Genomic DNA, 72,089 nt, shown 5'->3' on the forward strand with positions numbered 1-72,089 from the left:
TTTTATTTGGTGGTGAGCCAGGAAGTAGTGTTGCACGTGATCAGGAGTATTTCCAGTGAATGAAAAGGCATGTATTGTTCTAATGGTAGAGTTGGTCTTCCTATTAGGCCACGTCTGTTACCCTATGCCTCCAGGTTTGTTTATAAAGTATAAATGGCTTCACAACTTTGGAAAATGACTTGACCTGTTGCCTGCTACCCCAGAATCACATGCATTAGCTGCAATCTCCAACTATCATCTTTATCTGCTGCCCTTGTCACAGACCATCCCCTTTACCTTTCATCCCCAGCACCACAGTCATTCCAGCCCCTGCATTTTATCATCTATGCACATCTTGCAGCATGTCTGCTACATGCCGCAACTGCCACATCTCCTCCCTTACCTGCTGCAACTCACAAACAATGTTTGTTGTCCTCACAGCAACATAGTCACCCACTTTCAACCCATTTTACCTCCATTTCACCAACTGATATACATTTTCCCTTTTCATTACTACCTCACACCCACAGTCGTTGTTGTGATTGTCCAGCTCCTTTAGCAGTGTTCATCCATATTTATCCACTTATAGCAAACTAAAATCATATTCCATGAAGGTTGAAAAGATAAACAAAATAGTGGTTTTTGACATAATGAACCTTCCGGGTGGGTTTATAGAATCAAGGCCAATCGGTTGTCAGGATGGGAGCCAGTTCATAGGAAATGAACTGTTAATGAATTTTAATCATGGTTGTATATACCTACATTAGCATATCTTATATTCACCATATATGTTCATCACTTCATTTTCATCATTATGTAGTACATTGTCCGCTATGTCATCGTCATATACACTTATTTCACAAGATATCATATATGTCATATATGCATATATATGCACATACATATATATATATATATATATATATATATATATATATATATATATATATATATATATATATATATGTATATATATATATGTATATAGGTATATATATATCCTCTCCACCTTTTCCATCATTCATATCTTGGTTTATGAACATCTTTTTAGATATCCATGGAATATATGCCATTATTCTTCTATTTTCATATTAACCCAGTTGTTTTGCAAAAAATATGTGGAAAATATCATCATTGGGAGTTGTAATTTCAATTTTATGTATTGTAATAGTTAAGCCTTAATGAGAATTTTTATTTCTTGTTTTAGATAGAATGAATGAGCATTTCATGAATTGCTTGTTTTCATGCATTTTTGCCTTTATTTCTCAAATTCTCACAATGGTGAAACACGAATGGCACGTGCACCATTTCGTAAGAGGTAAATTAATCCTAAGTTGATGATTTACATCAATGGCCATAATCGGGATGTAAACAAGACTTAGTATTTTTATCTTTTATGAAATAACACTGGATCCACACTGGATCCCTCTTTTCAAAAATCATCATATTTTTTAAATATTTATCTCTTTTATTAGAGTTTAACTTAAAATTGGCTCAAAATATATAGCAATGGCTATAGTCAGGGTATATTGAGAGTTAATTTCATTTTAAATTCTATAAAAGCACAAAAATGTATTTTATTCTTCACTTGAATTTAAATGTAGTTATTACATAATACATTCAATGACCATAGTCAGGGATGTATTATGTCTTCAACCTCATTTTTAATTCATTTACAGAATGAAATAACTTTTCAAATTCCAAATTCAAATTCTTTAAATTCATTTCATCATTAAGGATAGAATTGCATCATATTTTCAAAAATTCCTTTTAAAATCCAAGTGATTGTGAATATCTCTTCAAATTCCTATTTCAATTCTATCTCATTTTCCAAAACCTTCAAATCAAATTCAAAGTTTAAAATTCAACTTGATTCATTTTATAAATTCCAAATTCAAGTTCAAAGTCCAATTTTACTTTGAAATTCATCCTCAAATCAATTTTGAAATTCCAAAAAAAACCAAAGTTAAAATCCCAACTTGGATCCAGATTTCCAAGTATAATCTTCACTTTGGGTCTCAGACTTCAGATCCAAATCCATTCTAGGATCCAGAACCCAATTCTACTTTGGATCTCAGACTTCAGATCCAAATTCATTCTAGGATCCAGAACCCAATTCTACTTTGGATCTCAGACTTCATATTCAAATCCATTCTAGGATCCAGAACCCAATTCCACTTTGGATCTCAGATCTTAGATCCAATTCCATTTAAAATTCAGAATCCAAATTCATCTTGGATTCCAGAGTTCAGATCCAATTCCCACTTCGGATTCTAAATCCAGAATTCGATTTTAAATTTCAACTCTATTTAGAAACCAGACCTTGGATTCAAATTCCATCTTAAATTTCAACTTTCAAATCAATCCTATTTAGATTTCCCACATTTCATTGTGATTTCAAAACTTCAAAGTTAGAATTCAATTTCATTTCATCTCCATTCTGATTCAAAGTCCATTTATGACTTTGAAATTTCCTTTTTTTTCCTTTTATCTCAACTTCAGAAGAAACATTCCTTTCAAAGACAAGATTTGTTCTCAAACTCTGATTATTTCAAAAACTTAGAACTTTAGTCTTAAGTTCTAAGTTAGAAACCATTTCTTCATTCTATTATCAAATTCATCTCAGAAACACTTGGAATATTTCAAAACATTTTCAAAAAGAGCATACATTCTTGCATTGCACAAGCATGATTCTTTGTGCATTTAGACTTAGAATAGATTCTTAGATAAATTCTTTACAAAGTAAAAGGCATAAATTCGACCCTTGGTTCGATTACCTCTGGTAAAGGCGCCAGGAATGGTCGAACCTCGTACCGACGAGCGAATCCCGTCTCGCAGTTTTCCCGCAAATATTTCAAAACGGAGGTAAGTTATTTTCTCAAATATTTTCAAATTAAGGTCAAGTGAGACCCTGCAAAAGAGTTCCTCTTCTCTTCTCTTTTTTTTTCTTTTCTCTTCTCTCTTCTTTTCTATCTTTCATTTTCTCCCTTCAAAAAGGAGGAAATAGAGGTTGGAAAAGAAAAGAGAAGGAAAAGAGAGAATATCACAATAGGAAAAATTTTGTGATGATCATACTAACGTAGCTTAGATTAGTTTTATTGCATCTAAATAAATAAAAAGAACAAAAATATATTTTGTTTTTTATAGTATAGTTGTTTCTTGATTTAAATATTTGGTAATCTTGATTTAAATAGATTGATAGGTTTAACATAGGGTTTTTATCTTTCTATTAGTTCTTGATCAGTGTTAGATTAGTTCTAAATTAAATTTAGTGTAGGATAGTCAGAATCATGTTTTTATAAATTTTTTTATCATGTAAATATTTCTTGTTAGCCGATTAGCCTTTATCATTTTATGAAATTTTATTCTTGTCATTAAATAGATTTGATTTCCTTTTGTTTGAAGTTAATATTAGGTTAGTTTAGTTAATGCAAACTCTAGTCCCAAAATCGTTACTTTCAATGCTAAGTTAGCTATTAGACTGTTATCTAGTAATTAGCGGTTTTTATAGAGTTAGTATTGGCCGATTTACTCATTATCATTTTTTTAGTTGGTTTAATTAGTTACTATTTCACGATTAATTCTGTAATTAGAGTCTGTAAATTAATTCTTTCTTTATTTGATGTCAATAGATTTAAGTTAGATTGATGTGGTAGATTAAGTAGATTTTTTTTTCTATCCGAACTACTCGATTATCGTTTTTTAATAGTTTAGAATAAATTTTGATTGCTTTCTTTTATCAGTTAGTTTTTCTTTTCTTTAGAAAGTTTTCATTCAATAGTTAGATGAAATTAGAGTAGGATTGTTCCCAGAATTTATGTTTTATCAATTCCATTAGCTTAACCGATTTAGTCTTGTTTAGAGAATTTTTTTTACCATCAGTTTTATTAGATTAGACTACTTTCTTAAAACGTGTTCTACTGTAGCTAAGGTCCAGATTTAGTTAGTTGAGTTTGTTAATTCATGTCAATTCGTGTTGCTGTAAATAAATTTCTTAGATTAAGTTACTGCATTAGTTAGTTCAAAACACGTTAATTCATATTGGCTGCGTTTTAGATTTAATAGTAGTTCATATTTTTATTTTTTTTTCTCATGCATATGTTAGATTACTTAATTGCATAATTTTGTCTTTTAGTGGGTATTAGGTCCAGCATGTTGTGCGATTCACGTTCAACTAATCTAGGCTTCATTTTATTATCCATCTTGCATATATATAGTTAGCATTAGCCTTAGTTGATGATTCAAATTAACCGAGTAGCATGGTTTCATTTAGCCAATTTTTCTCTAGTCTTGCTAATTGTTTTTCTTTATCAACTTGTTAATAATAATTAATTAATTAGCCTAATTGAGTGCTTTCTTGATTTCTTTAGAGTATTTTAGTTTCTTGAATTCTTGATTTCTTGCATTAGTTAATCATGGTTTGTTGCAATTTAGTTCTTTGAGTTGTTAGTTAGGTAGTTTTATTATTTTGTCTTTTAGTGTTAGGTTGTTACAAGCTTGTTATTAGTTAGTTCATGTTAGTAGTTTAGTTCATATTAATTAGTTCATGTTTTTATGATTTTTCTTCATTTTCACCTTTAATTTTCTTATAGATTTCTGTTTATGTTGTTTGTTTTGTTTTTGTGTTTTGCAGTGAAGTGTTGAAACATGCGAAAGAGCCCTTTTCGTGCCCTCAAAGTACCCTCTGAGGTCCCCTCAAGCCCTCGAAAGTGCCCTCAGGGAGCCCTTTAGCAAACCATACAAAAGTGTTCAACCTAATTACCTAAAAGGTACACAAGGGAAGGATAAAGGGAAGCAAATCAATCAAAAAGGGACAAGAAGACTCGAAGCACTGAAGCATTTTCTTTTCTTTTTTAGATTAGGGTTTATTTATTTATTTATTGGGTCTATAATAAGCCATTTAATTATTTGTTTAAGCCCTCTACGTAGGGCATCACTATCGCAGTTATTTATTTAATTAATTCTTTTTATTTTGGCAATAAAATGTAATTAGATTGTGTGTTGAATACAAAGTATTTCTCGTTCCCTGAGATCGACTTGGACTCCACCACTCGTGTGAGCCAGTTTTTATATTTTTGGTGTTTGGCTTTCACTTGATTTTGATTAAAAATATTGTTTTAAAAATCATTTTTCAAAACGCACACCATTTGTCGATTTGGATGAATCAAAATCTTCCATCGCATCAACATATTCAAGATCTTCCTCTTTAATGAGATTCTTAGACATCGTTTCTTTTTCTAGAATGGGAAACTCAATGCTCAATTCAAGCATAGTATGAGCTTATTTTTTGAAATCATGGGAAAACTTTTTTCTTTTGAAGTCATGACAAAGTCTTTCTCTTCCTCTTTCATAATGACAACCTCAGTGGATGACTCAAACATAATTGCTTTTCTCAAGACTTGGCCAAAATCATTTTTTTCTTTCTCCTCAACTTGAATCTCACATTGGTAGACCTGAGGATAGGCCAGTTGTGGTGATTCTGACTATTGTGAAGCTTTTCTCTGATTAGTAAAGTCAATCTAAACTATGAGAATTATGACAAAATCTTTTAATATTGGTTCAACTTTGCTAATCATGTAGAGTTTCTCATTTTGAACGCAACTTGGTTCCTCCTGAGCTTCTTCATTTTTCAAGATCAGTTCACCTTTGTCAATATAGTCTTGGATTATATGCATAAGAGACATACATTCTTTAGTATCATGACCCAAGGCCTGATGATATCTACAAAATATTGTGTGGTCCCTTTCTTTCATCTGGAGAAGACTTGACACTTTAGGCAATTCAAATTCTTTACTTTTCAACAAAATATCTAGGACTTGAGATCGAGTCTGCTGGATCTAAATGAACACTCTATAGCTAAGTCATTTTGGATTTTGGGTGTGCCCCTGATTTTGCTTTGAAGGCTTTGACCTTTTCTTCTCTCTTTAAGAAGTGATTGCACTAACTTGGATATTGGGTGGCTCTTCCTTTTGGATCTATCCTTTTCAGACCCAGTATTTATCAGAATCATATCATACATGCTTCTTTTGAGGTTTTCTTCCATTCAGGTGGTAACATCAATCAAATCCATGGAGGTCTCACACCTATAGGTGGCTAAGAGTCTTTTTAGAGATTCCCATATCAGTTCTTTAATATGATGATAAATTGATCTTTGTGTATTTATGAAGTCTTGAGCATCCTCGTCCTTCTTTGGCCTAAGATCATAGAGTTGGCTGATTGTTGGAAAGGCATCCACTTTAAATCTGAATCTCTTGATAAATAGATTCATTAGAGTCTAGAATTATCAGATCTGATAGACATCCAGAGTAGAGAACCGAGTAAAAGCTTCTCCTTCTAAGCTCCTTAGGAACCTTCAGATCAATGCTCGATCATTGTTTAAACAATCAAAGTAGGCATCCAAAAACAAAGTGATATGTGTTAAGTTCCCAGTGCCATCAAACTTTCTGAAGGTGAGATCCAAAGGTTCAGTAGCTTGACCCAAAATGAAGTTTTGGATCTCATATGGTCTTCTCTCACCTTCGGTTCTTTTTATCTGACGAGTCACATTTTTTAGCTCTTCTTCAAGATTACGGACTCACTCCTCCTATTCACTAGGTCAGGAATCAATTTTCTTAAAACTGACATGATTGGATCTGAGATATGAAATGATCAGACCTTTCAAATCAACACTTGTTGTTCCTTAAATTTTTTACTTTGTTTGAAACATTTTAATTTGGCTTTATTTTCCAAAAATTTATGTTGTAGACCTTGCATTATAGTTCTCAAAACCTCATTGGAATTTTTGACTTCTTCTAAGATGAATTGTTCTAAGAACTAATCTGCAACACCTTTACCCTTTTTTGTTTCCTCATACTGCACTTCTTCCTAGTCCTCTACTTCTTCTGGTTCTGGTTCTAATTGATTCAAATCTTCCATGATGGGTTCATTGATGGATATCCCACTAAAAAGAAGTGCTCCCAGATCTTTTAGCGAAATCCTAGCTAACAAATGTCTTAACTTTCAAGTGCCTCTAGGTAGCTTCTCTAGATTTCTAGATGAATTTCGGGTTCTTAGAACCCTAACTCAAATCCAAAATCAAGAACCTTAGAGGATTGATGGGATCCTTTTGTAGAACCGTGGTTTATGATCTAATACAAACAAGAGTCTAAATGAGCCAAATAACATAGAGATCACGATTTCAAAAACAAGTTTCTTAGTTCTCCTCGAATGCTTCGCAGATCTATGAGGTATGCTCTAAATAGGTTCTATTTGGACAAAATTTCTCCACACCGGACCTTTCATAATATACCTAAACTAAAAATTTTGGTATTGCGAGCGGGTTACCAGTCTCCTTGGTCCACCACCAATATGCCCAAGTTGTATGCTTCTAGTACAAGTGGAGGATCTGAAGATCCAAAATTTTAGGATGAGTTGGGGGTTTTTGAAAATTCAAGCAGAAAACAAAGTATCTACAATCAAAGTCCCAAGAGAGAGGATAAAGCATTGAGAACATATATGAAGTAAGCATTGCCTTTAAACAAAGTGATTTCAATTCTTGTTGGAGGTTTGAAATTTCAATAAGAATTTCTAAGTGTCATGTGAGTCTCCAACAAGCTTTTCTAGGTTATTTTTCTAATTTTAAAACAATAAAGTAAACACATAATCTATTTATTATTTTTAGCGAGAAGAAATGGGAAATGCACGCCAGAAAACACTATGGTTTTGTATCCAGAATATTTTTTTATGCGAGAAAATAAAATGGATTAGATTTTTGGATCCTAATATGGACCTTATCTGAAAGGTATATCTGGGTCCAAACACCACACACAACACAGAAAAGTAGGATGCATATACGATTTAGAGGGATCAGTGCTCTAAAACCCAAAAAAAAAATGCAATCCAATTCGAAAATGGGATGTTTTATTGAAATTTTTCTGAGTCAAGAAACAATGGCAAATGTTTCTACTGATTTTAGACTCTCAAAATTATAGAATTCAAAAAAATGCCCAACAGAGAAAAGAAAAAAAAATAAAAACATCTTTCCAATGACATATGGAACACTAAAAACTGATAGACGAGTACTGAGATATGGCTCCACAAGCATTCTTAAAAATGGGTGTTGAATAGGCATTGAGATGCCTATTCTGATTGTTCTATTCTTTTTTGGCTACCTTCACCAAAAATAAAAAATAAAAAAAAATAGAGAAAGAAGTTTGTTATCTTTTCAATGCTACTGAAATCATAGTGATCCGATAAGTGGTTTGGGAGATAAGTCTCCAGAAATGCTGACTACTTGACTGTTTCACAACACAGAGAAAATATCAGTACCAGATTTTGAGTTAGAAAAACAAGCACTCCAAATGAGTTTTCGACTTTGCCACAAAATTAGACAACCTTATATCTGAATCTTAGCTTTTCAACAAGTCTAAAAGTGCAAGTTTTCGTTACTGAATTGTTGAAATACAGATAAAAGAACAAGTATTTCAATTCTGCATTTTTTGAGGGTCAGTTTGGGGTCGTTACAAAATAAGAACACCAATGTTTTCAAAAGAGGGCATGAACCATCGATATTTCTGTGGCAGCATTGGTGATGGCCCTATACTCGGCCTCTGTGCTGGAATGAGCCATAACATATTTTTTGAGCTTCAAGAGATAATGTGTGGCCCAAGAAAGACGGCATATCTAGATGTGGACTTTTTGTTATTAGGGTAACCGACTCAAACAGTAATAGAAGAAAAAAATAGTGATGTAGAGGCATATGGCTGAATTAGGAGCCCATAGTGGATGGTTTCCTTGAGGTAACGTAGAATTCTTTTCACCGCACTTCAATGGTCAATGGTCAGTTGATGCATATATTGACAAACATGATTCATCGAAAAGGCGAGAATAGGATAAGGGTCACGTACTGCAAGGCACCCACCACATTGTGATATGGTGTAAGATCATGAATAAAGGGTCATCAGTTGTTAACCATGCAGACAGAGCCATAGGTGTGCAAATAGGTTTGGTGCACCAAACATGGGCATTCTATGTAAAATGTCATGAACATATTTGCGCTAAGAGAGAAGGAGACCGGCTGGTGTGTAAACAATTTTAATACATAAAAAATAGTGTAGTCACCCAAGATCCTTTAAAGCAAAGCACTGACTTAAGCTCCTTATTAGGAACCAAATAAACGTAGGTGAGCTACCTATAACAAAGATGTCATCAACATACACTAGGACATAAGCCATTAGATTCAGTTTGCATAAAATGAAGAATGATGCATCAGCTCGAGATTACATAAAAATATTATTCACAATAGCATTATTTAGGCATTGGTACCACGTCTGAGGTGCTTGCTTAAGTTCATACATGTCTTGCTTGAGCTTACACACATGGTGTGAAAATTTGGGATCTCAAAAATCGAGTGCTTGTTCCATCTACACGTCTTCATTAATAAAGCCATGAAGGAAGGCATTATGGATATCAAGTTGTTGAACAAGCCAATGTCGACCGAGAGCTACAGAAAGCACGATATGAATAGTAGGTAGTTTGACAATAGGGCTAAAGGTGTCAAAGTAGTCAAGACCTTGATGAAATCCCTTTGCAACAAGGCGGGCTTTATATCACTCAAGAGATTTGTCGGCCTTTTGTTTAATGGGATAAATCCACTTACAACCAATTAAGTTCTAGGATAGATCAGGCGGAATCATAGTCCAAGTTTGATTTTTTAGTAGGGCCAAGAACTTTGTGTGCATGGCATCATGTCAGTGGGAGTGTGACAAAGCTTGTTTAAAGGTAGTAGATTTTATATTGGTAAAAAGTTCAGTGAGGAGAGCAACATGAAGAGGGTGCTTGGTGGCTTAGAACAGCTTGGGCTTAAGAGTCTCATCCTATGCATGAGTAATTATGTGATGAGTGTGTAGGGGGGGGGGGGGATAAGTTCTGTTACACTGAGGGGTGGGGATTGATCTGACCCCACATTGGCTAAGCCTAGAGGTTCAGAAGGGCTAGACAATATAGAGGTTGGACTCGGTGGGCTAGGTGAAATGACAACGATGGTTGAACTAGAGCAAGGAGAAGGTGGGCCAGGTAAGGAGATAAAATAAGATTGTTCACACTAGTTTTGTGTGTGGGTTGGGATATGGTATGTTGGTTTTGAAATGTGGAAGATCCCTCATCAAAGCTGACATAACGAGAAAAAATAAACTTTTGGGTTATGGGATTTAAACATAGATATCCATGATGATTGGGATTTTAGCCAAGAAAATATGATTGGAGGACTTGTAATCTAACTTGTGAGCCCTATACAGTCTAAGATAGGGTAACTTGTACAACCCAAAAGTTTTAAGAATTTATAATTGTGTTTAATGGAAGAGGGTTTCAATAAGAGATTTACGACAAAGGTTACACTACAAGAAAATCGTGGATTAGCGACGGACTATATCCATCACTTATCCGTCGCTAAGTCGTCGCTAAACTGTTTAGCGACGGATTAGCGATGGATAGAGGCCATCGCGATTTTTTGCTCGCTAATTAGCGAAAAAAACTTATCTGTCGTTAATTTCATCGCTAATTTGCGACAACTTAGCGACGTAAATTATCCGTCGCTAATCTGTCGCTAAATTTAAAAAAAAAATTGATCCCTGTTGGGCGGTATTCCGGTAGCAATAAGTCGGACTTATACCGCGCCCGACAGGCATTGCACAGAATGATCGCTTTGCCTCATCGTCGGACTTGTATTGTCTTCCGTGAACTGGTGCTCTTCGGCGTTGCCGTCCTCCGTGAACCGGCGTCACCATCCTCCGTAAACTGTCACCGGTGCTCTCCGGCGTCACCGTCCTCCGTGAACCGGCGTCGTCATCCTTCGTGAACCGGCGTCGCCGTCCTCCATGAACCAGCATGCTCTCCGGCATCGCCGTCCTCCATGAACTGGTGCTCTTCGGCGTCGGCGTCCTTCGTGAACCAGCGTCATCATCCTCCGTGAACCGGCATCGCCGTCCTTCGTGAACTGGCGTCGTCGTCCTCCGTGAACCGGCGTCGCCGTCCTCCAGCGATCACTCTGCATCATCGTCGTCCACCATGAACTGACTTGCACAGCAATCACTCTGCATCATTGAAGTCGGTTTAAATCGAGCGCGGTCAATTTAAATTTTGAACGGGGAGAGAGGGAAAATTTCGCGCTCTGTTTAAATCGAAAATTAGCGAGGGATTTAGAGAGGGAATTTTTTCGTCGCTAATTAGCGACGGATTAGCGACGAAAAAAATCCCTCGCTAAAATGTTTTCTTGTATTGAGAATTGGCGACAAAAAAATTGTTGTCGTTAATCCGTCGCTAATTAGCGACGGATTCATGAAGAAAGTTTTCTCTAGCTAATCTGTCGCAAATTTGCGACGGAAAAAATCCGTCGTAAATTTCCGTCGCTAATTAACAGTTTTCTTGTAGTGTTAGGGTAGGTAGATGGTTAATCAAATGAATAGCGATGAAAATTGCATAGAGCCAAAACTGGGTCAAGACATGGGTGTAAGCCATAATAGAGATATCGGTTTCGACAATATGTTGATCTTTGTACTCACCAAATACATTTTGTTCCTAAATATGAGGGCAGGACACACAATGTTCAATCCCAGAGTTAGCAAGAAATGTATCTAGGTCCTTAAACTATCCTCCATCATTAGTTTGCAAAAACTTGATTTTTATGACAACAATGTTCTCAACATGCATTTTAAATTTTAGAAATATAGATGTCACATTAGATTTATTTGTTATAAAAAAAATCCAAGTAAATCGAGAAAAATCATTCATAAAACTAAGATAATATCTAAAGCATTTAGTTCTAGTAACTGGGGCAGGTCTCCACACATCAGTAAAAGTTAAATCTAACGGTTTAGAAACTTGATGCATACTTGGAGAGAAGGAAAGTTTATGATGTTTCCCTTTTTTGACAAGCTTCACACACGCTAGAAATAACCTAATTAATGAAAGACAGCCTAAATTTAAAGATAACTTTTTGGACGATTTGCAAAGCTGGGTGACCTACCGACAATGCCACTATGAAGTGATCATTCATTTTTCAACATGAGCTTCTTTTCTGGGGCTAAGGTAGACATGGTACAATCCATTCTTGGTCGTTCCGCAGAGAATTTATTTTCTCCTTACTGAATCCTTAACACAACAATGAGATAAGTGAAACTCAACAACAACAACAATATGAGAGATAGGCAAACATGTCCCATTACCAACTTTAACTATATCATTGCCTTGATAATTTAAATAAAGTGATAGAGAACTCAAATCTGGTGTCATGTGATGTGAGGCACCTGAATTTGAGAACCAACTGTCACGGGTGACGACTCAGAGGTGGTGTCTCGCTAAAGTTGGCAACATTGACGATATGATTTGGTTTCTCACAATACTGGTAGTTAACTTTGGGAGTGTTTTGATTATAGGGCTGTCCATGATCACAGCCTCTAAATCGACCTCCTTGCTAAAAAATTCTATCGTGTCCTCAGCTAAAGTTATTGAAATTATTATTGGATCGATTGTTGGAAATTTGTTTCTGGCGCAACATCTAGCTGTGGTAGATTCAGCTGTGTGCTTCATCTGATAGGAGCATACTGTGAATCTGATTTATGGATATGGTATCTGAACGAGTAGACATTGAGACTCTGAAGGCTGCATACACAGGAGGAACGGCCTATAAAATAAACAAGACCATGTCTTTATCTAAGACAAGTTTGACTGCCATGGCTAGCTGGTATGCGATGGATTTAGCTTTTTGAAAAAGCTCACCAATGCTTTTCTCTCTTTTTTTGAGTGTATGTTGTTGATCTTTTAACTGCAATACTCGAGATCGAGAGTGGGCAGCATATGTTTCTCTCAAGGCTTCTCAGACCTCAAATGAGATTTTTAAACCAACGACCTGTGCACGAACAGGTTCGGTCAAGGAAGAGATAAGCCAGCTGAGGAGGAACTGGTCTTGGCGTTGCCATTTGATGAACTGAGGATTGAGTATTTGTTTTTCATCTTGTGTGGTGAAATTGGCTGGGTGTGGTTTGGATCCATCAATCAAATCATGTAGATCATACGTGATCAATTATGGGATAAATTGAGATTTCCACAGCAAATAGTTGTCAGAAGACAACTTGGTACTAAGGAAATATTGTATAGTAGTTGAAGCAGGTAAAAAATAGAGCTTATTTCTGAATTTAAACTGGATGATGTTGATGCAGCCATGATGCCCAGGCACGTGCTCTCTGATACCATAAACTAATGCAGTAATTCATAAACTAATGCAGTAATTGCGAAAATTATAACAGAAGCAAAAACACACAAATACATGATTTTTAAACGTGGTTTAGATCTAAATGATCCTATGTCCACGAACCCTCACCTCAACACTCAATGCTGAGGGTTGATCCCCATAGATGTTTATATAGAGTTTACTACAATGTCCTCTAAAATATGGGATACTAGAATAACAAGAGCCTAAGGTCCTGTATTTATAAAGTCTCTCTCTTAGAGAGAGGGTAGTCCCATTGAGACGTTTAATAAGAGAGTCCAAGTTATCTACTCCTTGGACATGATCTCTATCTTGAATATGTACAGCTTTTAGATGCTTCTTGATGTGTTGAACTTCTGGATGCTTCTTGATCTGATCTCTATCTTGAACGTGTTGAACTTCTGGATGCTTTTTTATCTGATCGATCTCTATCTTGAACACGTTGGGCTTCTGGATTCTTTTTGTTATTGGATCTGGAGTTGGATATCGGGTCTGGTATTCTAACATCCCTCAACACAGGGCTCCTTCTTTTAGTTTCTATTGAGCTGCCTGAATCAAGAAACTGGAGGATCTTTTAGTTTCTATTGAGGTGGGTGAATCTAGAAACTGGAGGGATATGGACAGTGGCTAGGATACCTCCCGTGTCTGCCCTTTACTTGATTGGGGTTCTCATTACGTTTGATTCATTTTTATGCAGTGTATAGCTGATTCTTTGGCCTTTTTTTTGTGGTTGTCGTTTGTACATAGCTTCAATAATGGGTAGGAGCCCTCTCTCCCAGCATCTTTCATCAAAAGAAAAAAAAGAGATGCTATTCTTAAAATATTTCAATTAACCCTTTATTAATCAAAGTAACTCAAATACTATTGTTTGTTGATTTGTTTAGTCAGCTTTCCCTTCATACATGATAAGTGCTTTTTTGTCAATTGTTTTTTGTTTTTTGTTGATGAGTGTTTTTCCTTTAAAAGATGAAATACAACGTCCCATAGGATTGGAACTTGCAACGTCCCAATACAAGGTGACGTGCACTCACTGCTCCTGCCATACAAGCGGAGCCGCTGTGTTGGTGCACATTGAAATCGTTTGCGTGATCGCATGCTCGGAGTTGCTTGAGGAGAACGCTGCTGGTGTTTGTGTTGCCCACTTTTTTATGGATCACTTATGCCAGTCCATCTGTCCCACGTCTTCTGACTGGAATGGTTCGGTTTCCTCAACGGGAATACGCACGCCTCTCCATTCTAGGCATGTATTTGTAATATATTTCAAAGGTTAAGTCGTATTTGTAAATGGGACAAAGTTAGATGTGTGTTTTGTAAAATTTTCAAAAAATGATGGCCATTGTGTTATTTGAGTAAAATGGAGGGAGATTTTGAGAATTAAGACCAAAGTAATGGAAATGCAAAATGCAAAATTTCCTTTTTTATTTTCTGTCGGTGGTAGACTCGGGCTTTGAGTCGGAAACGGAGCTTATCCAATCCCAAATCAGAGTTCTGAGTCTTGCTATAAAACATTGTCGTGAAGAACGATGAGAGAGAGAGGTGTCGACTCTCTGCATTGAGGTGAGGGCTTTCTCCTTCTCTAATCGGTTCGGTTCTTTTATTTTTTTATTATCTTTTCTACTTCGTGAAGTTGCCATTCCATTTCCGAGAATTTTCTCGGGGTTTCTGAAAGTGGTGCTCTCTCTCTCTCATTTGGCTTTTCTTATGGGATTTGCCGATGGGGTTCTCGTAAAATTTCGGCCAAATGGTTGATTCTAGTAGATATGCTGCTACCATCGTAGGGAGCCGTTTGGTTGTACGTGGCTGAAGCGGTTTGTTTGGATTATGGGCACCAAATATTTGATAAAATGATTAAATGAAATGTTGTATTACCTGTTACCATTGCTGACGGATGTAGTGAACTATGGAAAACTGGGGGCATTTATTTGAATGTTGTGGTTCTTCTTAAGGTATGGGCAATTGCATTTGAACTCTTTCATGAAGTACTTGGAAGAGCTGGCATTATATCTCATGGATTAGTGTGATTTGTTTTTTGCATCCATTTGAAAGTTAATTTTATTATTTGCTTTTTATTTGTGTCCAACTTTCCACTGGAATTAACTTCTAGCTGAACAATCTTTTTGAGATGAGGATCAGAATCTACAAAATGGGATATGATGTTCAATTTATTCTGGAAAGGAATAGGGAGAGTTAGCCACAACTACATTCGAGCAAAAAAGATTTTATAGATTGAATGAGCCATGTATTTGCTAGGGCCATTCCATATTTATATTTATTGTGGTTTTAAGTGCCTCTTGTGTTGCAATATAGTCAGTATGATCTTTGAGGAGGTAATTTATAAGACATCCTTTGCAAATTCTGTGCTTATTTTCATATAATATAATCTATCAAAAATTCTAAATAACCAACCAACATACATATGATCAAAATTTAGATATTTTTTCCAGATTTTGAGGTACATTTGAACACTACAAGTTTGAAGAAAGTTTTGGGAATAGTTGATGTTAGTGTCTTTAGACATCACTGACACTAGAGTAGCAAAAGTTAACAACGTGAACCATGCGTATGATAAACATGATAATGTTAAGAGCTCTAATCATGCAGGTCGTGAATGAGAAAGGAAAGAGTTGTGATGCAGGATATGGCAGTTTCTATGAAATTGACAATACGCAATCTCCAGATGATACATGGCAGGTATCATACTGATGACAAGAGGCAATCTCCAGCAAATGGTAAGATAAAGAATCCTCGCCAGAATCAGTGTGAAGAAGGGAAAGAAGACCAACATGAGGAAAGAGGGAGTTGTATTAAGAATGGCAAGAAGGTATTGGATCTCTCTATTGGTAAGAAGGATCAATGTAGAGAAAGGAAAGACCAGCAACTTCTAATTAACAAGGAAAGATATAAGAAGAGTAAGGATCTGAATCACAATTTAGTTACCAATTCTGATTGTGATATTTTTGTAAACAATGCTAGTGTGAAAAAGCATTCCCCCAAGGAAACACGTTGAAAGGAGATCTAACCTTGTAATGAATAAGGCTATTATGAATAAGACTTCACCATGCGTGTAGGAGGAGTGAGGTCTTCTTCTTCATGGATGTAGGTGAATACACACCGAACCACGTTAAACCAGAGTTCTTCTCTTGTGGTGTAATTGTTTTCATGGTATCAGAGCTCTAATCCCGGTAGCTTCATCTCTTCATCATGGCCTCATCAACCAATGTTGTTGCCTCAAGTATTTCGAAGTATCCCTACCCATACAATCTCAACCTAGCAAACTTCGATCAAACTCAACCATACAAATTTTTTGCTATGGCAAACCCAAATGCTTGGACTTATTAAGAGCCAAGATATGGTTCGTTTTATAGATAGAGAATACTGTATGCCGAATCAAACCACCCAGGCGCAGGATGGTCAAGAAGCTGTCAAGTCCAATTCGGATTTCATTGCTTGGAGAAAATCAAATTGTCTCCTCCGTGGGTGGATAACTGAAACCCTTGCTGAAGAAATCTTAGGCTTGGTGGTCGGCCTTTAGACATCTAAGAAGGTATGGAACGCTCTTATCACAGTCTTTGCTCATAAGTCACAGGAAAGAGAGTTCATGTTAGTTCAAAAGTTACAATCTCTTTGTAAGAAAGATGGGTCTCTGAATGATTATGTCAGAAACTTTAAGACTATATGTGATGAACTAGTTGCCATTCGGAATCCAGTTGAGGATAACTGTAAAGTGTTTTGGTTATTAAATGGATTGGGTTCAAGCTATGAATCCTTTGTTGTTGCTATGATAAAACCACCTAGGGAACCTTATGACGTTGTGGTTGCATTACTCCAAAACTATGAAACTCGATCCAATGCTCATGCCGAAGAGGAGGGTGTGAATCACCATGCTGCTTACATGGGATAGCATGTTGGAAACCAAAACAAAAAAAAATGGTTTTCTAATAAGAACCGGCAATTCAGCTTGAAGGGTCATGAGTTTGTTCAGGCTGGCCACTCGACCAGCAAAAATCAAAGCAAGAATGGATTCAAACCTGAGTTTAGAATAATCAGGCTGGATCCCCTTCAAATTAGCAGAAGCCTAGGAAAGACAAAGGTGTTCTTTGTCAAATTTGCAACAAACTGAATCATTATGCCATTAATTGTTGGCATAGGTTCAATCAAGCATTCCAAGATGATGCTATTCATCAAGCCCTCGCAGTCATGAAAGTGTCTGAAGGACATGATCATATGTGGTTCTCAGATTCAGGTGCTTTTGTTCATGTTACTTCCGATCCAAGTAAACTCTATAAACTGCATAAGGTTTGCTCTTCATGGGTCCTGAAAAAATAATGATTGGCACTGGGAGTAAGTTGAACAGCATGTATGTAAGGTTTGCTCACTTGAAGTGCGGTGATAAGTTCTTAACGTTGAAAAACGTTTTGGTAGTTCCTGAAATGAAGAAAAAATTAATTTCTATTAGTCAATTGACTACAGATATGTCATATGTTGTTGAGTTCTCATCTAATGGATTTATGATTAAGGACAAGGACAACAACAAGGTGATAACGTTAGGGAGTAGGATTGGAGATCTCTACAAACTCAAACTAGCAGCAAAACAAATTTTCTTCTCTACTAGGTTTCGTTTGGCCAATAAAGAGGTATGGCACCAGCATCTTAGGCATCCTCACAACCAGGTTTCTGGTAGTAGTAAAGACTCCACGTGTGTTAGTTGTCAGATGGAAAAGATGTGTAGACTCTCATTTCTTTCTATTAAGGATCATTGTCAGGAACCATTTGAAAAAATTCATTGCGATCTATGAGGGTCAACCTCAATCATCTCGGTTCAGAAATTTTGGTTTTATGCAATTTTTGTGGATGAGTTTTCTCGATTTACGTGGATTTACCCATTAAGGCATAAATCAAAACTTTTTTCAGAGTTTGTTGAATTTCACAAGTTGATAAAAAATCAATTTGAGAAAAATATAAAAAAAATTCAAACCAATGAAGGAGGTGAGTTCAATAGTAGAGAACTTGAGATTTATGTCAAGAACAATGGGATTCGTCATCAAAAGGTTTGTCCCAAGAAAAACAGGATGGCTGAACAAAAACATAGAACGATTACATAATTGGGTTCAACTATGATCTTTCATAGTAGTATTCCCACACGCTTTTGGGTTGAGGCCTTTTCTACTGCTTGCTAGCTGATAAACAGACTTCCATCTCCCAATATTCAAATGAAATTTCCCTTTGAAATATTATTTCAAAGAAAACCAAATTATAGCAGCTTGAGAACTTTTGGGTGTCATTTTCCATTTCTCAAGGACTATATTACAAACAAGTTTGAACCAAAATCGGTGCCTTGTGTGTTTTGGGGTTATGATGAAATTCATAAGGGGTATTGGTGTCTCTATCCTCCTATTAGGCGCATTTTTATTTTTCAGCACGTTGCTTTTGATGAGTTGGTTTTTCCCTATAAAAACCAGGACAACTTTTTTTGGTTTTTGAGTCATGTCGGGAGGTGATTAGTTTTAAGGAATGGGAAAATCAAAATGTGTTACATGAATTAAAATATCCTGTTGTTGAAAGTCTGGTTCCAAAAACTGCTGATAGTATGAAGTTAAGTGTTGGTGTTGTGTGCATGGCTGGGCACAGCGAGAACAGTGCAGACTCGTCCTATGAGTCTGCTATGAACTGACCTGGTCAGCATGATTACCAGCAACCTGGTATGCAGTTTGATGTTCACCCGGTTGAGAATACGGTTCAAACTGAATCTTCATTTCCTATCGATGATGATGAATCAAACAGTCAACCTAGGTCATAACTGGTTATTCCTAAAAATGAGTTGCAAGCTGAATCTAATATGCAGTCTGATGCTCAAAAATGAATCTGACGTCAATCAGGAAATCAGTAGTAGAAGTCCTCATTCTATGCTCACCAAGTCTAAAGCAGGAATTGTCAAACCCAATCCAAAATATTTCTTGGCCTTGACAATTCCTCTTGAACCTTGAAGTGTTAAGGCTGCCTTGAAGCATCCTGGTTGGGTCCAAGCTATGCGAAATCAGTTTGATGCACTTCACCAGAATGATACTTGGGAATTGATTCCCAACATTGCAGACATGAATGTGATTGGAACCAAATGAGTGTACAAAACCAAGTTAAAAAGTGATGGGAGCCTAGAGCGTCTCAAGGCTCATTTAGTGCTAAGTGGTTTTAATCAAATACCAAGAGTCGATTTTCTTAAGACATTCTCTTTGGTCATTAAACCTGCAAAAATCTGAATTGTATACTCACAATGGCCTTAGTTCATAAATGGGATCTTCATCAACTAGATGTTAAAAATGTCTTTCTCCATGGTTATCTTCATCAAGCAGTGTTTATTGAGCAACCTCCCAGATTTGTTGACTCCAAGAAGGCTACATGGGTCTGCAAACTTAAGCGTGCTCTCTATGGTCTCAAACAAGCACCTCAGTTCTGATATGATAGATTTAAGTCCTTACTGGTTATGGGATTTTTCTTCAATATTGTTGACTCATCGTTGTTTGTATGCCAAAAATAACAAGGGGACTATTATTCTCCTGTTGTACGTTGACGACATTATTCATTGGTAGTAATTATGCTTTTATTCAAGAGTTTGTGGATATGGTTAGCCAGGAGTTCAGTATGAAAGATCTTGGGTTGCTTCATTTCTTTTTGGATATTGAAGTTCACAAGTTTGCTAAAAGGTTGTTTTTAAATCAAAGACGGTGTGCTTATGAGCTCTTGGATTGATCGGATCCAAACCTGAGTCTACCCCTATGGTCTCTAATCTTCGACCCACTAAGGACGGAGAACTTGAGTTTTCTGATCGAACTCTGTATCGAAGTCTTGTTGGTGGGCTTTAGTGCCTAACTTTTACTCGACCTAATATTTCATTCAGTATCAACTGTGTGGGTTGATTTATGTAGAATCCTACCAATTTTCACTTTCAACTGGTTAAGAGAGTTCTTTGATATGTTCATGGGACCATCAATCTAGGAAAGCGACTTTTGGCTTAGCACCTCTCAAATTGTATGCTTTTTCTAATGCTGATTGGGCTGGTTGTCCTCTCACTAGGAGATCCACCACAGGTTATTGCATGTTTTTAGGAGCAAATTGTATTTTGTGGAGTTCAAATAAGCAAACCTCTGTTGCTCGATCCAGTTCAGAAGTAGAATATAAAGCCATGGTTTCCATTATGGCCGAACTCATGTGGCTCACTTTCTTTTTACCCGATTTGGGTCTATATTTACACAAGCCGCCTGTACTTCTGTGTGATAATCTATCTGCTCTCTATGTAACTATCAAACCTGTTTTTCACTCTCTCATGAAGCATGTGGAAATCGACTATCACTTTGTTCATGAGAAAGTTGCTTGGGAGCCTTGGAAACTATGTATGCTCAAAAAATCAAGTTGACATTTTCACCAAAGCTCTACCTAGGCTTGATCTTGTTCGCTTAGCGTCCAGTTTGTGGGGGCTAATAACGTTAAGAGCTCTACTCATGCAGGTCATGACCTGCATGAGAATGAGAAAGAAGAGTTGTGATGCAGGATATGGCAGTTGCTATGAAATTGACAATATGCAATCTCCAGATGATGAACATGGCAGGTATCATACAGATGACAAGAGGCAATCTCCAGCAAATGATAAGATAAGGATTCTTCACCAGAATCAGTGTCAAGAAGGGAAAGAAGACCAACATGAGTAAAGGAGTTGTATTAAGAATGGCAAGAAGGTATTGGATCTCTCTTATGGTAAGAAGGATCAATGTAGAGAAAGGAAAGACCAGCAGCTTCTAATTAGCAAGGAAAGATATAAGAAGAGTAAGGATCTGAATCACAATACAGTTACCAATTCTGATTGTGATATTTTTGTAAACAATGCTAGTGTGAAAAATCATTCCCCAAGGAAACAAATTGAAAGGGGATCTAACCTTGTAATGAATAAGACTGCACCATGCATGCAGGAGGAGTGAGGTCTTCTTCTTCATGGATTTAGGTGAATACACACTGACCCACGATAAACCAAAGATCTTCCCTTGTGGTGTGATTGTTTTCAAAACATAGCAAACAACAGGTGCTGGTTTATGACCAAGCTATGAAAGTTATATTATTCCATGGAGACTGAAATCCAATAGCAAACCAGGGTTATTCAAAGAATAGAATGCAAGGTAGTAGGACTAGTTAAATGAAAAATTATCTTGGTTGTTATGACATGAAACCTTGAAGGGTCTATTTGTTATTGAACTTGTATTACAAGTCAACAATCAGATTTTATAAAATAAAACACCTTAAGGTGTCTTAATATTCCAGACCTTGCAAGGTATGTGACAGAAGCTCTTATAACCAACTTTGAGGGGAAAACATTACAATGAAGGTTTGTTCAGTTAGAGCTATATGACAGAAAATACATATATTACAATTAGTCTTCTAACTGACTCAGTGCTATGCAATTGGGTTCAATGCTAGCCAATCTGTCAGTACACATCCAGAGCAGTGTTGTGACCAAGAACAGTTCGCTAATGCATGTTGGACTAATTTTATGATATTAATAGGGAATGTGTGTAAGTGCTGGAAATAGTAATGGCTAGCAGAGTACCAAAGTACTTTAAACTGGTAGAAGACATTCCATTAGTGAGCATAATTAGATGCTGCTCATTCAGTTAGCTAATTAATATAGATAATCTGTAGTGTTCTTCATTGTTTTGGATAAATAACAAGAACACAAGATGTGGATAGATCTCTATTGGCAGGCTAGACAGTAAAAATACCATCAAGCAAATGACGTACACAGCAATCTAACTGAAGATAACTAGATATTTCAGGGCAGTTAAACAATATGTCTAAGGCCTGGTGATTGCAGCTAGATGCAACACAAATTCTGGATTCATCTTACATAACTGTGACTGTTATCTTTTGTCCTACTGCAGAATAGAGTGTTCTCTTTCATATCCTAAGCCTTTATTATTGATTGATTCCTCGGATATCTGATCCTAAAATAGTAAGTCTTATTCATGATTCTTCATTGTTTGAATCTAAAGTGATTTGGTAGTTGCAGGAGCGCTCATACTCCTATTAACATGAAAACTTGTAGAAAGCTTCCATAGCCCAACTTTTTTCAATATTTAACAAAATAGCCATCCTCCGATTGTGCACAGAAACGGAACAACTGAAGAAACCAGTTCAATAGTACAAAATTTTAGAGAAACAGACCATATATTATGTCTGGAGCTCTAGAAATGGACTGAAATTCGTCTTTTAGAATAGTTTGTTTCACAAAATTTGTGGCAGAAAGAAGCAACTTGAGCAGAAATTGGAGCATTACCTGACACTGGTCTTAAATTGAGTTTCAATTATTAAAAGAAAATATAAACGCTTCCTGGAATTTCATTTGATGGGCGTGAAGTCCAAGAATTTTTCAGAATAGGTAGAAGCCTCCCAAATATGTTAGATTCCGAGTCATCAATATGAAATATAAATTAATGTTGAATTGTTTAACTGAATACTAAAGTTTTGAATAACTCTTGGATAAGCTGTTGAAACCATAAAACTTATCCTGATAACCAAGGGGTCTCGGGTTCGAATTCCATGAGGGCTATCCCCCAGCTTGCTTATAAAAAGTAAACTTTTAGGTTTGAAGGATCTGTCAAGGTTTGATATGTATACATCTTGAGCAGCGTGGTTGGATGAATTTGAGCATCCCAAAAGAGGAAAAAAGAAAAAGGGAAAGAAACCTGTGAAAATTGGAGGTCTGATATGAGTCATGACCATCTTCCTGAATGAACAAAGAAGAAAATTTCCAAAGTGCTTGCAGTGAAATGATTGTTTTGAGTTTTCAAGGTTCATGAACCATAACTGCAGCATGCATGTGCAGAAACTACATGGGGACCATATCAAGAGCTGTTATCTAGCAACATGCACCATGAATGGGGTACTAGTCATTAAAATTGAAAAGGGTCCAGAAACATAGAAATAGGTATTAAATAATGAACAGTACTGCCATTGACATTGCACCAAACAACTTGTCAATGTAATGCTGTCTTCTTGTTGGTTGAGGTCTATCGCAAGGGCTGGCAGGCTTATTCTGAATTCTTTCAAACTATAGGTAACAGTTGAAAAAACTTCTCTTGACTCATTCCTGTGCTGGGTCTTTTCCAAAGGTTGGGTCTTTAATGTTGCCAGTGACTGTAGTCACTGTAGAAAATATTCATAAATGGTGCTTTTAGAGCAAGATGCTCTTGACTTACTCCCATCCATTTGCTTTGTGCTCTTTTCTTATGCTGTTGCCTGTTGGTGTTGGGACTCAAAAGGAAAAGCAAAGGAATTATACCTAGTGTTCCAGTACTCATAGTTGTCCATATCAAGTCAAAAGGAAACATGCTAAAATTGTGAATGGTGTTAATGGGTCATGTTATCATGGTAGAGAATTTGGTTGGAGCAAAGTCACATATTATGTTGTCCATGCAAAGCATGAAGCTGATGGCATTTGAACAACTTTTGGCCATGTTTGTCACCTTATGAGGTGATGCTTTAACAACTACTGGTAATGAAAGAGAAAGCATAAGTGACGTCAATAAAAGGAGGAAATTTTTGACAACCAGAAATTCCATTGTATTTATGAGCCTTTGAGAAGTCATAATTCTTAACAAAGTGGATTTTGTTCGTCAAAAATCAAAGTCCAAGCTAGTAGAAGCACTTCAGTTGCTCCCATATGGGTGAATTTTTGAAATCAGTGGGAAGGTGAGTCCTAGTATGTTTTTCCATTGGAATGAATTTGCAAGGCTTGCTTGTATGAATTCAGCATGTCTTTTCATTTTGTTGACTAGCTCCTAATGTGAAACACATTGCATTGAAAGTGATTCACAATTGATATTTTACCTAATTTGAAAGCTTTCATTTTTGCCTAATATCAATCAATATAGTGCTACAATAGTTTTAGGTTTAGATGTTGAAGATTATTTAGTAATTAATATTCGAGTCTTTTCAGCCCCAAACATCATCATTGGTTAAGTTTTTGACCTGTGCAGGGGAAGATCTTTTTCTCAAGAAATTGATTGGGCTTGCTGGCTTCATTCCATTTTACATGTGTTCATGTGCTTGTACATGTGTTTTTTCTGTGATTTCTTTCCCTTTTGTCTTGCCCATTTTTTATGTTCATTTATTTAGTATGTTATTGTACCTTTTATGATTTTGATAGACCGGTATTGTTAGACATGGCTGCAGTGTATTGTGTTTTACTGACAGCAGTCTTCTGAACATGATGCTTATGGATGCAATATCTGGCAGTTCAAGCTTCACATGGGGAACAAACCGGCAAAACCAAAGAGGGAAGAGATTCTTGTGAAAGTCATGCCCCCAATTGATCAAACTTTTGTTCGATGGCTTGCACGAGACGTCGATAGGATCCATCGATTTGCTCCAAAGAACCCCCGTGCAATAAAACCACCTGAGCACTACATTGAGTACATGCGTTTGCAGGGATGGTTGGAAGTTGATTTGGATGATCCTGAGTTGGCTCACTTGTTCAAGTAAGAACTGTGGTATTACTTTTATTGGAGTCGCCCAAATTTCCATTCCTTTCTGATGAGAACTATAGAGTTGTTAAGGTAGCTTAAAATGAGTGGATGAACCATCCTATAGCAGTAAGGAGAACTTGAAGAAATGCAGTTGAGAGCTTGAGATTTGCAATGAGGGGACTTGCCTTAAATTGCTAAAATAATGTTGCGTAATTATCTTGACTTTTGAAATATTTAGGCTGAACCTTTTTCATGCGCATATGTGAAAGTTGCAAGAAATATTTAGATATTAGTAAACTGTTTCGATTATAAAGAAGTGTAGCTCAGAGAATTAATTGAACTGTTTGTGTGATTCTTCAGCCAGAAGATGTGCTGATGCTGTTAAAATTACCAATGTCTAAACCTATTGATTCCAAGTTAAGTGATTCCAAAACGAATAAAAAAAAAAACACTTCTAGTTTTGTATGACTGTGAGCATTATAAGATGGACTTCGATTTTTTTTCTATCCTCATCAGCACATCAGTGCATTTTTCATGTTATGATATAAATTGATGCCTGGCTTTGGTCCTTCGATAATGCCAATTTTTTTTTGCCCCATAAATTGCGCTCCATGCTCCTTTAGGGGGCCGTTCGATTGCACCGGCAGTAGTGTCTACAGGTCGCTGTGGTCCACGCTTCACTCACCTGGCACAGACGTTGACACACGAAATGCCTGGAACAAGGCATCCCGCATGTACAATGGAACAGCTTTTTGGTGTCTCGCTGTGTTCCACCTCTCTCCCTGGAGCAGTGGTGTCTGGAACACCAGGGATAAAAACCCAAAAAAAAATAATAAAAAGAAAATTAATGGAACGCCTAAGACAAAAACTTAACTTGTCCAGGATATCTCTGTGCTCGGCCAGGAGTGTCCAGGCAGGACTGTTCTAGACAGTCTTGTCTGCGCAATAAAATACCCCCTTAAGTTAGTCGGGTGCTTGTCACAATAATTCATGGTGGTTTAGGCTCTGATTCAAGTCTGGCTGATCTTGGCAGGGTCCAAATCGATCTTGGCTGAACCTGTTTGTTTGGAAAATATTAATGAATATAAAATCAGCTTCAAGCTGAATTAATGTGTCTTGATTAGCCTACTTGTGATCATGCTTTATGCAAGTTGCCAAATAGGTCCAAGGCACTCGATTTGGCAGTGCTCCAACGTTTGCAATTGAAGCCAGGTGGGCTTGTTCAGCTTAGGTAGGTAGGTAGGTCCCAAATGAACCTAAGTGGAACTATAATTCTCGGACTCATCTAGGGTGTTAAAACAAGACGATCTGCCCATGGCTCAGCGCATCTTCGGCTCACAAAGAACGTGAAGCTCAGCAAACCAAACACAAACAAGTGTTCAGCTCGGCTTGTACCTAAACTAGTAATAAATATATTTTACATATATTTTATATCATAAGTTGAACTCTTTCGGTTACAATGAATAAGTGTATATTTCAAATCCTATTATAACCTTGAAACAATGTTTTTAATTTGTATACGAGACAGTTTCGACAGGAGCCAGAAATCCAAGTTAAGGTATATATATATATATATATATATATATATATATATATATATATATATATATATATATATAGAGAGAGAGAGAGAGAGAGAGGGGGGGGGAGAGGAAGGGCACAGCATTCAGGTCAGGGTGGGCACTACCCACCCTGATCCAAACCCCATTATTGGGGATTTCCAGGTCTATGTAGCTTGGCCCCTGGTTTCTATCTTTGGCTCTGTAGGTCTAGAGTCCCAATTCTATTATTTTGAGTTTTTTGTCGAACCATCTCGAACTCAGCTTGTATAGCTCGTGCTTTTCATGAGCTCAAGCTTGACTCTGCCCACCGTAAGAACGAGCCTGTTTAGTTCATTCGTATGGTTTACCAGCCCTACAAAACAAACCTCGTATACGGTTCTGGTTAAATGGTTTTAGCATTTTTTACCTTGATGGATAGACAAAATCTCAGTAGGTCAACTTGGACCTAGGAAGTCTTTAGATTGCTTTAGCTTTTGGCTAGAAAAAAGAAAACAAAAATAAAAATGGCAACCAAATCTTGATAAACGGAAAGTCACAGAGAAACTTGATAACTGCACAAGATTTCTATTTCATATTCGTAGGTATGACAAGTAATCCAGTTGTCAAAGGAAAGTAGTCTAATAGAGATATATTAGGGAAACTAAGGAGAAAAATAAAATCGCCCTGCTTGATGTTTTTTACTTATTATTGACAAACAGATAAACACGAGTTTATCTTGGATTAAATTAGTTGTATTTAACATTATATGCATTCAATTTATTAAAATAACCAAAATACCCTTAAGAGTAATGGCATTTTTTAAAATGTATGGTTATTTTTTTAAGCATTATGAGTTTTTTATATTTAGAGAAAAATAAAAACTCATCACTTTTTTCAAAAAAGAAAAAAGTGTACTTATAATTTAAATTTATAAAGTCAAAAACAGTTACCCCAAAAACCAATCATGCATTTTAAAAAGTAGTAATAACATAGAGATGGTAGCAGTGGTGAGATGGTAGTAGTGGTGGTTTTGGTATTGGGGAAGGAAGTTAGATAGTGGCGGTGGTGGTGGTGATAGTGGTAATGGTGGGATGAGTAGTAGTAGTAGTGATGGTGGGATGGGATATGAGAAATAGGAAAAAAGACAGTCCCCGTTGTTTTTAAAAAGAGTGGCTCCTAGATAAAATTATGAAAATTATTTTGAAAAAATTAAAGTAAAACTACCAAACTTGAAAATAGTAACTATTTAAAAAATATATAAATTGAAAGAATAAGGTGGGCGAGGGGAGGACTATTTTAGGTTAACTCTTATAGTTGGGAGGAATTCAGAGCCAAACATCTAATGACGTTATTGGCTTATAAGTAGGTATTGTAGAGTCCGCTGCAGTTGTACATGTTCTCCGTTCATCTTCTCCAACATCAGCAACCACCATAGCTTCTTGCAAGTTGCTACTTTTCCTCTTTGTCTGATAACTCTTTCGATTAATACTTGTGTGTGCGTGTTTTATGGACACAGACGAGATACTTTTTTAGCGCTTTTAGGTCAAAGAAGCACCAATTTTAAGATCAAGTTTGCGCAATCTTGAGTCAAGTAATCAGCATCATAATAACTTTATAACAACCATCACCAATTCACCCTCTTGTGATGCAGAGAACTGCAATCACATGCACCCTAGTTCCATGCAACAGGATCCAAACACAAACTAAGCACAGTCTGTTTCTCTTCACTCTATTTTAGGTGCATCCTGGAAAAAGCAGCACTGGGATGCATCGTGCATGTAATTTCTGTAGCATCATCGTGAATATTACAACACATTTGGATGCAGTCATTGGATTTTGCCAAATTGGATGCATGTGGTCGGTAGAATCGTAGTGAAAATTGCAGACACATTGTCATCCCACCAACAAATTTGGTCCAACACTACTTGTGGGCACCACCATTATGCATGAGAATTTCTCTGCATTCAAGATAACTGCACACATCTTCAGCTGACCCCACATTTTTGTGCAACAAAACTCTACCCCCATTAAAAGAAAACTGAACAAGGAGATGATGCCAAGCAGAAAAAAAACGTAAACTAACTATTAAATTTATTATAGCTAACAGCCTAGGAAATACATGACCTGGAATTCCACTGAAGTCTGAACTAACACATGAAAATTGGAAATAAAACAAAACTTTATAAAGACTTCAAAATGGAACTTTACCAAATGCCATTAAATTGCTGCAAAATATTCTTTACTGAGTTTAGGGTCTGGCTTCATAGATTTCTCGCCAGGCTTCCATCCTGCTGGGCAAACCTCATCAGGATTGTCTTGGACATACTGCAATGCCTGTTGAAGAAAATAGAGGAGATGAACTTTATTTGTGTTATCTGATACCAACTAGCATAAAACAATAGCCCCTAGCCATAATCCTAACCTGAAGAGTCCTCAACGTCTCATCAACACTTCGACCGATTGCAAGATTGTTTATTGTGGAATGTTGAATAACTCCTTCCTTGTCAATGATAAAGAGTCCTCTCAATGCAATCCCCTGGCAGAAACAGAAAAGAGTTGTTCAGTAATCTGTGTAATCCAGGGGTGCTGCTAGAAGTTAAATAGGAGAATGGTGAAAGCACAATACAATAAATATTCAAGATACAAATGAGAAACACAAATACCTGTTCTGGAATCAGAACACCGTAGGACTGTGAAATTGATTTGGTTATATCTGAGATCAGAGGATAATTTAGATCACCAAGGCCTCCTGACTTTCTATCAGTCTGAACCCATGCAAGATGGGAAAACTACATAGATAGTAAACTTAAAAAGAATCAGGAACTAGAACTGTATCAGAACACATTAAAAAGAATATGCCTAAAATCAGGTGAACGATGTTACAAATAATCAGAAATCCAGGTTAGAACTAGAAATTGTTGGATTCAAGATAAGACAGACAGCTACCACATACAAGATTGTTAAAAGTATACACAAATACTCATTGCAAAGGATAGCAAACTCAGTTCAGTATATTGGGTTCATATCCAGATCTAAGATCAATGCATGTCATATTGAGTGTTCCTACCTTCACTCTGTATTTCTTAAAACTTTGCTTATTGAAGCCATGAAACCTAAAACGTGCTTATTTTAAAAGAGTCAAGGCCTAGAGTCATACAAAAGTAATACTCAGGGAATGCAGTAACAGGGTTATCAAGAAAGCATGTGAGAAGCACCCCGACAGAATTCCAAGAGCAAGTCATGCCAAAATAACCACCAAAAAAGATAACCAGAGTTGAAATGTGGAGACTCCAGAAGAGTGATGAAGAGGATTCGTAGATGGAGAAGATTTGTAATTTATCTTTTGGAGCAACAGCAGTTCGTGAATCTCGCAAGAAGGCAGCTGAATGTTTTTCTAACCGGGTGCTAACAAGAAGAATGAAGCATATACATTTAGTATTTTCTTTGCAAGATATGTAAAATAGATATCAATACCTCACATGACAGCAGGATTTTATACACTTTCAATGTGCCAACAACTTGAGTGCCTAAATTTTCTCAATATTAAATTCCATACCAATAAGACTTAGCTACATGGACTAGGCCCTGGTGCATGAGAAACCCTACTCCCCACCCACCCCCAACTACCATGCAAAAAAAAAAAACTTTCTAGGAGGAAGGAAAAAGAAGAAAACATTTCAGTATGATGAAAATGAAGGAAACACTTGTCCATCAGAGGTAGTTTATTTCATGAAGCCCAAGATTGTAATGAAGGCACATGATTAAGAATGAACTTAAGCATAAGCTTGAATCTTTGGAGATGGTAGGTCTTCTCTTTTTCCTTTTTTTTCTGAGAGTCTAACCATTCAATGCCAAAGGTTAAAAACACCCGTGCAGATGACACCTTCATGAAGCATACCAAGTGAATGATAACATTAAATCCAGCAATAAGATTCATGAAAGGGGAAAAATTCAATCATTCGCACAGTTTAATCTTAAAATCAATTGCTGATTTTTTTCAGGCTTCAGAAAAAAAATTGCAAATTTTGAAAGGTACAAAATCATGTCTTTGAGAATATTTTCAAAAATTCCAGAGGGTAATAACAATAACATTTTACCACAGAAACATATCAGATTGTGATGAACACACAAACGACCAAATACCTAATAACCATATAAGTTCCATGAGGATGCATTTTTATGTTTAAGACAATCCAATGTAGATGCGGCAAGGCTGGATGATCAATACAGATCGCATCTAACCATGAAATCTCTTGTTCGAGACATGCTTTTTTTGTTGCCCAATACCAGCATGACAAGGGTAGAAAGAGGACAACACTCTCATTTAGTCAAAATTTTCTCACATTCACAGCTGTTTGCCAATCACAAAGACAATTTCAGCTCACCAGGCTACCAACATCAAGATTCAGACATGCCTGAAAGCTGAAAGTTTAGGAACTTACCACACTGTCAATTGAAACACCCAGTATTTCTGTGTTTAACTTCTCAAATTCAGAGTATCGATCACTGAAGGCAGTAATCTCTGCAAATGTAAAGCACAATGCATCAGTATGATTATGTGCAGTCTTAAGTAATATTTACCAAACAAAGAAGTGATGCTAAAAGCATCACAAGTTACTCACCTGTGGGACAAACAAACGTAAAATCAAGTGGATAGAAGAAAAGAATGACATACTTCTTCCCAATATAATCAGAAAGCTTCACCTGAAAACAGAAGCAAGTTCCTAATCAGGTCCTGACTTACGATAGTGAAACAATAGCTTGCCTTCTTTATAAAAACAAATTGATGGGATATAGAAAGGCAACAAAAAATACTCAAGGGGATAGTGGGCAAAATGTTGAAAAGCTAAATTTACAGTCAAAAGGTTTGACAAGTTTTTCTCACTGTATGCCTTTAGGCGAGGATGATTGAATTCTTGTCTTAACCTTAAGTGAATCTTGTTTCATTAATCTTAAAGCATAGCACACTTTTTGCTTTTATCCCCAGAAGAAAAAGGGGGAAATATGAAGGAAAAAATACAATTATGTGCTAGATAATCTCTTCAATGTCAATCAAATACAACACTAAGGGATCACTTTATGTGTTAGTGCATTTGGAAAGCTGAAGTTTATTGATGTCAGGGTATTCACCATGGACCCAACTGTATGTGATCTGCTTGTGGAACATAAGCACCGCTTTGTTGTATTGTGCATTATACCCACTTACCTGCTATAGTATTTGGGGGTATTTGGTGTTTCAGACAACCTATCCGCAACTAGGTGAATGATGCCATGGTGTCTCATCAGCATCATCCCTATTTGTTCTTTCAAACCTCTGTTATTATCTTTTATTTTAGCAACGACAAAGCTAATGATAAATGAACTTTGGATCTATATTAGTGACATTGGAAAATATAATAATGGATAATAAACAATAAACTAAAAACCCATGTATGACAAATTCTGTAGTGCAGAGAGAGAGAGAGAGAGATGTTAAAATGACATCAAAACAAACAGTAGGTGCAAATGCCAGTGTTTACTTACACATCTGGAAATGTCCTCTTATGAAATATTCTAGCTTTTCACAGTCTTTTACCATAATCGCTAATTGATTGCCTGCACTATTTTCTTTCAAGCATAAAGTGTTATAATCAAGCCATTTTCCATCTTTGTTTCGGTATGCTCAATCCACCAGCAGTTAAGAATAGAAAACAAAATGAGCAGCTCGTAGCTTAGGTCAGTTCGGCCTTGTTCGGCTCATAAAATGGACTGGACAACAACCTGTTCTAGTAAGTTACCAAGCTAAGCACAAACAAGGAGTGCTGCTCTACTCGGCTCATGCGGACGTATTAGGTGGAATATAGGTAATTTAAAAAGGCATGCTATATATCACACAACAAAATTTAGATCAGTTGGTTGGAGTATGGTTTGCAATGTAGAAGTTCGGGTTCAAGCCTCACTGTTGTTCAATATAGGGAAAGCATTTGCTACCCTCGTAGGTAAGGAACCCCCTAGTTGAAACTCATAGGAAGAGGAGGTTTTGAGCAAATCTAACCTCATAGATGTGTTCAGCATGGTCAAAGGCTCAAAATAGTAGGAATGGACCCTTAGATCATATTTTTTTTATGTAACAATATGATTTTTTGAGGGTTGAAAATTTGGTACATTGTAGGTCGTTGATTTTTCAACCCCAAAAAATCCCACATTCATGTTAGAATGCCATGATCCAAAGGTCATTGCAAAATAATATCATTGGATATTCTGTTGCAGAATTATGATTTTCAGATTCTTGGTTTTCTTTTGACAGGCAATTAGGCAATTTGGGATTACCCCTTTGGAGATTTGAACCAAGGTTGTCAGACTAGGAAGCAGGAGCAGGAAATGATATGGGAAGCGGAAGCGAGAAGCAATGCATTTTAAAATGTATAAGAAGCAGGAAGCGAGGAATAAAAAAAAGCAATATAATAATTGAATGAGAATCGAAATGGAACACAAATAAAAACTAAAATAAAAGTGACCATTCTTAAATTTCATGATTTTTTAGTGTAAGAATTAAATTTTTATAAAAATCTAAAAATGATGACTGCCAATTTAGAGAAAGCACATGGAAGTGAGTGAGAAGTGTGAGAGAAAACACATAAAACACATGAAAAGTAGAGTGAGAGAACATATCAAAAGAATAGATGAAGCGTGTGGAAAGCATACAAGAAGCGTGGGAGAATCGAGATTCTCATCAAGTTTTGGAAGCGAGAGCCATCGCGCTTCCGAAGCGAGTTTATGGGAAAAGGGCTTCCCACCTATCTAAGAAGCTTCCAGTAACTTTGATTTGAACCCATGACCCCTAGAATAAGATACTATGACCTAACCATCCAACTCTCTCATTCAACCCCCTTCAGATTCTTGGTTTAACCTAGATTAAATCCAAATTTTGGCATGTTTGCCATTTGGTGGCCAGCAATACATAGATGACAGCATGTGATTATACAGTTGTAGTCATACTCTTAGCATGAAGATGGAGACTCATAATTCATTTTCGTGTGCTACATAGAATTTTCAATCCAGTCCGTACAATAATTCAGGGGAGGCCAGTAAACTTTCTCTAACTAACAGTGTTAAAATGTAAAACTGTACATATATGTATATATAATAATATTATATTATTATATATATATAAATACATTTTTAATTTCTTTCTTTTCTGTATTTTTTTCCTTTATTTTTATTTTTTGTCTTTATGTCATCTAGTTCAGTTTGAACTAGAATGACTGTTGCTAGTCAAGTCCTGTCCAGACTTGACTAGCAATAGAGCTGTTGGACTGACACATTCCAACAGCTCTAAATAGAGCTGTTGGACTGTGCCCAACAGCTCTATTGAGTCCTCTTTCAGCTGTGTATATAAAGGGGTGCAGCCCCTCTTGTATTTTACTCCAATGCTTCTTAAGCAATTGGTTTTTCATATCAATAAAGAATACATTTTTATTTTTATTTTGTTTCCAGTTATACCCTTTTTAAGGGTTATGCTTTAGTGTCATTCTTGACACTTGCTCTTGTTAATCAAAGCTCGTGTTTCGAAGATCCCCATTTCATTTCATGGTATCAGAGCCGCGGAAGTACTAAATCTTGAGGAAAAGCTGCCTCGGTTTCCGTGCCCGTTTGCAAAAGTGTTCGCCACTTGAAGAGAAGTGTTTTATCACTTCATTGGAGAAGATTTCACATCTTGTTGTATTGTTTTTTTTTTCTTTCTTTCTCATTTTCCTTCTTGTTTCTCTTCTATCCCTATTCTTTCTCTCCTTGTAATCGATGGATGACAATGATAAAGTCACCATCATGCCTATGAAACTAAGCGATACGAACTATGTAACATGGGCTTCAATCATGAAGCACCATATATGGGGAAAAGGCTTATGGGGGATTGTGGATGGTTCCGATTCGGAACCTAAGCTATCTCTTACTAAAAAGGAGGGAGATAAAGACGTCCCTCTATCGGAAGAAGAGAAAATCAAGGCTATTGCCTCATACGAGAAGAAATGGAAAGAATGGAGAATATCTCATGCGAAGATAATGTCATGGCTTATCAATAGCGTTGACATTAAAAAATGCTCAAGTCTTGCCAAATTTGATCATGCCGCTAAGGCATGGGAATACCTTAAGAATATGTATTCCCTTAAAGATATTGCACACGTGTGCAACCTCCAAGAAAAAGTTTGAATGATGACACAAGGAGACAAAACTATTCGTGAATATTACAATGGGTTGTCCGAACTTTAGGAAGAACTTTCCCTTTTAGAACCAAAGTGGCATTGTGCCGAAGACATCGAGCTTCGTCAGAAACAACTCGATGTTGAACATTTTTACCAGTTTATCACTGGATTAAGGCCGGAATTTGAAACCACTAAATCGGCCCTACTTCACCGGGGAAAAATTCCTTCTATTGTTGAAACTATTGAAGAGTTAACAATGGAAGAAAATCGTCTCCGGAAAGGTTCTTTAAAAATTGAAGATGATTCTGTTTTAGCCGTGTCTAGACCAGGGAATCATGTTCGATCATATAGGCCTCCTCACTTTAACCGACAAAATGGTGACTATGATAAGAAGAAAGTTATTTGTCATCACTGTCATGAACCGGGACACTACAGGCCACAATGTCCCAAACTTAAGGAGCTGAGAGAAAAAAGAGTTGCAATTGCTGGATCGGAGCCTAAAGATCAGGATGCACCAGTTTCCCTGGCCCAACTAATGGAGATCCTTCAGCCTCTCATCAAAGGTGCCTCTTCCTCTTCTGAAGCTTCGACCGGCGCAGCAGCCTCATCTTTTTCTGATTTAGGTAAAATTTCTTGGCTTCTTGACTCTGGTGCATCTTTTCATATGACCCCAAATAATCAAAGTCTATCCAAATGTGTTAAAAATAAAACAAGTGTGTCAAAGGTCTTTACTGCTGATGGGACTTCTCTTGAAATAGAAGAAATAGGAGATTTTGAAAAAATTTATAAAACAAAAAATTTTTTTATTCCAGAAATTAGACATGTTCCCAAATTAAATTTAAATCTTTTATCTGTATCTCAAATTTCTGATTATGGGTGTAATATTTCTTTTTCTTCTCATGGTTGTTGGGTACAGGATCGCCAGTCAGGCAAGCTGATTGGGGAAGGCCATAGAGAAGGACTCTATTACATGGATTTTTTGGAAATGCCGAAGAAAGCTTTTTGTTATAATATTCAAAAAATAGAGTTGGAACTGTGGCATAAGAGACTTGGTCACCCACATATAGCCAAAATCCAACATTTTCCAAATCTAGGGAAATTTTGTAACTCTGAATCATTTGATTGTAAAGATTGTATTCTCGGCAAAATGAAAAGATTACCATTTCAGAACAGAACCTTTTTCGCTTCAAGACCACTTGAATTAATACACTCGGATGTTTGGGGTCCTGCACCAGTAATTTCTAAAGGAGGATTTGTTTACTATGTTATTTTTGTCGATGATTTCTCCCGTCATACGTGGATGTACTTTCTCAAACATAAGTCTGAAGTATTTTCATACTTTCAAACTTTTCATAATATGGTTAAAAACAAATTTCAAAATGATATTACTATTTTTCGCACAGATTCAGGGGGAGAGTTTTTATCCACAGATTTTCAAAATTATCTTAAATTGCATGGCATCACACATCAAAGATCTTGTCCTTATACACCTCAACAAAATGGACTGGCAGAACGAAAACATCGCCATATTATAGAAACCACTAGAACTTTATTAATAGCAAATCAAGTCCCTAAAGACTTTTGGGCAGAAGCTGCCTTAACTGCCACCTATCTCATTAATAGGATGCCATCTTCTTCGTTACAAAATATCACTCCCATTGAAAAACTTATGAACATTTCTCCAGACTACTCTAGATTAAGAATATTTGGGTGCAAATGTTTCATATTTACTGACAAAAATGATAAACTTTCCCCTCGTACGATTCCCTGTGCCTTTTTAGGATATGCTGAAAACCAGAAAGGTTATAGATGTTTTGACTTCAAAAATAATAAACTATATGTGTCTAGAAATGTTTCCTTTCTTGAAAAGGAGAGCTTCTTTGATTTTAGAAAATTAAAAGACGTCACTGAGTACTCCTTTTTGCTAGATCTAACATCAACATCTGATGAATATGACCTTGATTGTAACTTTGATGATGATCCAAGAATTATTGATCTTAATGTTGAAAATGAAGAAGTTCATAGAGATACTAGTATTCAATATTCCAGGCGACAAGAGTCTAATACTCCATGTGCACTTGAGAAATATTCTTACATTCCAACTAGACAATCATCCCGAATCTCGAGGCCTCCAGAAAAGTTTGTATCATACGAGTCTTTCTCACCCACATATAGGGCAGTTATTGCATTAATTCACTCATATGAAGAACCACCCACATATTTTCAAGCAAAAAATGATATCAAATGGATAGAAGCCATGAAAGTTGAATTAGATGCACTTGAAAAGGCTTCTACATGGAATATTCAAGATCTTCCTCCAGGGAAGAAAACTATAGGATGTCGATGGGTTTATAAAATTAAAACCAAGAGTGATGGTACTCTTGAAAGATATAAAGCCCGTTTAGTAGCCAAAGGTTATGCCCAAGAATATGGGATTGATTATGAAAAAACCTTTGCTCCGGTGGCTCGTATGACTACTGTCCGAACCTTAATTGCCTTAGCTTCTATCAAAAAATGGTCTATTTTTCAAATGGATGTCAAAAATGCTTTTTTGAATGGAAAGCTAGTTGAAGAAGTATATATGGAACCCCCTCCTGGTCTAAGTATTCCTAAGGGTAAAGTCCTTCGCTTAGAAAAAGCTCTTTATGGACTTAAACAAGCACCAAAAGCTTGGTATGATAGGTTTAGTCGTGTTATGATTGATATTGGTTTTCAATTCTGTTTAACTGACACTGCTTTGTTTATTAAGAATTCTGATGCAGGGATCATTGTGCTTCTTCTCTATGTGGATGATATGATCATCACCGGAAGCGATAAACAGGGAGTTGAAACAATCAAAACACTTCTTAAATCTCATTTTGAAATGACTGATTTGGGCTTGTTAAGATATTTTTTAGGCATTGAAGTTGCTTATTCTCCTAGAGGATATTTATTATCTCAGACTAAATTTGCTTTTGATATTGTTTTCAGGTCTGGTATTACTGATGATAAGAAAGTTGACACTCCAGAAGTTGTTAATGTTAAAATGAAGATTGATGATGGAGAACTTCTTGCAGACCCTACTCCTTACAGACAGCTTGTCGGGGCACTTTCCTATCTATCCATTACCAGACCAGATATAGCACATGCTGTTCATACAGCAAGTCAATTTCAACATGCTCCTACTTCTGTTCATATGGGAGCAGTCATGCGTATTATCAGATACATCAAGTCCTCTCTTTCACGAGGACTTTTCTTATCTTCCTCCTCTTCTCTTGATTTAATTGCATATACTGATGCTGATTGAGGAGGTGATCCCAATAACAGACACTCAACCACTGGCTTTTGTGTCTTTTTAGGGGAATCATTAATCTCGTGGAGGTGTAAAAAGCAGCAGAAGGTATCTCTCTCATCCACCGAAGCTGAATACAGAGTCATGGCAACCACGACCATGAAAGTAGTTTGGCTCCGACGACTGCTTGCTGACATGGGAGTTGAAGCAACAAAGGCTTCACAAATATGTTGTGACAACAAAAGTGCGATCTACATTGCCAGTAACAGAACATTCCACGAACGCACCAAACACATCGAAATGGATTGTCACTACGTCAGAGAGGAATATCTACACGGGATAATTGATCTGCCATATGTCACTTCAGAATATCAGTTAGCAGACCTCTTTACAAAGCCTCTCGCTGCTCCCCGATTTCACTTTCTCTTAGACAAACTTTCGCTCATTGTACCGTAAGTTTGAGGGGGAGTGTTAAAATGTAAAACTGTACATATATGTATATATAATAATATTATATTATTATATATATATATATAAATACATTTTTAATTTCTTTCTTTTCTGTATTTTTTTTCCTTTATTTTTATTTTTTGTCTTTATGTCATCTAGTTCAGTTTGAACTAGAATGACTGTTGCTAGTCAAGTCCTGTCCAGACTTGACTAGCAATAGAGTTGTTGGACCGACACAGTCCAACAACTCTTAATAGAGCTGTTGGACTGACACATTCCAACAGCTCTAAATAGAGCTGTTGGACTGTGCCCAACAGCTCTATTGAGTCCTCTTTCAGCTGTGTATATAAAGGGGTGCAGCCCCTCTTGTATTTTACTCCAATGCTTCTTAAGCAATTGGTTTTTCATATCAATAAAGAATACATTTTTATTTTTATTTTGTTTCCAGTTATACCCTTTTTAAGGGTTATGCTTTAGTGTCATTCTTGACACTTGCTCTTGTTAATCAAAGCTCGTGTTTCGAAGATCCCCATTTCATTTCAAACAGTAATTCAGCAGCCAATCTACAATGAAAAATGAATGAAAAGTAGACCATGTGAGTATATCATCTAAAAGACCAGCAAATAGGCTACTTTTAATCTAGAAAAACACATACCAATGTATAAGTTTCAACTTCAAGCACCCACAAGTCAGCTCTACTAAAGAAAACCTCTAGCTCTTCTATAGAAATGCCACAGCAGGGAAATGATAGAAAGTGTGACTTTGTTAAATAATGATTTTCAATCCATATTGTCAAACCTTATAAAAAATTCAAATTTATTGGTTACTGTAAGAAGTTAATGTACCTTGACGAACTCCTGATCAAAAACTGCCTCAGCCTCAAAATCAGGTGCTGTGTTTCCAACTAGTGGGAGTTGGCTCTGTTATAATTGCAAGGTTAGCAGATTAGCATGATTCAACAAGATATCATGTAGAACATATGATGATCATAAAATAGTAAAGCAAGCAAACATGCACGCCATGCGCGTATAATCAGGAACCTTGAGCAAATCTTCAGTTTTTTCGAGTTTGAAAGAGAAAAAAAAAAGGAAAAGAAATGGAAAGCACTTTTCATTGCATTCGCAACCAAAATATTTCATATCAACTACAAAGGAAGTTTTTTTTCCTTCTTTTAAACAATTTCATCATCTTCTACATTTTTTGTTGAATTTTCTTCAATTTCCATTATCTACTGTTTGGATTATGCCCAAACCTGCGTTGTTCCCAAACAAACACCACCATTAGAAAAAACAACTATTACTTTCCAAAACATGCAGTCGCGAACAGGATTTCTTGTGAAACTACAATATGCTGAGCTAGTATAAACTCAAACAGCGAAAGAAATTTGGGAGAAGGCTCCCATAACTTCAGAAGTGGCAGCAGAAAGCTGACAAGACTTATTTTTTCAAGGTAACGTTTGGTTCAAGATATCATTTTCCTAAAATTTACAGCTTACAATGTCTTTGTTTCTGCTACACTTGAACACTAATTATAACCAATACTAGTCGATTAGGTCCATCATAAGCTTGTCTGTGGAACTCTATAGCTTCATCAATACAGATGGCATGGTTTTGTTGATTTGTTATTAAATTAAACCCACAGGTCAGTGATAGCCTGTTTGCACTCAAGCTTGCTGATCTACAATTTACTGCAGATGCGCATTCCTTCATTCACTGATTCATATAGAAAAGAAGACCTTTTCCTTTTAAGAACCTGAGTAATATGGAGCAATTCATTTCCAAAAATCATATCTGGGAAATATAATGCAGTCACAAGCAACACATCAAGTTACTAAACAAGGAAATATCAACGGCCACGGCATTCTAAAGGCCAGTTTAAGACATTAAATCCCGATACACTGAAACGGACGGCAATCAACACTCGAAACACGATTCGCCAAGTTCGATATATATAAATTCTGCAACAATTAACACATGATATCACTGACCGATCCAGCATATCAAATTCCACAAGAATTCACACTCAAAACGTTAATCAAGTATTCATCCACTAGATTAAAAGTTCCCTGATCACTAAAACCACATGCATTCACTAGTTAATGCCATCAGAGAGAACGCAAACAAGATCGACGCGCCTAGAACTCCTTAAAAAAAAAATCGATACTCACAGCGTTCACCGAGAAGCTTCTTCGCGAAGATCTCGACGCCGAAGCTGGGGATCGGATCGATCTGGACCGTAGATTGACGGCCTTGCGGAGGCCGTGGAAGCACTTAGGGATGGCGGAGTGGGTAGGGAAGAGCTTGAAGGAGGGAAGGCCGCCGAAGTAGTTGGAGGAGATTAAAGAGGACGAAGCCACCGACGCCATGCACGCCATTGGAGCCAAAACCCTAGCTCTGCAACCCCAGACTCGGAATCGGAAGCGACTCGTTTCGGTCCGGCTCTGCGCGAGAGAGTGAAGTAGGGAAGAAGATGGTGAGCGGATAAAGTCGTCAGACAGAGAGACAGCCGGGTGCCACGGAAACCAGAAGCAGATATCGATCTTTATGTTATCAAAATGGCCCTGAGCGTTACTGTAATTGACTACTCCACCCTAGGCATCTCGGCCGTTCACCTTGAGATGAACGGACATGATAGTTAGACACGTAGATGAAGGAGCGCATCTTGACCGTCCATCATGAGATGGATGGTAAGTTTCTCGGACTTTATATTGGTTTCTGAATTCGTGGGAGGTGTAAACGGCGTTACAAGCGGTTCGGATTGTAGTGGGAGACCCGAACGAGGGTCAGATCATGAGAGAAAGTATAGTGCACGATCTGGGTTTGGATGGGTATGAATCCGACTTTGTTATTAAAGGGGATGTAACTGTGGAGGGCGTTTGATTGCACTGTGTAGAACAATTTTGTCTGAACAACAGTAGCCGACCGCAAAAGCGTCCTAGACAGATCGATTTATTGTTCCAAGTGTTCTTAACAATGGAAAGGGGTGGAACACCGCGGGACACTAAAAAGGATTTGGTTTGGACAGACTAGAGCCCATTTACTCGCATCGTCACATCCGTTTGGAAGGTCGCTTTTGATCTCGCAACTCCATTTAAATCCAATGTACATCTAAAACATGGATCCGGTGATCAGGTAGGAAAATTAGGTGGACTGGATTTGGTTTGGAGTCACACAACTCAAGTCCATGTCCAATCTAAGAATGTTAGATCTAATTTGGCAGGTTATGATGTGTAATCTTAACCAATACAGCCTAGTTGGTTCAATCTCCTTTTCGTACTCCAAGTAGTTGCCCACAAACTGGTCTGGAATCAAATCAGATACAGACCCAATTCAATGTAACTTCTCTTACCTAGACCCAAAAACAACCTTTAAGCATGTGTTGGATGCCCCGTTCCATATTTTGCATGCAGATGGGTCAGAATATGGATATCATGTCCAATCTGAAGACTAATTGGGCCGAGTCTAGTAACTTTGACTAAGAATGAGCTGAATGGGCTACAACCTAGCTATTGGTTTAAGTAGTAAAGAAACTGCGATTTACCTCACAAGGTCAGACTTTGCGAAGACCCGATCACTCAATCTGACCCAATATGTAGATCCTAGCATGCAAGGTGCTTTGTGGTCAAACAGGTCTTTGGAAGCACACACGCACACAATTACAAAACAGAGTTACATGGTTAGGTAAAAGATACCTACATTCTCTCACAAGCAAGAAAAATTCTCACAAGTAAAAAAAATGCATATGAGAAGTTTTTATATGATAACTTTTTTCTAAATGAAAATTTTTCACTTGTTTGTGTAGCATGAGAAAAATAGAACGAAAAATGTGAGAAAAATGAGAGGGAGGGTTGTAGGTCACCAGAGGGTTTTACAGTTACTTGGATAGCGAGATGACACCGATCGATCATGAGGATGATCTCGAACTCCTGCATGGCGAAGACAGCGCCGATGGAGGCCCCCCTGGTTCTCTTGTTGGCATACTCAAACATGATGGTAGCGGAGAGAGGGTAGTCACTGTCGATGCCGAAGCCCAACCAGAACCGGAAGAAGGGCAAACCCGTTGACAGCCACCCTCACATCCGAAGGCATTGGTGAAGAAAACCATGTCTGTGATCACGATGGCGGTGAAGTTGTACCAATGTGTCTTTGCCATGCTGAGGGCGAGTTGTTAACCATTCCTGTTCAATACCATGAGTTGTTGCCTACTCTGGGGTGATTTGGAGGTCGCCGGAGGGTTTTACAGTGATAGCCAGTGAGGCATTCAGGCAGTCAATGGTGAGCTATCACGTGTGAGAAAACTGTTGATATGAAAGATTCCTCTAACCCCCAGGTGGAGGAATCTTTACTATACAAAATGTACTTTTTAGAAAAGCTCTCTTTTGAAAAATTCTCTCTCGTTTGGAATGGTAAAAAAAGTTGTACTTTTTTCTTTCCTACCATTACTTTTCCTAACTTTTTCTCACTTCCAAACATGAGTGATGGAGGTTACCACTATATAAGGTAAAATAATTACACTTTGAGGAGATCTACATCTCACCATTTCCTTAGAGATGTCCTTAATTTTAGAAATGAATACACAACAGCGGGTATCCTTATCATTATATAGATCTCTCTAGAGTGATCTTTAGGATTATATCTTATCTCCTTAGTTTCATTATATTCTCATGTAGACCTTGGATCTGATCCATCATTGGTCTCAGATCCATATACTCTAACAGCTCCCTCACATTGAGATTGGATCGAAGATGAGCAAACCAAGCAACTATGAGTGGTTTGGTTAGGTTATCCACAAACTGGTCCTTGGTTGAGATGTAATGAACAAGAAGTTGTCACTTGAAAACCTTTTCATGGATGTAGTGGGGCATCGATTTCAATATGCTTGCTTCATGGATGAAACACAGGGTGAACAACAAGATAATAGTTGCAGTGATGTTATCACACCAAAGAGTAGGAGGCAAATTAAGTACTAGAGCAACCAATATCTTGGAGAAGGAACTGAACCCAAGTTGCCTCAGCATCAGTATTTGCGAGGGCTTGATACTCAGCTTTAGTATTGGAGCGGGCGACTGATTGTTGTTTTTGAGAAGACCAAGATATAAGATTTTTTCATAAACACTGTATAGCCACTAGTTGAACGACAATCCTCAATTTTTTTTGTTTCATAGTATACTTAAAATAAGCATTAATTAATAAAGTGAACATAGTAACAAAAAATATCTTTGTATGTAATTGGTCCCCAAACATATGAAAAAATTAATTTTAACAGTCTAAATGGTGAAGGCATAGAACTATCAAAAGGAAGTTTATGAAGTTTGCCTTTCTGACATGCCTCATAAACTTTATTATTCAAATGATTATAAACAGGCAAACCAAATTTATTAATGATATTTTGGAAAATCCGAAGTGAGGGATGTCTGAGCCTTTGGTGCCGAACAATTGAAAGACGGTAGATCCCCAATGCAAGTCTCCTTAGTTGTTCCTTGCATGAGTATTTTTCCTATTGCTTGATCCTTCACAAGACAATTGTTTAAAAGGAGTTCAAAAGAAGCATTGTTATCTTTGGTGAACCTATGCACGTATAAAAGGTTCCTAGTAATTTTTAGAACACACAATATTTTTGAGATGAAAATCAACATTAGAACCATGAATAATAGATGAACTATTGTGAGAGATATCTAGACATGTTCCATTTCCAGATAGTATCTTTGCCTTGATAGTCTGATTGGATCAATAGATTACTTAAGTCATTTGTGATATGATGCATTACATCAGAATCAAGGTATCAATTGGCATCGCCATAGACTATTATGGTTGTTGAGCATGAAAAAGCAACGCATATTAGGGGCATTGACTTGTAACATGTCTTAGTGAGTCACAAGATTGACAAACAATATTGGGTGACCGATTCGGATCAGATTGCTACTAATTGGGTTCATTTCTTTCACAATTATAGGACTGGCTCCTTCTTATATCATTTCTCCTTTATGTGTTTCGGATCAGAGAACTAGAGTGAGAACAGATATGAAGCAACAACAATACAAGATCAAATGCACCAACAGATCTTTATCTCATCAATCTTGTTGATCACTGGCCACAATAAAAAATGAAGAGAAACAATGAATCGGAGTGTGTAACGCTCTGATACTATTTCAAAACATACAACTCCCAAAACTAAGTTACGTGGTTCGGTAAAAGATGGCTACATTCTTGATTGAGGTCTCTCACCACACACATACACTCTCTCTCTCTCCGTCTCTTTGAGCGATAGAGGTTACCACTAGTAAAAGTAACTACAAATTTTGGAGAAATCTACATCTCACAAGTTTCTTAAAAATCTCTTTAATTTTATGAATGTATACACAACAATTGGTAACCTTATTATCATATATTTCTCTAGAACAATCTTTAGAATTATAGCTTATCTCCTTGGCTCCATTATCATCTTTTGTAGACCTTAGATTAGATCCATCATGGATACCAGATCACATACTTTAACAAAGTTTGTTCTAGACTCGAGCTCGAATATAGGATATGATTTAGTATTCATTGGTTGACCCATGTCAGTTTTATAAAGACTGGTTTTAGTCCACATAATCCATGTGCAATTCAATCAATAACAACTTGAAGTCATTTAATATGATGTAAATCTCTTAAGGGTCTATACCAGTTGAATGAGTGAATTATCAGTTCATGCAAAACAATGTTCAAAGGATCATTAATGTCAACCCATGCTGGTCTGACAGGGGTGATTGTAACATCATCAAGTTGAAGGGATATCACAAGATCAAAACCCATAGAGGGTATCTCCTACAACATAGTCAAAGTTGAGTGAACTATTTGGTGTACAAGGGGGACTTGGGTTTTGTAATACTCGATATTTTTTTCAAAGTTCAAAAATTCATTTAATTTAATTTAGTGACATTTTTCTCTTTAAATTCTATAATAATTAAGTAGTTGATATTGTTTAATTAATTTCTATTATTTAATTAATAATATATTAATTAATATTGTTTAATTAGAGGGTTAGTAATTTTCATTGGGATCATAGGTTGGATTGCAGACCTAATGGAGAAGATCCATAGTCCACATCCACTAAATTGTTTTAAATAGATAAAGCCTAAGTTATAAGCTACTTATATTAGTAAGTTGTATTAGATTAGAAGTTAATTAGAAATTTCATAAAATAGAAGCAAATTATTAGTTGAGTCTTCTTCTCCCTCTCGTATAAACGTTTTGAGCGAGAGGGAGCAAGAGAATATATATATATATATATATATATATATATATATATATATATATATAGAGAGAGAGAGAGAGAGAGAGAGAGAGAGAGAGAGAAGGGGGTTGTGTGTTTTGAGGAGCAAGGGAGGACCGATTCCCCCAACTCATCTCCTCCATTCAATCCATTATCAGGTACGAGGTCTTTCATGGTTTGACAGGTTTGGGATTTAGCGTAGATCGAGCCACGTTAAGAAAGATATTCTAGGTCCATGCCAAATATGTATTTTTAGTTAATGAAAAATATGTTTTTATTTATAGGTGTTCACATTGGGTTTTAAATCAATGAGGAACAGATTTTTGACAGTGTTTTAAATCAATGAGAATTAGATTTTTGACTGACGTTCACGTTGGATTTTTGTTTAATAAAATAAAATTTGTTTGACTGATTCTCACGTTAGGGTTTAAATTCATTAAAACTCTGTTTGATAGGGATTAGAATGGGTTTGAGGTTCATGCAAAAATCTTATATTCCTTGTTTACCTGTATAGTGTTTGTTTGTTTTTAAACTGTGCACAGGTGCGATTATTTGTTTTTATGTATTGTGCATATGTGTTGCTCCTATAAATCTAGATATGTTGTGTATTGGGCTTTCACACATATCAGTTCTCGTCTATGCTGATTGTAAATTCATGTAAACTGATCTTTATTTTAGTGTCCATATTGGATTTGATTTATATAAAATTCGTATATCTGATTCGTATTAAATCTGGAATTTGATTTATAATAAATCAGTATTGTTATTCATGTTAAACCTGGATTTGACTCATATTAAACCTGTGTTCCTAATCTTTCTGAAAATTTGGACTCAATTTATATTGAACCTGTTGAGATATACCATAAATTCCATGTTACAACCTCAACACGTCACTTGAAGAAAAGCCATATTGAGAAAAACTTTGGAAGCTTGTGGTGGTACTGGAGGGACCAGTCCGTTAGGCTCGGGACTGTAGCCCACCACTGATTTCGTGGGGTTGTGAGGGTGAAGGCCCCGTGGTATGGACCCAATCTGTTTGTAACAAGGTTGTATAAATACTCTTTTAGGGTTTTCTTGTTAAGCTAACTTATTTTGTCAGTTTGGGCATTTTGTATAGCTTTAGTGTTTTATGCAAGAACAGAGACATCATCTACATTTATAATCCCCGTTTTTGACATAGTGAAAATCTCTGCTCCTCCAACGCCTGTGGACTTAGGCTTTTGGCCAAACCACGTAAATCGTGTGTCATTGTGTGTGCTTGTTTTTTCCTCTCTCACATTCATGTTTATTCTGTTGTGCAACTTTTTAACAAAACTTATATTTTTTATTATTAAATCTGGATTTTTATGCATACTAAATTTGTGTCATTAATTTATTCACATTAGATCTGCCATAGTTTGGTTCAAATCCCTTATTTTACAAATTAGTTTTGACCTGAACCATATTCTATCAGGTTCAATCTGATATTTTGAAATATGTATCTTCCTATTTGCCTAGTCTTTATTCCGTTATATTTCTTATCCAGCCACCACCATCACCTCACTCTCTCTAGATTTATCCTTGTGCTTTTAATTTTTTTTTCCAGCATTTGAGTAAAGTTGCTTTCTTGTTTATCATTGTAGATATAACACTATAACAACATACTGATGGCTAATTAACATTTATTTACAACATGCTTTCTCTATGAAATTTCCTCTGATGATGAAATGAATTGTGAAAATGGTGGGGTGGCTTAAATATGGCATCTTGAACATGCTTTTTTTTTCTTATTTATGTTGTAGAGCAAGATGGAAAAAGATACATGCAGTCGACTGTACATTCTTCAAAATTAGTGTTGAACTTCATTTTCATTCAAAGGAAGTGAGCAGTTTGTTTTGATGCTGCTATTTTAGAACTTGAGAGAAATTTGTTATTATAATTTATTTTATATAATGTTGGTGTATGAATTTTATAGATTTGCTGATTTATATTTATAAGATTGTCCACCATCATAACCTTTGGATCGCTGAAGTGTTCTTCAATGATTTTTTTTTCTGGTTAGATATCATTTTCAAGGTAGTATTGTGTTATGAAATTGTATCCATACTTACCTGCCCCTTTCAGCTTTTCTTGTTTATAGATTGCTAGGACTTTTGTACATGCTGGGGCCTACCATCTTCATATGATATAATTATCGATTATTCATCACCTATTATCATGTGTCACCACCATTACATGCATTTATTATCATTATTATTTTCATCAACATTAGTCTCCTGTGATTATCAAGATACACTTACTTAGACTTGCCATTTATCATACTCTGTTTAATCATGAAATGGTTCTTGCCCATTTTGAGTATTGCCTTTACTTCTATTTATGCAATTATGGTTATGTGCCAGTATGATCGCTCTACACACAATCATTTGTATAATCTCAGCTCCATCTTCACATATTAGCATAATTACCCTCATTTGTGGACATTCTCAAAACATCTTCATCATTTTCATTCACATGTGATGCAAACGGTTTTAGTTGTATGCATTACTGAATCCAACAATCATATATGGCTTAATCCAATTTGGGTTTAGATAACAAAGACTTGCACTCAGCTGAGCTTAAAAAACCAAGCTCAAGCTGAGTTCAGGTAGTTATCAAGCAGGGCTTTGACAACCAAATTGGCTTGTTGCACCATTTATGAAATCTTCGCACAATGACCTGGTTATGCATCTGATTTCTTGTAGCCATGCACATGCATAGGTATTTATTCCAGGTGAGACTTACAAATGGATATTCTCTTGTTCACGTGAGTTTGGTGTTAACTTAAATATATATTGTCATTTCTTAAAATGATAAATTGTGAGATGCATTGTTATGTTGTGGTATGATGCATGATGAGTTGCATATTGTTCTTGTGAAAAAAACCTTTGATAATTTAAAAACTTATAAGAAATTGAATAATATAATAGCTTGATTCCTTGGTTTCCCTATGTGGATTTTGGGAACCTGGGATGACAGTCATGGAGGATCGTGAGCTGCAACATCTTGGTATATCGTGCAGTGTCGTCTAGGGTGAGGATGCTCGGATGGTGGTTGGCTAGGGTGAAGATGCCTGATGATGCCAACATGGGGGCCTAAGGTGAGAATTTCCTTTGTCGTCCCGGAGTTGGGTGGGGATGCTCGATGTTTTGGCTTAGGGTGAGGATGCCCAACATCAGTCGAGAAGCTTGTGTAAAACCCAGTTAATAAAATACAATATTAGTGACAACCAAATGATTTGCTTAGCCGTTATCAAAAAAGTTTTTCTTGTAGTGTTCAAATCATTTGGGTCCCAACCAATTAGTTGTTGGACTCGTTGAAGTAAAGGCAGTCCAGGCACCGTCCTGGATTCAATGCATGTGGGTAAGTGTTTTGTTACCCAACCCGTTGATAGCCCCACTTGGCCCCAAATTTTATGCTTGAGCTCAAGTGAATTGGACATGGATATCTAACCAGGGTTCAAGCCTATCTAGTTGGGACCCCCCTTCGACCCCTCGTATCCATGATATAATATGGTTGAGTTTTTGGATTGGTGACCATTGGGACTTGGCCAATGCCTGAACCTGGCAAAGTTGGGTTTGTTTTTTTTCACTCTAAACCACTTCCCAATTTGGAACCAGCCTAGTCCAGTATAGCATAGGGGTGTAAACAGGTCCAGCTTTGCCGAGTCTAAGATCTAGCCTGATCAGATTCATAGTTGTAGTATGAAAAAGAAATAATATTGAGTTTGAATCCAATTAGCTAATCAAATAGTTTGTATGTAGTTGGGTCAAATAATCCATCAAGATTCACACTTGGTTCAGACTCAGGTTACGTTTCCACCAATTCCCCATCGAAAGACAACCTTCTTCGATTTTGAGCTGTTTTTTGGACACTATAGTCGGGTCCAATCCAAGATTCACCTGAGAATTAATGGAGTGGTTCCTTTGAAGCCCTTAGACCTTGAATATTATACGATCTTTTGATTATGTCTGGTTACCTAGAAAACACTGGAGGATGGGGTCATTATCTATTTTATTGTACCAACCATGATAATCATAACCAATAAGTTGCCAAAGTGCAATAAGGGTAAATATTTGGTAATAATGATTGGTGTTTGTATTAGCAATAACTAAGATCTAATCTTAGGAGAGAGAGAGAGAGAGAGAGAGACGAAAAGCGATCAACGTTACTTAAAAGTGAAACTCAACAAAGCGTTGAGACCCACAAGCACAAACACAACAGCATAACATGAGAACACCAATAACACAAAACAGAACACTCATAGAGGACCACAAACATCTATATGAGGATTGGTTTGTGGCAGAGGCAGGTCTTTGAGATATATGCGTAAGATAGCATACACATCAGCCAAGACCCTATGGGTCAAACGGTTACGGTTGAACAGGACATCCCGAAAAGTAGCATCATTTCTGGCCATCCATATGAACCACCACACTGTAAACAACCAAACTCTCCAAATAGTCCTCCACTTCTTTTTGCGTCTACTTATAGCAGAGCCGAGGATAAGATCTAAAGCAAAGCAACCCTCCCGCACAACAACTGATGGAGCCCTCCAAGTTTTAGAAAACAATTCTTGAAACACTTCACACGACCAGAAAAGGTGTTGTGTAGTTTCTTCAGCCTGTCGACAAAGCACACACCCACTGGGAAACTGAAAACCCATCCTCTTGATATTGTTATGGGTCTGTATCCGGTCATGAAGAATCAACCAAGCCAATACCTTGGTCCTCGGAGATGGTCCCTTCGCCCATATAGCATTGTTGAAGATCCAGCCCTGACCTGGAGGCAGAAGAGAACGGTAGACCTTGTGGACTTGGAAAACTCCCGCATTCGAGACTGCCCATTGAAGCCAAGATCCGTCTACCCCTACGTCCAAATCCCTGTCAAGAAACAAACGCAATGCCCTAAACCACATTTTCCTCAAATGTGATGTGTATGGTCCACGAGCCCCCCGGCGAACAGCAAGCGAATCGATTAGACCATATTTTAGTCGTAGGAAGTTTGCGCATGCATCCTGTGACGTATGAGCCAACCAGCACTGCTTCACAACCAATGCCACACTCCTTTTACGCAAAGCAAAAATTCCTAAGCCAGCCATAGTCTTTGGCATAACGATGGAGTCCCATCCCACCAAGTGCCTCTTATAAGGTCCATTTACACCACGCCACAAAAACCTTGACAAGACGCGCTTCAGTTGGTGCTCAACATTGACAGGCATGACACAAACCGACATGAAAAATTCTGGAATTGCTAAAAAAACATGCTTGATCAAAGTAATTCTGCCCGCAAGAGACAAATATCTTGCACGCCAAGACTGGAGCTTAAGACACACCTTGTCAACAACGGGTCCCCATGATGTTTTAGAGGTTGACTTGACTTGTAGGGGGAGGCCCAAGTACTTGATCGGCAACGGCCCTATTGCGCAGTTGAAAATTTTTTCCACCGTATTTTGACTGGTCGGATCGCCATTTAGAAGCGCGATCGAACACTTATTTTCATTTAGCTTCAGCCCAGACAACGCTGCAAAAAACATGAGAATAATCCTAACGCGAAGCATCTGCTGTATTGAAGCCCTTCCAAAAACTAGCATATCGTCTGCATATTGTATAATATGACCAAAAAAGCCTCGGATATCCAATGACTGTAAGAAGCCCCTTGTCTGCGCGCGTCTAAGAATCACTGCAAGTCCTTCTGCCACTATATTAAACAAAAGCAGAGATAGCGGACATCCATGCCGTAAGCCCCGCCGCAAAGAAAATTGCTCACCCTTTACCCCATTAATGGACACCATGGCTTGTGCATTGGTAATAAGCTCTGACACCCATCTGGAAAAACGGCTACTGAATCCCATGTGATTCACCACTTGCGACAGAAAAGGCCAGTACACAGAATCATATGCTTTATTAAAATCAAGCTTCAACACGAAGTAAGGAGTCCGACTCGCGTGCATGGAGTGAATGACCTCTGAAGCCGAAATATATGCTTGTTGAACTCTTCTATTAGGAATAAAAGCAAACTGAAAAGCAGAAAAAAGATTAGACGCCACCAATTTTAGTCTTGAGGCTAATACCTTTGCGACTATACGATACAAGGCTCCCATTATGGAAATGGGACGGAAGCGCATAATATCTGTGGCAGTGCTTTCTTTTGGAATAAGAGAGATTAATCCTACATGACACTGCCTAGGCAGTCTAGAGTTACGATGAAACTCATCCAGCACTATACACAAATTACTCTTCACTACTCTCCAAAATACTTTGAAAAAATCTACAGGGAAACCATCTACTCCCGGTGCCTTCCAACCCGACAAATCCTTAATTGCGTTCATGATTTTAGCTTCTGAAAACCTACGTTGCAAGGTTAAGACCTGATCCGGTTGAAGAGAAAGAAATAACTCATGCCCAATATTACCCTCTGCATTTGGCGGAATAGAATAAAGCTTCTCGAAATAGTCGGAGACCGCTGGCACAAGATTCTGGCCTTCCCACAACACCCCGTCAATTGTGATCGATTGAAGGATACTTCGTCTAAACCGATCAGAAGCAAAAGAATGGAAAAAACGAGTATTTTCATCCCCTGCTGCCAACCATTTCACCCGAGCACGCTGCTTCCACTTCAACTCCTCTTTTAGCCTCCAACGTTTCAATAACATTGTCCGGTCAGCAAGTCTGCTTTGCAACCCCTGCAGCTGCGCATTCGACAACCCTTCGGTGAAAGATAATAAGTTGAATAGTGATGAGATCTCTGCCTCCCATTCAGCCATCTCGTGAAACTTACTCACAGACCGCCTTTGCAACCAAAGTTTAATATCCTTCGCTAGGCGCGAAAGCTTCTTTTGATATCGGATAGCAGCCTTGTCTTCATGAACCCTCAAACCCCACGAGCCCTCAACCACTAAATGAAACTCTTGTTCAGTTAACCACCACTGCTCAAAAGAAAAGCGACGAACTAATCTAAAGCCTCCTCCCCATTGCACGATCACCTGACCATGGTCGGACACGGTTGGGGCAAGAATCCACCCCTTTATATCTGGGATGATCTCAAGGAGTCCGGGTGAAATTAAGACTCTATCTAGCACCCTACAACATGGTTGTGCCCGTCGGTTAGACCAAGTAAACCTTTCTCCAGATAATGGCATTGGGTATAATTGATTGGCGGCAACGAAATCTTGGAATCCTCTGATCGACGGATTGGGCATCACTAAATTATTCGAGTCTTGAATAGACAATAAACAGTTAAAATCTCCCAATATAATATGGCAATCACCAGCCAGAGAGAGCACTCGATTAAGATCCTCCCATAACAATAATCTTCTAGAAGAGCAATTTGGGCCGTACACAGCAGTAAGCACGACCACACGGTTCAGAGCTTGTACAGGGAAAGCGATGGAAATCGAAAACTGACCTAGGTCCACCTCAGCCGCCCCCAATGAAGACTTCCACAAAATTAAAATACCCCCAGCATGGTTAACAACCGCTTTAAAACAGAAACTCGCGCCCCTCCATAGCTCTGAAACCGAATCAATAGAAACCTCTTTCATCTTTGTTTCACAAATAGCAATCACATCCAAATTTTCATGTCTGATCCAATTAGACAAGGATAAGCATTTAGTTGGGCAGTTTAGGCCCCGAATATTCCAGCAAGACATCTTCATTGGACACAATCTGGAATAATCCGAGGTCTGCGTGTCCGGGGTGAACGACGCGATGAAACAACATCTCTCCTTTGCACTCGAGGTATAGTCGTGTTGGTAGCCCTTCTCTTTCGCGTAGATCCCAAACTAGAGGACGTTGGATACCCATCATACGGAGAAGGCTGACTAACTAATGAATCCACAGCTGTAGCACGTACCGTAAGATCCTTTGAGATTTCCTGGAGTTGTGATTTCGATAAATCGATACCCAGTAGTTGTGCTGCCTCCGTGACATCAAAGCCCATTACTTGAGAAAGCAATTGGTCATCATCCCCCTTTTTCCGTAAGGATTCCCCTTCATTGATTTCATGCACAATGTCTATTTGCACCGCTTGAGGAGCCTTGGAAACGTTGTGTTCCCGACCCACCCCCTGCCACAAACTAGTGTCGCTTCAACCGTCTGAGAGAGAGAGAGAGAGAGAGAGAGAGAGAGATTAGTGTCGCTTCGGATGGAGGTGGATAATGAAAGTGATCCTAGTGACTCCCACAAATCTGATGGTAGATGGCCTCCTCCCTCTTTAGGGGCTCCTTCCTGTCCTTCAACCGTCTAAAGTAGTAAATACAAACTAGTTTCCCGTGAAACCATTGCCATTACTTGTGCACGTACCTTAACCTCCAGGACCCAAGTGGTGGGTGGAAGCAATAAGAAGGATTTCCCCCTCATCCAAGTGATCAATAGCTCTCTAGACAATGCCAAGCCTAAAATCCTTATTTCGGAGAGATGCTACGAGTCTTCTTGAAACCCTCCGGTGGACGGTTATCATCAACCACTAACATATGGGTCCAGCTCCCTTTATTGTCGTCTGAGCTCTGAGTAGATGATGTCTTTGAGAGCATCATGAAGTCGCTAGGGGACTCCTTTGTGGGTGTGGACAGCTTCACGAAATGGAAGGAAAAAATGCAGTTCGCAAGAATTCAGATGGAGGTCCCCCTTAATTTCACACCTTCCCCAGAAGTAGAAATCATTATTGAAGCGGGTCGATCTTTTTCCTAGGAGATTGTTTACAAAAATCCTATAAGCTATTGTGCATGTCGTGGCTCCATTTCACATTCAACTGACCACTGTGCGGCTCGCTCAATGCAAGCAGAGAAGTCAGTTGCCACTAGAGAGAATAGATGGACTCTTATGAAAATTTCTCGACAGAATTGCAACCGGGGTTGTTCAACATTATCTGTTGCTCTCCTTCAGAATCCCCATGCAGTTGCGTCCAACAGTGGTTCTCGGACCTCCACTTTGAACTGCTCCTTGCTTCCCTCACCATCTTCCCTTCATCGTGCCCCTTCATCAACATCCCTCCCAATGCCCTCCCTTGCCCCAGTCCCCCTGTCATCTATATCCTTCCCCAGCAAAGGCCCATTGACCCCCTTAAGTTGTCGGCCCTCTCAATCTTTCACGGGAACAAAAACCCCAAACCCCATCCATGGTTGTGACCTTGTCCCCTCTCAATCTTTCACGGGAACTTACTGGCCCTTCTGCTTAGCAGCAAACCTCGAAAGCCGGTCAGTATCTTTCTCCCTTCTGCCCAAACATAGTTGAATTCCCCCTTGTTAGATTTCATATTGTGATGTGGGGAGTGAGGGCAAGCTCTAAGTGATGAGGAGAAAAGAATTGGGTTGTGATTAACTACCTGCTTAGGGGGGGGGGGTCTCGATGCAACTATAGAGAGCTCACTTTCTGCAGACGTTGTGTTACTTATCCTCCCCTAAGTAGTCATTACCCAACCATAACCATCCCATTGAATTCTTAAACATGTTGAGAATCTAATGTGATGTGGGGTCCACCACTATCTTAGTGGTTCATAACTCAATGACCCACGACTCAAGTGGGTCACTGGATTCCTAACCCACTACTCTGCATCAAATACTTAGATCCATATTTCAGATCCAATACTTAAATTCATCTTTGAGTTATGGGTTTCATGTATAAGACCCAATGGTCATATTAGATTCGTACCATGATCCAACATCTCCCACTTGGTCATATGAGACGAACACCCACATTGTATCATAATCGGTACATTATGTATCACACTCATTTCACATAACTATATGGGTTTTGTCATAACATTATGAGGTTTTACATATACTAGTTGAATTTCTTTTTCATGATATATTCTTATCATGAGGCTATTCACAAACTAGGTCATTTTTTCACCATGTCATAATTCTTATCATAACCCTTAATGCGTAATAATTTATTTCAAATATTCACCATTTATTGCATACTCATTTATGCAATTCATAAATTCTAAAGAAAAAAAAGTAAATACATCATAATGTGGGTCTCACATAGTCATGAGGTTCTTATGGCTCTTCCATGACCATACCATAGGACATCATTATGTCCACATGCACACTAGTGGAGTACTATAAAATTTATCAATTAATGGATTCATGATTTACCAAATATAGTAAATACTCTTACTTTTTTAACTTTCACCATAGTTTATACTCTTACTATTCATGTGCATCATCACATATTGATCACCACCTAATTATTTTAGATCAGTATATCCAGATCCAAATAATCATAAATATGTCTGACTAACACCATTTTGCATTTAATATACAATCTACTAAAGCATAAAAAATATTCATTCATGCATTCATACAAGCATACTATAGAGAGCATTATTTATGATGATTATTTATTATCATATACAAATAAATATTCATACATGCATGTGCAAAAATTATAATTCAGCTCTCACTATTATAATGTATTTCATTAAGCCATGACATCTTGAGGTTTTACATATACTAGCTGGACTTTTTCTTCGTTATATATCACCATCATGAGGATATTCACAGACTAGGCTGATTTTTCTTCATAAAGTAAAACATAAATCCACATATCCAAATCTAATTTGGATATATACCAAATCCATATCTAATGAGAGTTATCCTAATTACCATTTTAATATGACAAACATGATGAACAAATTCCAAGGCTTTAATCAAACTACAAGCTTGTGAACATATAAGTTTAGATCCATTACCAGATCCACTCAAACAAATATATTTATATGAGTTCATATCCAAATCCGACTTGAAATGTTATCTATCAAGTCCAACACGATTCATATTAAAATGGATCTTCATATAAGCTTAAATAAAACCATAGGTCACACAAGATTTGACCATAATCCAAATCCATAGTCATAACCATATGTTTTAAATACAAATAGATCAACATCATACATCCAACATTTTATTTATATGGATCCATCTGGGTCAAACCAGGACCCATATAAAAATATATTATTAGGTTCAATATCTAGCTTGTTATTATCCAAATCCACTATAAACTTTGGATCAAATATTGATCCATGTCTCATATTCGGGCATTATACTTTTCTAGATCCATCACAAAGCCTGAATCAAATCTAGACCCATATCTGGGCATCTGAACCCAACACTAGATTCATTCAATAAGATAACCCAATTAAGAAACTATCCAAAATTATACATATATCCGACCATAACTAGGTTCATATCATACTATAAGCTTTGAGTAAAAAATAATTTCAAACTGGATCTTAATACTAATCCAAGTTGAGCTATTTGCTCAACATCTAAATAACCTCAAAATACTCATAAAATGACCCATTCATATATAATATTAGTTCAAGTATGTTTAATTATATTTTCTAGATTCAAAAGTTATTACTAGATATATTTATATCCATTCAAGTTCAACAAGATCCAATAACATTGTTTGGATCCAAAACTAATTCAACTAGACCTATACTCAATCAATTTGATTTATCCAGATCTATACAAGTTCAACCAGATTTAATATGCTTTACTAGATCAAACTAGGTATTTGTCACCTTACTATATTCAAGCATCTTATCCAATATTGATCAGATCCACTCTTAGCCCAAACATAAGATCAAATGGATCTTAGTCCAATTAAACTTAATCCATATAAAAACTGAATCAAAATTAAGTCATATCGGATCCAAATCCATATATAATATGATCCAAACATGAACACAATATAAAGCATATTAAAAATAATATGCAAACACAATATTTTAAGATCAAAAAATTGTATACACATGCAAAAAATTCCTCTTCCATATCAGGGTAGAGATCCAAAGCAAATCAACTAGGTCCAAAAAATTCTTACCAGATCCAACCAGGTTTATAAGAAACTACCTGTATTGAATTGATCCAATCCAAATCTAAACCTGTTTGGATAAAGCTCTGAGAGGTATACGGCTAACTAGAAGTACTTTTCTGCAAAATCAAAAAAGTCAAAAGGTTGTTTTGGGTAACAACAACAAATTAGAATATTAAAATAAAATTTTAAAACTTTCTAAGTTAAACAGAAAAACCAAGTGGTTTACTATAATTTTAGAAAAATTTGAAGCTGTTATGGAAAAACTGAACACAACAACCTTGTCTTGGATAATATCTAGAGAACATGCTTATTTTTGGAATCCCCCAAAATAGATGCATTTGTTTTATAAAATATAGGGTACAAGAGAAATAATCTAAAAAGAATAGGGGCATACTAGTAATCAAACCAAAAGAAAAAATAGATGTAACTGAAAATATCAGAAAAGAAGACCCAAACTGCCTTTCTTTTTTCATTTTTTTTCACCCTCTTTCGTAAAATGGAGAGACCCTTAGGGTTTTCCACTTTTATAAAAGGAGGAAACCAAAGAGAGGAACGGATGAAGGGTGTCACAACTGTCACCTTCACCATGAGTTTTGGCAATCGTTGCCAGACGGGAGAGGCACCACCATCTCAAGAATCTCAGCCTCAACTCCCTCCGCCAGATCTTTGACTCCTACACAGGAGAATCTTTTCCACCATCTCACAGTGTTGCCACCCTCCGACAACACCAACGACACTCTTTAAAACAACGATGACCATGAGCTCTGCGGCTTTTTCTGGGATGTTATGCTCATCGACACCCCTGGCCCTGACCATTTCTTTAAACGTGTGATTTCTTCTTTTAGCTACACTATTATGGTAGGCACTACCAGGCATGGTATACTGAGGCATAATGCCTTTCTCTTTGAGAAATCATGTTAATGGTCATTCTCTTTGCCCCCATCTCAGTAAATCTACCATAATATTCGTTACCTCTATCAGACCTGACTATTTTAATAACTTTATCCTTTTATTTCTCTACTTTTTTCTTAAATTTCTTAAACATCTAAAAAATATCAGATTTTTCATAAATCAAGTAGAGATACATATTGTGAATATTCATCAATAAAGGTGACAATATTTTTTGCCTGTGTAACAGGGGGTAAAAGGTCTACATACATCCGTATGGACTATCTCCAATATCTCACTACTACGTTTGGCACCCTCTTTATATGTGTTTGTATGCTTAGCTTTTATGTAATCAACACACGGGTCATTGTCAGTAAAATCTAGAGATTTGAAGATCCCTTCATTTATAAGTCTCTTTATTCTCTTTTCAGATATATGACCCAACCTTCGATGCCAAAGCATGTAGGATTTATCATTTATAATTTATCATGCTACATTTATTCACAACTAAGGTGTATTCAAAAGTCATAGACTCTTGAGTTTGGATCTTCACGTTTAATTTGTACAAACCATCATAAACTAATGCAGAACCAATTTTAATTGAATTTTTGTATATGAATAACTTGGAGTTTTCAAATTTAAAACAATATAGAAATTTATCCAACCTTAAAATTGAAATTAAATTTCTACTATATAATGGAACATAAAAGACATCATGAAGATCTAAATCTATGCATGTATCTAAAGTGATCATGCAGGTCCCAACACCCTTCACATGCGAACGCATCTTGTTCCCCGAATAGATGCTCTTCTCATGCATTGTTGGTTCTCTTCTGTTCAAGAATGACTGTAGACAGTTAAAAATATTAACAATAGCATCAGAGTCAATCCACCAGTTATTTTCAAAAATTTGTAATAAATCACATTCATGAGAAAAAAATAATAAATTACATTTCTTTTCTAACCATTTCTTATACTTTATGCAATGTGCCTTCCCGTGTCCCTTCTTCTTGCAAAAAAAAAAAAACACTTTATGTGAGCAGAATCAGGCTGCTTGCTTGAGATGTCTTATCTCCTGCTGACTTCTTCGTAGCATTTTTCTTAAATGCATTTTTCTATGGTCCTACTTTAGATCCATAAGAAGTCATATGTGCACTGTGCACATTCTTTCCTTTCAATCTCTCTTCTTCCTCAACACACTTGGACATAAGTTTATTGAATGTCCATTCATCATTATGTGTGTTGTACGAGATTTTGAAAGGTCCATACTTCAAAAGTAAGAACGCCAGAATCAAATGCACTAGAAATGATTCAGAAATGGTCAGCTTCATGTCATTCAGCTAAGACACTATGTTCTTTATTTCCAAAATATGCTGACGAATATTACCCCCTTCAGAATATTTTATAGTTATGAGTTTTGACACTAGGGTACTAGCTCTAGTCTTATTTGAACTGACAAATTATGCTTCAATAGCACTCAGGAATTCCTTTACTATCCTACATTGTGGGATAATACTGCGAATATTCTTAGCCACCTTAGATTACAAAAGCAACAGGCTAAGTCTATTCAAACGCTCTCACTTCTCAAAAGCACTCTTTTGTTCAGCAGTGTTTTGATCTGTCAGGGTAGCAGGCTCATCCATTCTTAAGACCAAATCCAAATCCATATACCATAATGTAAAAAATATTTTTTTTCCAATCACTAAAATTAGATCCATCAAGAAAAGGAATAGAACTTGAACCATCTAGAATTACAGAACTAGAAACTATATGACAAAAGACATGTATCAAATTACAACATATACGAGACAAACCTGATAAAAAAAACAATAAATAAAAGGCCCTTAATATGCTTATTTCAGGGCAAGTGTAGGGGGATATTGGAGTCCTACTTTGGTAAGAGCTCTAACACGCGTAATCACTATGCCTACCGGCCACAGATGATAAAACTAAGGCTCATGTGAAGCTAGACCATCAACATATGTTACCTTTGGACACACATATGCGATGTATCTCAACACATTTGCCTTATTTTACCCTACCTAAATTTCAAACACGATAATACTACATTTGAGACGTTTATCATTTTATAAATCTAAGTACAACAATAATATGGGTTAAAACTATATGATAAAACAAAAAATTGACAACATACATGTATTCAGTTACTTTGGTGACATGAATTCACTAAGTCATCTAGCTATCCTTGATGCCAATATTATACATTCATTTATGCATGCATAATTACAAATAAAATGCATGAACAATAATGAGAGCCAAGCTTAAATGGGTAAAAACCCAGGGTCCACAAGTAGGAACCGGTCTAAAACAACCCTGAACTGGTCATCCAAGGGACCGAACCAGTTTTGAACCTTATGAACAGGTGTCAAGTATGAACAAAAGTTCATAAAACCCTGTAACTGTAAGCCAAAATTCCTGTATCTTCTTATATTTATGAAAATAGAGTCTTAGCATCTCAGAACCGGTGAGAAACTGGAAGGAACTGGTCAAAAACAACTCTAAATCGGTCTAAAAAAGGGCCCTATCGGACCCTGATGCGGTTCAGGCCAAATAGTGCCTGCACCCTTACTGGATCTGGGTACCTAATTATAACTGGATTCGGGTCTGACCTGGTACTAACCAGATTCAGGTCTGACTTGGTACAAACCGGATCTGGGTCTGACCCAATATAAGATGGATCTGGGTCTGACCCAGTATAAGTTGGATCTAAGTCTGACCCGGTATAATCTAGATCTGGGTCTAACCTGGTATTTACTAGATCTGGGTCTGACTTGGTACAAACCGAATTTGGGTTTGACTCGGTACATACTGGATTCGGGTTTGACCCAGTTCTAACCGGATCCAAGTTTGACCTGGTACAACCGAGTTCGGGACTGACCCGTTACAAAACTGGATTCGGGTCTGACCCAGTACAAACCGAATTCAGGTCAGACCCATTCTAATCATAACCCGAGTTAGACCCGGTCCTTCTGGATCAGACCCATACCCAGAACCATTATGGGTCTGGGTCCGATTCAAGGAAAACGACAGACCCGATCCACCATGAATGGGTTTGGATTGGGCCTGTCACCGGGTCAAAAATACTGGACCCGATCCAGTTTCAGCATTAAAAACATAAACTCAATTTCTGTTTACAGATCCGGAGAAACCGAAAGGGTTTCTCTCAGGCTTCACAGCGACCCACGTCGCCTGAGCGGCAACCCACGCTGCCTGCCGACGCCCCACACCAGAGCCCTACCGGCAACACTCCTCCCACCTCGCCCGACGGTAGAGAGGAAGACGAAAAAAGAAAGAAGAAAGAGGGCTTCGCCACCCTGGATGTCGCGTGATGCCTGACGGACCACGACACCAGTGAAGCTGTCGGTGAAGGCCGCCTCTTCCCGACGATGCAACCACGTTGTCCTGCAGATGTCAACAATTAAGAAAGCCCCATTGCCCGATGATAGATGGAAACAGAGAATGGGAAAAAAGGGGGTTTTAAAACCCTTGTTGTTGCACGTCGTCGGACGGATGCTGGCAATATGGCGAAAACAACTCACCCCCCGGAGACAGTTGGAGGCAACTCCGACGTCGATCGGCCTCCCTGCAACCCAATGGTGCAGATAAAACCCCAACTTTGCATTTTTTTTTTTGTGTTCGGTTGTCGCCACCTGCAACCAACGTCGCCCCACAATGACTCTGCTTCATCGATGGCCGAATATCGATGAACCACATCGCCTTGCGGCGATGAGCTGCTGGAAAACACTGTCGCCCCATGGCGACAGTCGTTAGAAAAATGCCAATAGGCCCGCCCATAACCCAATGTAGGGGCCTACACAAGAGAAGAGCGATGGCATACTTAGAGCGGCCATGTCGAACTGCAAACAACATGTAAATTAACCTGAATCAGGTGAGTCTAAGATATTCGACTCTTCAGGATCGATCGCCGTCCTCCAATGAGCGCTGACACCTTCAGCGATGGTGAGCAGGATCCAATCCTAGCAATGGAAATCATGTATGATTTCCTGTATTTTTCTGCATAGTGGTCTCTCATCAGTAGTCACTTTTATAGCATTAGTCTTTATTAGGTAATAGTTACATAACTGTTCCCTCCCAAATTCGTGGGGTTTATCCGATAGGGACACATTTATGGAAGTCCTTAACGTGGGTAACTCCCACATTACGTGGGTGACTCCAACATCTGCATCTGCCACCACTATAACAAGGAGGGTGCCATGCTCTTTTGCCGCTCCGACTTCGTGAAGCTTTGCTTGATTTGCGACCACCATGTCCACTCAGCGAACACGCTCTCCAGGAAGCACTCGCGGTTGCAGCTCTACGATAACTGTGGCTCGCAGTCGGCATCCACAGGATGCGTTGGTTCACCATCTTCGATAGCTGGTCGAGGCTTCTTGGACTGCCCGTTGGCTGGGGATCTCGCTTCAGCTTGGGGGTTCGATCTTTCTGATATATATATATATATATATATATATATATATATATATATATATATATATATATATATATATATATATATATATATATATATATATATATATATATTTGACACAAGCAACACATTTTGCCAGAGATGGAGTTCTGTTTCGCCCAAGACGCAGACTGCAACACCCCCCTATGCAACATACTTCCTTCTCTGTTATTATTATTTTTTTTCACTTTTTTATCAACCTCCTACAAAGCCCCACCTCTCCGGTGGCTTCGTCGAACCTAGCCAAAAGGCGAGGCTCGACCGTCTGATAGAGCCTGCACCACTCTTTTTTTTTGTTGTTGTTGTTTCCTCTGCCCCTGACACCGGCACAACTACTGAACGCCTGGCACTGTGGAGTCTCCAAGAGGGTACCCGGTAACCGTGGAGTCTCCAAGGCCCTCCACAACTCTTTTAAGCGCAAGGGCACCCCCGATGAGAGGGTGGGGTATTCACTCTGATTACAGTCGTAGCTCTGTTGTAGAGGACCGAGTCCTCCTCTCGACCCGTTGGAAGATTTGTTGCAAGACAAAAGCCTGGAGGTGGATCCGGTCATGGTGACAAACTCCTAAGTTCAACTATTAGATGTTCGTTCTTCCCCATTATTTTTCAATGAAGCTGAGCCCACGATTGATGTGGACACTCTAAAAAACACTCTATGGACGTGGTGTTCCTAATTGAGACAAAGATCAGTAGCAATCAGTCTGAGATTTTTGAAAGTGGATTTCCAGGATATGCGGTTTTTTGGTAATTCTGATTCCATAGGCCTAGACAGAATCATCTGCCTTGCGGTATTCCCTGCCCAATGGAGAAGATAGGAACTTTAGAGCCATAGGATGTTGTATCTTATCCAACTTTGTATCTAAATATTTATCACATTTTTGCTATAGGGGGCTGATCAAATCATGGAAAAATCACCCCCAGATTAGGTCCCAATGAGGTATGATACAAAGCCAATATATATATATATATATATATATATATATATATATATATATATATATATATATATATATATATATATATATATATATATTATTTTCAATGAAATCTGGTAGGGGTCTGCCTAACCCCAGCTTGCCTTTCAAAAAAAAAGAAAAGAATGGGAATAATGAAAGTACCAAATTATCGAGTAAAAATCACTTTATTTTTACACACACACAAATATATATATATATATATATATATATATATATATAAACCTCCCTAATGAAAATGGTTCCAAACCTACTCAGTGATTTTTTTTGTTCTGACCATTTGGAGACTCAAAATTTTATGAAAATTCCAGGCCATTGTTTTTTCAAATTTCTGGCCGTACAGATGTGCTCAACGTGATTGATTTACTAGATCAACACTTGGATCGTGATTTTTGGATAAAAAATGGTATTTGGAGCCTAGAAAATTTATGAAAATTGTACGCAGTTGGTTTTTAAACTTATAAAACCTTTCACACATGAATCAAATGCTCCAAGAACTGATTCCTATAAAAACAATAATATAGATCACATCTGTATGGTCAATTTAAAAAAAAAACACTAAAAATCTAATAAAATGTATATTAAGTTGGTTTGGGAGGATTTTCCATTGGTTAGGTTATTATTACTCATATATATATATATTTATTTATTTATTGTAAATTGGACCATATGTATGCAACATTCAGTGTTTGTTTAGTAAGAAATGAGTTCTGAATCGTGACTGTGACATGTAAGTTTTCAAAGGTTTAAAAAATCAATGATCCTGACTCAAAAATCACGTCCTTACATCAAAAAATAAAACACGATCCAAGGTCCTACCTTTAGTAAACAAACCATACCCAACACATCTATGGGGTCAGATTGAGCTAATACAACTTACAACTTGCACCTATGATTTCTAGCTCGATAATTCCCTACCTTCCCACTGTTACTTGATGGACTGATGAATTCAGAACAAACATGGGTTCGATCCTGATCGAACAAATTTGTAAGCTGGGTGGTCCACTTATTTATGTCCTCAACATGAGGACATGGTTTCTGGGTCGAATACAAATGGCATCTGGGCCCACTTGGTCTCATGGTTCAGGGTGCAATCGGTTAGGATCATGACAAGCAAATTATCATCCAACTTAATTGGATTGGATGCGGATCCATCAAGGATTGAATGTATCTAAAATCAGGTATTACGTAAAGGAAGCAAACTGCCAGTTGGATTTGACCATGGTCAGATCGGACTAGATCCAATCTGTTCAAATCTGGATCTGATTCTATTCGGGATTCAGGAGCTTGGGCCGATTCATGCATCTCAGCGAAAATGCTACTGAACCGGGTTGACTGCCGGTTCGAAGCGACCCTGTTTATCCGGCGAGGTAATAAAGCTTAGGTGGATTGCCACGTCACAATGGTCACGCGACACAGGTGCGTTACGTGTGGCCCACTATTCATTCACTGTTAGACTGTTAGTGCGCCCTGCGTAAAATTTTAGCGTCCATCTTCCTGATGGACGGTGGAGATGTCCGCAAGCGAATCTCATTGGTGGATGCCACGTCAAGTTCAAGGGACACGTTGCAAGCTCTTTCCACTCGGGGTGTCCCTAGAGTACAGCTATGACGTGGCACGCATTGTACACGTAGGTTGGGTGACACCGTGACAGTGTGCCTCCAACAAGTAAACAGTTTGGATCCGGATCTTCCTTGAGCTAATAGGGTTGGTGACTGGTCCAATATATTGATACTCAAATCACATAATTACCCTTTCAAGTAAGAAATACGAAAACGAAGGAACTTTTTTTTTATCATGCAAATCTTCCGATATTTTCAAAATAAGAAAAAACCGAGAAGAAAAATCCGGGAATTTCCCGCACCATAACGTAAAACAAAAACCAAATATAAATGTTTTAAGTTTGTTTTTCTCGCCTTCCCTCCATGTCCACGCGAACTTTAATTCCCTCCTTCCCTCGTTTCCGCCTTTTCAACCTCTGTGCGTCCTTCCCTCCCTCCCTCAAACCCTAACCCTCTCTTTCCCTCGATAGAAATCCAGCGACGTCCTCCCTCCTCACCCATCGATCCCTCGTCGTCGATCTTCTCCCTCTTCCGTTTCCCGCCCTGACCTCCCTATTCCAAGACGGATGCGGGATCTCTGGAATTTGATGGTCGAAATGATGCGATCCTTTTGAAGGAGGAGGAGGTTCCTAGACCGAGCTTTGCATGGCAGAGCACCACGGCCTCGGTCCCCTGCGGCGGCAGCCGGCCGGACAAATTACCCAGCTGCTCAAGAGGCACTTCCCTTTTGCATCCTCGAAACCTCCGTTCGCCTGGCCAAACGATTACCACCGGTTCCCCGAAAGCAGCGGCCAGGGAGCCGCAGGTGAGGAGGATGATGACGTGATCATCGTGAGGACGCCGGTAATGAATGGATCTATGCTAACGAGGGAATGAATCCTTTCTGTTATCTTTTTGTTTCGTGTGCGGTTTCTTGTTTTGGTGAAGGAATCTCTCAGGTGGATTTCAATCTGTTGTTCTGGTTTAGATTGACATGAACATCTATGATATTTATGTTGTTCGGTAGCCTGAACTGCTAGATGTGTGTGTAGAATTATACACGTTGATGTGCACATTTTTCATTTCTTGTGTTTTTTGTGGTAGTTGTTAATTGTTAGTTGGTATTCCATGCACGAATGTGAAATATTTGAGGACTACTGAGCGTAGTCATGAGTGGCACAAGAAGCCTCTTTATGTGCTGAATTTTTATGTATTTTCTATTTTAGTGCATATCTGGTATATGCCCTCTTTGTCGTAGTACACGTTACCAGTTCATGTGAGCAAATCTGAATATGAATCCGACAACCACATAAGCACCAGAAATATAGAAGCAAGCAAATAAAAGCAAACAAGAATCGCAAAAGAAGATGACACACCAAATTTATGTGGAAAACCTTCAAGGTTAGGGAAAAACCTTCAAGGTTAGGGAAAAACCATGGGGCAAATCTAATCCGCTATGCAATCAACTAATCGATAAGTACATAGACTTTTCTCTGAAGAGCAATATGAAAAACATACCTATCTCAGTCAAAACAAAACCGAGACTAGAAAACCACAAGAAAAGTACCAAGGAAGCCCGAAGATGCAACCACCCTTCTCCCTTCTTCTTCCTTCTCTTCTCCTCTATGTTCTCTTTCTTTCTTTCTTTCCTCTTTTTTTTTTCTATTTGTCAATGCACTCCCCAAGAGGAAGAGAACCCACACGTTCTCTCCTTCTTTTTCTTAATCCCTTCGCAAAAGGGTAAGCCCAAGATGTGAGGTGGGATTAGAATCCTCGTCCCCACCTCTTTCCTATTGGGTCACCCCACCTTATGTAGGGTCAGCTAACCCAATATATTGTTTTGTGCACTTTTAAACTAAAATAAATGTGCTAAACCAACATTAATAAGGATTGAGTTAGGAATATATGCTGAAAAAAAACAATCAATTCTTGTCATGATCCCATTTCAATTTTTTGGATTGGTATTAGATTGTTGGATGTGATTCATCCTAGACTTTGCATAAGCACCTAAACTTTTCATAATGCTAGTCAATTCCAGCATTCCCTCACTACAATACATATGAATGTTGTAATGAGAATAGTTAGATATGTTAAAAATACTATTAATCAGAATGTTATTGCATATTCTGAATCTGATTGGGGAGAAGATGTGAATGATCGACGCTCAACTACTGGATTTTGTGTTTTTGTAGGTGATTCCTTGATATCTTGAAAATGCAAAAAACAACCGAAGGTGTCCTTATCTTTTATAGAAGCCGAATATCGTGCCATGACCACTACGACTTGTGAACTAGTGTGGTTGAGACAATTGCTAGAAAACTTGAGAGTTCACATAGCAGAACCAGAGTTACCGGAAGCGCCTAAGCATATGGGGAAGCGCACTTCCCCGATACACGCTTTGAAAGCGCGAAACGTCGCATTTTTGAAATGCGTGGGGAAGCGTCCCCTTTTTTGGGAAGCACACTTTCCTTTTATGGGAAGCGCGCTTCCCCCACGCTTCCCCCAATTTTTTCATTTTTTTATTTTTTTTCGCTTCCCCCTCGCTTTCGGTTCGCTTCCTAGGTCACTTTCGGTTCGCTTCCGAGGCGGTTCATAATTTTCTTCTAAATGGTCCCACGCTTCCCGTTTCCTAAATTTTTGAAAGTGCCTCGCTTCCCGCTCCCGCTTCCTCGACTGGTAACTCTGACTCAAGATTATGCCGTGACAAAAAAAGCGTCGTCTATATTGTAGGCAATCATACATTTCATGAATGTACTAAACATATAGAAATGAATTGCCACTATGTCCGAGAAGAATTCTTGAAGAAGACCATTAAATTACCATATGTACCATCTGAGTATCAATTGGCATCACTAAGGTGCTTTTGTCCACAAGATTCTACTTCCTTTTAGGCAAACTCTCGGTTGTCACCCGGTGAGTTTGAGGGGGTGTTAGAATCAGAGTTACCAGTCAAGGAAGCGGGAGCGGGAAGCGATACGGGAAGCGGGAGCGGGAAGCGAGGCACTTTAAAAAATTTAGGAAGCGGGGAAGCGTGGGGCCACTTAGAAGAAAATTCCGAACCGTCTCGGAAACGACCTAGGAAGCGAACCGGAAGCGACCTAGGAAGCGAACCGGAAGCGAGGGGAAGCGAAAAAATGAAAAAAATGGGGAAGCGAGGGGGAAGCGTGGGGGAAACGTGGGGGAAGCGTGGGGGAAGCGCTTCCCATAAAAGGGAATCGCGCTTCCCAAAAAAGGGGGACGCTTCCCCTCACGCTTCGGAAGCGCGACGTTTCGCGCTTCCGAAGCGCGCTTCGGGGAAGCGCGCTTCCCCTTTTGCCTAGGCGCTTCCGGTAACTCTGGTTAGAATACATGTATCTTATATATATATACCTATGTCACATAGACTCTTCTAACAGGGCACTGCACCCACGTTGCACCTGCACCCAGGCGGGTGCAATACTTGGACACAACTTCCTTTATGTTAGGTGAAGTCAATCACACTGAGGGCCATTTTTTTTATCCAAAAGTAGATTCAGTTAACTCTAATCAATATATATATATATATATATATATATATATATATATATATATATATATATATATATATATATATCCTCCCCACACCCAAGTTTTTTTAAAGTGCCACATCCACACCCACACCTATGTGATATAGATATATACTTATATATATTTACACATATATATGTGTGTGTTTTTCTTCTTTGTAATAGGTAATACCATCTAAGGGTATTTTGATAATTTTATACATGTAATAGGCTCTGCCCATTAGGGGCAAAATAATTTTGTACATGTAATAGGCTCTGCCCTTTAGGGGCAGAACTGACTTCTTTATTTTATTTTTATTCTGTCCTTTACACTTTTGTAAAGGGCAGTTTTATTCCTTAGTCAATATAGCTGCTGGGAATCTCCGACAACTATATTCAGTTTTGTCTTTTAGTGAATGTAGTTGTTGGGAATCTCCAACAACTATATTTCTAGCTGTTAGGGTCTTTTCCAACAACTATATGGGTCCTCTTGGCCCTCTTGTTTGTATATAAATAGGGACATCTAGTCCCATTAGATGTTATGTATTTTCCTAATGCATATTTGATAAATAAAAATTATTTTTTAAAGATTGTGTACTTGTGTTGGCTTTGTGAGTGCCCCTTTGTGGGTTGTTCTTGTGCTCTTGCTTATAGAAGGCATTCTATATTTGAATCCTTGAGGATTCATTACATGAACCTTCAAAACACAAGCAATAGTTTGAAGTACCCCTGAGATATCTAAGATTCACTTCACTAAATCCTAGTGCTCTCTACCTAGATTAGACAAATACCTGCTAACCACACCAACTGCATAAGCCAAATTTGGCATGTGCATGCGATGACATACATTAGGCTTCCTATTGCTAGGCATGTGAAACTTGAAAAGAAGCGTGTATTCACGACTGGGTTTGGATCTTATCCAAACCCAATTTGAGTTCATCCAATTAGCACTCTAATTAGCACATGTTCATGATCCAAACCCAATTTGAGTTCATCCAATTAGCACTCTAATTAGCACATGTTCATTAAAGGCACTAATGGCATATTGTAATTTATATTTGTTGTATGATGGGTATTTTCGTACCCTAGTAATTGTAACAACATGTATTTAATGGGAAGCCCAATACCACAGTCGGCTATTGGGAAAATTCTGTAGCTTTATTTTCTCTCTCCCATTTGGTGTCTGCTCTTGTGTATGAAACAGGGAACCACGATTTTTATCATGGTATCAGAGCGACAGATCCAAGCTTAAGAATCTTCTTCCTTCATCCGGTAAAGCCTCTTCCCACTCTCTTGCCTTCAAATCATCTCTACTGCCTTCAAAACGAATAAATCAAATCCTTTAAAATAAAGTATTCTTCCTTCTCTTATTAGCCTACCTGTTTCTCTACATATTTCTGTTTCACTGTTTGCTGAACAACCTTCTCTCATTAGCCTACCTGTTTCTCTACATATTTCTGTTTCACTGTTTCCTCTCTATTTTCTTCACGTTATCATATTTTTGTTTCCCTTTTGACTTGTCGCTGCACGTGATCTTATATGTTAACAACACAAATACTCACGCAAGATTGGATTCACATCATTTGATCTTTGTGTGATTCCAAGGCTTGAATAGGGTCACGTCAAATATTTTTTACAAGTTGACTGCATATCAGATTCAGATCTTGGAGTGATCCCAGGTTTGTCCTGATTAACTAATATTACATTAGTTGATCTTTCTCTATCTTCTTCTCTGTTTCACACTGTCTGTTTATATCCCAGAGTCATAAGTCCATATTCCCTCATATTCTGAAATTACACACGCTAATTTTAAAGTAACGTGTCTCTTTGATCAAATTCTAATTCAGAACAGGTTCTTGGTGCATAGTTCTGGTTTTCTGCCTCAGTTTTATCATTCAAATAGTAAAAGAAAAAAATTGGCAGCAGAATTTCTGATGTTAAGTTTTTGTTCTGATTTTCATTAGATTTCAACCGCAATTGGGTCCTTGTCGTAAAGTCATTTTCTTAATTCTTATCTCTTCTTATATTTTTGGTTTCGATAGAATATAGGCTCATTTCCTCACTCTTAGTCTGGTCTTTCCTCAAACTTTCTTAGTCAACTCGTGTCTGAGAAACTGAACAATTCCAATTTTCTAACTTGGAAGCGACAAATCATTTCATTCATAAGAAGTCAGGACCTTTCTTGACATCTGGATGACTCTGTTCCTGTTCCTCTAGAGTTCATATCACAAGAAGCAAAGAATGGTGAGGGAGATCTTTCTATTACCTATGTCAGAAATCCAGAATACGTATCCTGGATGAAGTGAGATCAGGCACTGGTTGCCTATATCACTTCTACATTATCACAGGAAGTGCTTGTGGCGATTCCAGATGACTACTCTGCAATGCAATTATGACATCGATTGGTTCAAACATATTCTCAAGTTTCTCAGGCCAGAATATTATTTTTGAAGAAAGAGTTTCAAATGTTAAGAAAGGACTCCATGACCATTATGGAGTACTTGAACAAAATGAAGACCATTACAGATCAGCTGGCCATCGTGGAATGCGCAATTAGTGACAAAGATATGGTGCAACAAACTTTGAGTGGGCTGAGATCGGATTATCATATGATGGTTACTTCCTTATTGTGTTTGTCAGAGTTACCTGCTTTTGAAGATCTTCGTGCCAAGCTTTTGCAGTATGAGATGGCCCTAAAGGGATTTTCTGAAGATACTCATTCTCAAGGTGGAGCAGACACTGTTCTTGCCACAGGAGTTGCATATGGGCGAGGACGTGGTAGATATGATTTTCGAGATAGAGGGAGTCAAGAAAGAAATGGACAAGGAAGTCGTGGAATATTACCTACACCCTATGTCACATGGGTGCGGGTGCGGGGATTCGACACTTCCAAAAAACCCGGGTGCGGGGTGCGGCAGGGGCAAAAATGTAATATATATATAAAGGGGGTCGGGGAATAAGGGTTTTTTTTTTTTTATTTTGCAGCTGTCAGCTGCTGACAGTCTGTCAGCAGCTGACAGACAGCTGCTGTCAGCAGCTGACAGCTGCAGCAACTGACAGCAGCTGACAGACTGTCAGCAGCTGACTCAGCATAATTTTTTTTTTTAAAAATTCGAGAAGCCCATTTTGGCAATTTAAAAAAAAAAAAAAAAACAGCAGCTGTCAGCAGCTGACAGCAGCAGCAGCTGTCAGCAGCTGACTCAGCATAATTTTTTTAAAAAAGAAATTCGAGAAGCCCATTTGGGCAATTTTTTTTTAAAAAAAAAACAGTAGCTGTCAGCAGCTGACAGACTGTTCATAATTTTTTTTAAAAAAAATTCGAGAAGCCCATTTGGGCAATTTTTTTTTTTTTAAAAAAGGACCTTAATGATCCTGGGTGCGGTCAACGCACCCAGGATCGGGTTG

At 37.8% G+C, this 72,089-nt stretch overlaps 3 protein-coding genes across 3 annotated transcripts; 1 reads left to right on the plus strand and 2 right to left on the minus strand.

Moving 5' to 3' along the window:
• Nucleotides 1–14,661: 14,661 nt before the first annotated feature.
• Nucleotides 14,662–25,042, plus strand: LOC149847194 (aspartyl/glutamyl-tRNA (Asn/Gln) amidotransferase subunit B). The gene is made up of 2 exons (XM_089998331.1): nucleotides 14,662–14,779; nucleotides 24,500–25,042. The coding sequence occupies exon 2, from the start codon at nucleotides 24,512–24,514 to the stop codon at nucleotides 24,743–24,745; it is 234 nt and encodes a 77-aa protein (XP_089854457.1). The 5' UTR covers nucleotides 14,662–14,779; nucleotides 24,500–24,511; the 3' UTR covers nucleotides 24,746–25,042.
• A 3,291-nt stretch (nucleotides 25,043–28,333) lies between these two features.
• Nucleotides 28,334–40,573, minus strand: LOC149847195 (2-Cys peroxiredoxin BAS1, chloroplastic-like). Its single transcript, XM_089996864.1, has 7 exons — nucleotides 40,339–40,573; nucleotides 39,017–39,091; nucleotides 30,893–30,974; nucleotides 30,713–30,792; nucleotides 28,934–29,059; nucleotides 28,693–28,806; nucleotides 28,334–28,604 (listed from the first exon to the last, which is right to left on the minus strand). The coding sequence occupies exons 1-7, from the start codon at nucleotides 40,543–40,545 to the stop codon at nucleotides 28,488–28,490; spliced, it is 801 nt and encodes a 266-aa protein (XP_089852990.1). The 5' UTR covers nucleotides 40,546–40,573; the 3' UTR covers nucleotides 28,334–28,487.
• A 10,549-nt stretch (nucleotides 40,574–51,122) lies between these two features.
• Nucleotides 51,123–53,384, minus strand: LOC149847196 (uncharacterized). The gene is made up of 4 exons (XM_089993548.1): nucleotides 53,245–53,384; nucleotides 51,814–53,026; nucleotides 51,220–51,462; nucleotides 51,123–51,143 (listed from the first exon to the last, which is right to left on the minus strand). The coding sequence occupies exons 1-4, from the start codon at nucleotides 53,382–53,384 to the stop codon at nucleotides 51,123–51,125; spliced, it is 1,617 nt and encodes a 538-aa protein (XP_089849674.1).
• Between the last annotated feature and the right edge of the window lie 18,705 nt (nucleotides 53,385–72,089).

The sequence above is a fragment of the Nuphar pumila genome, chromosome 2, assembly GCF_984573655.1.
Source record: "Nuphar pumila chromosome 2, dmNupPumi1.hap1.1, whole genome shotgun sequence".
NCBI lineage: Eukaryota > Viridiplantae > Streptophyta > Magnoliopsida > Nymphaeales > Nymphaeaceae > Nuphar > Nuphar pumila.

Bases quoted from the DNA above. Each gene is read 5' to 3' on its own strand.
- LOC149847195 (XM_089996864.1), bottom strand. From the start codon at position 40,545: ATGGCGTGCATGGCGTCGGTGGCTTCGTCCTCTTTAATCTCCTCCAAC. The intron at 30,975-39,016 runs GTACATTAACTT...TTCTGTTTTCAG, and splicing joins TTGATCAGGAGTTCGTCAAG to GTGAAGCTTTCTGATTATAT. The intron at 30,793-30,892 runs GTGAGTAACTTG...TTACATTTGCAG, and splicing joins TACGTTTGTTTGTCCCACAG to AGATTACTGCCTTCAGTGAT.
- LOC149847194 (XM_089998331.1), top strand. From the start codon at position 24,512: ATGGGGAACAAACCGGCAAAACCAAAGAGGGAAGAGATTCTTGTGAAA.
- LOC149847196 (XM_089993548.1), bottom strand. From the start codon at position 53,384: ATGGGCTTTGATGTCACGGAGGCAGCACAACTACTGGGTATCGATTTA. The intron at 53,027-53,244 runs GTATCCAACGTC...TAATTGGATCAG, and splicing joins CAGCCTTCTCCGTATGATGG to ACATGAAAATTTGGATGTGA. The intron at 51,463-51,813 runs GTCTTAACCTTG...TCTGCTTTTCAG, and splicing joins TTTCTCTTCAACCGGATCAG to TTTGCTTTTATTCCTAATAG.